The sequence below is a fragment of the Trichosurus vulpecula genome, chromosome X (genome assembly GCF_011100635.1).
Source record: "Trichosurus vulpecula isolate mTriVul1 chromosome X, mTriVul1.pri, whole genome shotgun sequence".
Lineage (NCBI taxonomy): Eukaryota > Metazoa > Chordata > Mammalia > Diprotodontia > Phalangeridae > Trichosurus > Trichosurus vulpecula.
The window spans coordinates 36,943,053-37,015,141 of NC_050582.1; the positions used below are offsets into that span (position 1 = coordinate 36,943,053).

Here is a 72,089-nt window from a genome sequence, read left to right on the forward strand (position 1 = left end):
CTCCCCCAATCTGCTCTCCTTTCTGTCAGCCCCCTCCCCTTTTCTCCTTCTACTTTCCTGTACGGTCAGATAGATTTCCGTACCTTACTGAGTGTGTACTTTACTCCTTCTTTGAGCCAATTCCAGTGAGAGTAATGTTCAAACACTTCTCCCATTCCCCCACTTCCTCCATCTTCCCCTCCACTGTAAAAGCTCTTTCTTGCCTCTTTTTTGTGAGATAATTTACCCCATTCTACCTCTCCCTTTCCCCTTCTCCCTATGCATTCCTTTCTCACCTCTTAATTTTATTTTTTTAGATATCATCCTATCATATGCAATTCACCCCCATGCCCTCTATTTATACTTCTTCTAACTGCTCTAATAATAAGAAAGTTCTTAGGAGTAACAAATATCATCTTCCTATGTAGGAATATAAACAGTTTAGCCTCGTTGAATAGCTTAGGATTTCTCTTTCCTGTTTGCCTTTTCATGCCATTTCATTTATTTATAAATTCTTATCCTATCCGTAAGTCTGATAGGTAATATGTTCCACGTTCTTCTGATTTTCTTATATCTCCCTTTATATCTAGGTAACGTATCCGTTTTGACCTTATCTTGGTAAATGGTGTAAGATATGTCTGTCCCCCTACCAAGGGTAGGGAACCTGTGGCTTAGAGGCCTTGGGTGTGGCTTTTGACTGAGTCCAAAATTTTACAGAACAAATCTTTTTATTAAGGGGATTTGTTCTGTGAAATTTGGATTCAGGGAAAGGGTCTCACTTGAGGAACTAGAGGGCCACATGTGTCTTCCGTGGCACAGGTTCCCCACCACTGGTCTATACCCAGTTTCTGCCAGACTACTTACCATTTTCTCAACAATTTTTACAAATAATCAACCTTATCCCAAAAGCTTAAATGTTTAGATTTGTCAAACACGAAGTTACTATAATCATTTATTACTGTGTGTTGTATATTCTGTTACACTGATCTACCATGTAGTTTAAGATATGGTATTGCTAAATCTCCTCTTTTACCTTTTTTTCATTAATTCTTTTGATATTCTCAAACTTTTGTTCTTCCAAAAAAATATTATTACTTTTTCTAGCTCAGTAAAACATTTCTTTGGTAATTTAATTGGGGTAGCATTGAATAGGTAGGTTAGTTTAGGTAGCAAAGAATTCTTAAATCTCTCTTCAATATATTTTCCAGGTCAGTTGTTTTTCCAGTGAGATATTTCACATTTTCTTCTATCTTCATTCTTTTGATTTTGTTTTACTGCTTCTTGACGTCTCATGGAGTCATTAGCTTTCACTTGCGTAATTCTAATTTTTAAGGGATTATATTCTTCAGTAAGTTTTGTACCTCTTTTCCATTTGGCCAATTCTAAATTCTTCCCTTATTCAGAGATCTGACAAGTAAACTATTCCATAACCCCTTAATTTGGTTATGGTATCACTGTTTATGTCTAAATCACATACTCATTTTGAACTTATCTTGGTATAAAGTGTGAAATGTTGGACTATGCCTAGTCTCTGCCAAACTGCTTTTCAGTTTCCCAGCCATTTTTGTCAAATAGTGAGTTCTTGTCCCTAAAGCTTGGATCTTTGTGTTTATCAAAGACTAGATAACTATGGTCATTCACTACTGTGTATTGTGTACCTAATCTATTCCACTTATTCACCACTCTATTTCTTAGCCAGTACCATATTGTTTTGTTGATTATAGCTTAAGATCTGGTATGGCTAGTCCAATTTCCTTCACATTTTTTTCGTTGGTTCTCTTGATATTCCTGACTTCTTGTTCTTCCAGGTGAATTTTATTTAGCTCTATAAAATAATTTTTTTCGTAGTTTGATTGGTATTGCACTGAATAAGCAAATTAATTTAGATACAGTTGTCATTTTTATTATATTGGTTCGGCCTACCCATAAGCAATTAATATTTTTCCAAATGTTTAGATATGACTTTATTTGTGTGAAAAGTGTTTTGTAATAGTGTTCATGTAGTTCCTAGGTTTCTCTTGGAAGGCAGACTCCCAAGTATTTTATATTGTCTACAGTTATTTTAAAAGTAATTTGTCTGTCTATCTCTTGCTGCTGGACTTTATTCGTAATATGTAGAGATTTTGATGATTTAAGTGGGTTTTATATCCTGCAATTTTGCTGAAGTTAATTATTTCAACTACTTTTTAGTTGATTGTCTAGGATTCTCCAAGTATACTATCACGTTATTTGCAAGAGTGATAGTTTTGTTTCCTCGGTCAATTCTAATTCTATCAATTTCTCATTTTTCTCTTATTACTATAGTTAGCATTACTAGTACAATATTATATAATAGTGGTGATAATGGGTATCCTTGTTTTGCCGCTGATCTTAGTTTCTAGCTTATCCCCATTACAGATAATGCTTGCTGATGGTTTTAGATAAACACTACTTATCATTTCAAGGAAAGCTTCATTTATTCCTATGATTTCAAGTTGTTGTTTTTTTTAATAGGAATGATTGTTACATTTTGTCAAAGCTTTTTCTGCATCTACTGAGATAATCATATGATTTTTCCTGGCTTTGTTATTGATACTGTCAACTATACTGATAGTTTCCCTAATATTGAACCAGCCCTGCATTCCTGCATAAATACCACTTGGTCATAGTTGATCTTTTTAATATATTGTTGAAATCTTTTTGCTAGCATTTTATTTAAAATTTTTGCGTCAATATTCATTAGAGAAATGGGTCTGTAGTTTTCTTTCTCCATTTTCACTCTTTCTGGTTTAGGCATCAGCACCATTTTGTGTCATAAAAAGAATTTGGTAGGACTCTTTCTTTGCCTATTTTTCCAAATAGTTTATAGAGTATTGGAATTTATTGTTCTTTAAATGTTTGGTAGAATTCACTTGTGAATTCATCTGGCCATGGAGATTTTTTTTCTTAGGGAGTTTATTGATGGTTTGTTCAATATCTTTTTGTAATGTGGAGCTATTTTGGTATTCTATTTCTTCTGTTAATCTGGGCAGTTTGGATTTTTGTAAATATTCATCTCACTTAGAGTGTTAGATTTATTGGCACATGATTGGACAAAATAGCTCTTTATAATTGTTTTAATTTCATCTTCATTAGTGGTGAATTCACCCTTTTCATTTGTGATATGGGTAATTTGTTTTTTTTAATCAAATTAACCAATGATTTATCTATTTTTTTTTTCGTGAAGCCAGCTCCTAGTTATGTTTATTCGTTCAATGGGTTTCTTACTTTAAATTTTATTAATCTCTCTTTTGATTTTTAGGATTTCCAATTTGGTGTTTAACTGGGGATTTTAAATTTGTTCTTGTTCATTAATCTTCTTTTTCCTATTTAACTGCTGTACACATTTAAAGATATAAATTTTCCCCTAAGGACTGCTTTGCTGGCATCCCATAAATTCTGGCATGTTGTCTCATTGTTGTCATTATCTTTATTGAAGTTGTTTATTGTTTCTATGATTTGTTCTTTGACCCGCTCTTTCTTTTGGATTAGATTATTTAGTTTCCAATTAATTTTTAATCTTTATTCTGTGGCCCTTTATTGAATGTAATTTTCATTGCATGATGTTCTGAAAAGGATGACTTTAATATTTCCGCTTTTTTACATTTGGTACTTAGGTTTTTAATGCCCTAATACATGGTCATTTGTGTGTAGGTGTCATACTGTTGAGAAAAAGATACATTCCTTTCTATTTCCATTCAGTTTTCTCCAGAAGCCTTACCATATCTAATTTTTCTAAAATACTATTCATCTCCTTTCCTATTTATTTTCTGGTTAGATTTATCTAGTTCTGAAAGTGGAAATTTTATGTACCCCACTAATAAAGTTTTGCTGTCTGTTTCCATGTGTAGCTTATTTAACTTTTCCCCTTGAGAACTTGGATGCTATATCATTTGGTGCATGTATGTTTAGTATTGATATACTTCATTATATATAGCAAAATGTAGTTTCCCTGCTTATTTTTTTAATTAGACCTATTTTTGCTTTTGCTTTGTCTGAGATCATGATTGCTACTCTTACTTTTTTTTTTTACTTCAGCTGAGACATTATAGATTCTACTCTGGTCCCTTACCATTACTCCATGTGTCACTCTGCTCCAAGTATTTTGCTTCTAAACAACATATTGTAGGATTCTTGTTTTTAATTCACTCTGCTATCAACTTCCATTTTATAGATGAGTTCATCCCAATCACATTCACATTTATGATTACCAACTCTGTATTTCCTTCTATCCTATTTTTTGCACCCTGTTTTGCTTCTCAGCATCACCTCCCCCAATATACCTTCTCTTCTATCAGTTCCCTCATTCTCTTCTCCCCCTTTCCTCTTACTTCCTGGTACGGTGTGGTAGATTTCTATACCCAGCTGAGTGTGTACATTATTCCCTCTTTGAACCAATTCCAATGATAGTAAGGTTCAAGTGTTTCTCCTCTCACATTTCCCCCTCCACTGTAAAAGCTCTTTTGCACCTTTTTTATATGAGATAATTTCCCCTATTCTACCACTCCCTTTCCCCTTCTCCCAGTGCATCCCTCTTTCTAACCTTTTAATTTTTCTTTTTGGATATCTTATCATCATAGTTAACTCACACCTGTACCTTCTGTCTATGTATACTCTTTCTTTCTTTTTTTTTAGTTGAGTCAAGCTTTTTATTTAATGTTACAAAAAATATCTAGTCAAACAGACCAAAGCCCATGTCATCATCGGACTCCTCGGATTCTTCTTTTTTTGCTTCCTCTTTCTTCTTCTCCTCAGCTGGGGCAGCTGTGCTAGCAGGAGCAGCCCCTCCAGCAGGGGCAGCACCACCAGCTGCTGGGGCAGGTCCACCAACTCCTACATTGCAGATGAGGCTTGCAATGTTTACATTGGACAGGGCATTTGCAAATAATCCAGGCCAGAATGGTTCAACATTTACACCTGCTGCTTTAATGAGGGCATTGATTTTCTCCTCCATGACCATAACCTCATCGTCGTGAAGGATGAGGGCGGAGTAGATGCAAGCGAGCTCGGAGACAGCCATTTCAGCGGATGGACGAGGAGACTTGTTTGTAGTGGTGCTAGTTGCCGGCTGAAGTGACGGGTCACCCCAACTCGGCCTTAGCTTCCGAAGAAGAACCGAGCACCTTACAGACAACTAAAGAGGTATGTATACTCTTTCTAATTGTCCTAATAGTGATAAAGCTCTCAGGAGTTATGTGTCTTCCCATGTAGGTATGTAAACAGTTTAACCTTATTGAATAACTTATGGTTTCTCTCTCCTGTTTCACTTTTTATGCTTCTTTTGAGTCTTGTATTTGAAAGTCACATTTTCTATGCAGCTCAGATCTTTTCAATAGGAATGCTTGAAAGTCCTCTATTTCAATGAATATCTACATTTTCCCTTGAAGGATTATACCCAGTTTTGCCGAGTAGGTGATTCCTGGTTGTAAGTCTAGCTCCTTTGCCCTCTGGAATAGCATATTCCAAGTTCTTTAGTCCTTTAAAGTAGAAGCTGCTAAATCTTGTGTTACTTGACTATGGATCCACAATATTTGAATGGTTTCTTTCTGATTGCTTGCAATATTTTCTTCTTGACATGAGAGCTCTGGAATTTGACTATAATATTCGTGGGAGTTTTCATTTGGAGACCTCTTTCAGATGGTGGATTCTTTTAATTTGTATTTTACACTAGGATGTTCTAGGATGACAGTTTTCTTTATAATTTCTTGAAAGATGATGTCTAGGCTCTTTTTTTATCATGTGGTTCAGGTAGTCCATTAATTCTTAAATGATCTCTTCTGGATCCGTTTTCCAGATCACTTGTTTTCCCAATGAGATAGTTCACATTTTCTTCTATTTTTTGTCCTTTTGATTTTGCTTTATTTTTTCTGGATGTTTTATGTAATCATTAGCTTCCACTTGCCTAAGTCTAATTTTTACCTTTTTTTATTTGGCCAATTCTTCTTTTAAAGGACTTCTTTTTCTTCAGCAGGTTTTTGTGTCTCTTTTACCATTTGGCCTATTCTGTTTTTTTTTTAATTAGATTTTTTATTTTTAGTTTACCCTACTCAGTTCTACGTGTTCTTGAGTTTCAAATTTTCTTCCCTTCCCTCTCCTCCTCCTTTCCCCCCAAAATGGCATGTAGTCTGATATAAATTCTGTATAAATCTTTGCATTAAACTTATTTACACAATAGTCAAGTTGTAAAGAAGAGTTCTCACCAGTGGAACGAATCATGAGAGAGAAGAAACAAAACAAAAAAGAAGAGAAGAAAAGAGAGCAAATAGTTTGCCTCAGTCTGCATTCAGACTCCACAGTTCTTTTTCTGGATGTAGATAACTTTTCCCATCATGAGTCCTTTGGAGCTGTCTTTGAGCCTTGTACTGCCAAGGAGAGCCAAGTCTATCACAGAATCAATATATCTGTGATTGTGTACAGTGTTCTCCTGGTTCTGCTCACTTCACTCAGCATCATATCATGTAGGTCTTTCCAGGTTATCATGAAGTCTGTATCTTCCCCGTTTCTTATAGCACAATAGTATTCCATTACATTCATATACCACAACTTGTTCAGCCATTTCCCAATTAATGGGCATCCCCTTGATTTCCAATTCTTTGCTAAAACAAAATGAGCTGCTATAAATATTTTTGTACATAAAAGTCCCTTTCCCACTTGTGTGATCTCTTTGGGATATAGCCCTAGGAGTGGTATTGCTGGGTCAAAGGGTATGCATATTTTTATAGCCTTTTGGGCATAGTTCCAAATTGCTCTCCAGAATGGCTGGATCTGTTCACAACTCCACCAATAATGTATTAATGTTCCAATTTTCCCACATCCTCTCCAGCATTTATCATTTTCCTGTTTTGTCACATTAGTCAATCTGACAGGAGAGATGTACCTAAGAGTTGCTTTGATTTGCATTTCTCTAATCAGTGGTGATTTAGAGCATTTTTTCATATGCCTATAGGTATCTTTAATTTCTTCCTCTGAAAACTGCCTGTTCATATCCTTTGACCATTTCTCAATTGGGGAATGGCTTTTATTTCTATAAATTTGGCTCAGTTCCCTGTATATTTTAGATATGAGGCCTTTATCAGAAATGCTGGTTCTAAAGATTTTCTCCCAATTTTCTGCTTCCCTCCAAATCTTTGTTGCATTGGCTTTGTTGATACAAAAACTTTTCAGTTTAATGTAATCAAAATTATCCATTTTGCATTTTGTAATGCTCTCTATCTCTTGTTGGGTCATGAATTCTTCCCCTTCCCATAGATCTGATAGGTAAACTATTCAGTGCTCTCCCAAATTGCTTATACTATCAGCCTTTATTTCTAAATCATGCACCCATTTTGACTTTATTTTGGTAAGCGGTGTAAGATATTGGTCTGTGTCCATTTTCTGCCATACCATTTTCCAATTTTCCCAGCAGTTTTTGTGGAACAGTGAATTCTTAGCCCAGAAGCTGGATTCTTTGGTTTTACCAAAGAGCAGATTGCTATAGTTGTTGACCTCTGCCTCTTGTGTACCTCAGCTATTCCACTGATCCGCCACTGTTTCTTAGCCAGTACCGAGTAGTTTTGATCACTGTACTTTATAGTACATTTTGATATCTGATATGGCTAGGCCACCTTCCCTATCATTTCTTTTCAGTAATTCCCTTCATATTCTGGACCTTTTGCTCTTCCAGATGAATTTTGTTACTATTTTATCCATCTCTGTAAAATAATTTTTGTTAGTTCAATTGGTATGGAACTGAATAAGTAAAATTAATTTACATAAAATTGTCATTTTTATTATATTAGCTCGGCCTAACCACGAGCAACTGACATTATTCCATTTATTTAGATCTGACTTTATCTGTGGGAAAAGTGTTTCATAATTGTGTTCACATAGGCCCTGGGTTTGTCTTGGCAGGTGGACTCCCAAATATTTTATAGCGTCTGCAGTAACTTTAAATGGAATTTCTCTTTCTATCTCTTGCTCTTGGGCTTTGTTAGTAATATATAGGAATGCCGAGGATTTATGTGGGTTTACTTTATATCCTGTAACTTTGCTAAAGTTTTTTATTATTTCAAGTAGTTTTTTATTTGATTCTCTTGGATTCTGTAAGCAAATCATCGCATCATCTGCAAAAAGTGATAATTTATTTCTTCTTTGCCTATTCTAATTCCTTCAATTTTTTTTTCTTCTCTTAATGCTAAAGCTAACATTTCTTTTTTAATTATTATTTATTTATTTAATATTTTTAGTTTTCAGCATTGATTTTCACAAGAGTTTGAATTACAAATTTTCTCCCCATTTCTACCCTCCCCCCTACTCCAAGATGGCATATATTCTGATTGTCCTTTGAGTTCCAGATTCTCTCCCCTCTTTCCTGCCCGCCCACCCTCCCTAAGAAGGCAAGCAATTCAACATAGGCCACACATGTATCAATATGCAAAATACTTCCACAATACTCATGTTGTGAAGGACTAACGATATTTTGCTCCTTCGTATCCTATCTCCTTTTATTCAGTTTTCTCCCTTGACCCTGTCCCTTTTCAAAAGTGTTTACTTTTGATTACCTCCTCCCCCTATCTGCCTTCCCTTCCATCATCCCCCCTTTTTTATCTCCTTCCTCCTTCTTTCCTGTGGGGTAAGATACCCAATCGAGTGTGTATGGTATTCCCACCTCAGGTCAAATCTGATGAGAGCAAGATTCACTCATTCCCCCTCACCTACCCCCTCTTCCCTTCCTACAGAGCTGCTTTTTCTTGCCACTTTTATGCGAGATAATTTACCCCATTCTATCTCTCCCTTTCTCCCTCTCTCAATATATTCCTCTCTCGTCCCTTAATTTGATTTTATTTTTTTAAATATCTCACCTTCATATTCAACTCACTCTGTGCCCTTTGTCTATGTGTGTGTATATATATATATATATATATATATATATATATATATATATCTGTATACACACACACACACATGTATATTCCCTTCAGCTACTAATACTGAAGTCTCATGAATTATACACATCATCTTTTCATGTAGGAATGTAAACAAAAGAGTTCAACTTTAGTAAGTCCCTTATGATTTCTCTTTCTTGTTTACCTTTTCATGCTTCTCTTGATTCTTGTGTTTGAAAGTCAGATTTTCTATTCAGCTCTCGTCTTTTCACTGAGAAAGCTTGAAAGTCCTCTATTTTATTGAAAATCCATATTTTGCCTTGGAGCATGATACTCAGTTTTGCTGGGTAGGTGATTCTTGGTTTTAATCCTAGCTCCATTGACCTCCAGAATATCGTATTCCAAGCCCTTCGATCCCTTAACGTGGAAGCTGCTAGATCTTGTATTATCCTGATTGTGTGTCCACAATATTCAAATTGTTTCTTTCTGGCTGCTTGCAGTATTTTCTCTTTGATCAGGGAGCTCTGGAATTTGGCCACAATATTCCTAGGAGTTTTCTTTTGGGGATCTTTTTAGGAGGCAGTTGGTGGATTCTTTCAATTTCTGTTTTACCCTCTGGCTCTAGAATATCAGGGCAGTTCTCCTTGATAATTTCTTGAAAGATGATATCTAGGCTCTTTTTTTGATCATGACTTTCAGGTAGTCCAATAATTTTTAAATTATCTCTCTTGGATCTATTTTCCAGGTCAGTGGTTTTTCCAATGAGATATTTCACATTGTCTTCCATTTTTTCATTCCTTTGGTTCTGTTTTATAATATCTTGACTTCTCATCAAGTCACTAGCTTCCACTTGCTCCAATCTAATTTTTAAGGTAGTATTTTCTTCAGTGGTCTTTTGGACCTCCTTTTCCATTTGGCTAATTTTGCCTTTCAAGGCATTCTTCTCCTCATTGGCTTTTTGGAGCTCTTTTGCCATCAAGTCTATTTTTTAAGGTGTTATTTTCTTCAGTATTTTTTTGGGTCTCCTTTAGCAAGTCATTGACTTGTTTTTCATGGTTTTCTTGCATCTCTCTCATTTCTCTTCCCAATTTTTCCTCTACTTCTCTAACTTGCTTTTCCAAATCCTTTTTGAGCTCTTCCATGGCCTGAGACCAGTTCGTGTTTTTCTTGGAGGCTTTTGTTGTAGGCTCTTTGACTTTGTTGACTTCCTCTGGCTGTATGTTTTGGTCTTCTTTGTCACCAAAGAAAGCTTCCAAAGTCTGAGACTGAATCTGGGTGTGTTTTCGCTGCCTGACTGTGTTCCCAGACAAGTTACTTGACCCTTGAGTTTTTTAGCGGGGTATGACTGCTTGTAGAGTAAAGAGTACCATGTTCCAAGCTTGGGGGGATGCGCTGCCACACCAGCACTCCTCCTTCCCCAAGAACCCCCAACCCAGACTGGACTTAGATCTTCAGCAGGCTCTGCACTCCTGCTCTGATCTGCCACTTAATTCCTCCCACCAGGTGGGCCTGGGGCCTGAAGCAACTGCAGCTGTAGCTTTGTATGCGGCCTCAGAGCTGCACCACCTCCGCCGCCCCCAGGGTGCTCCACTCCCAGCTCTGTGTGATAGACCTTATCCAGAGACCATCCAGGCTGTCTTGGGCTGTAGGCCTGCTTACCTCTGCTGTTTCATGGGTTCTGCAGTTCTAGAATTTGTTCAGAGCCATTTTGTATAGGTGTTTTGAGGGTCCTGGGGGAGAACTTTAGGCAAGTCCCTGCTTTCCAACTGCCATCTTGGCTCCCCCACAACTCCCTTTTAAGAGTGGTCATTTTGTTCAGTTGTTTCAATCATGTGTCCGACTCTTCGTGACCCCACAATATTTGAATTGTTTCTTTTTGGCTGCTTGCAGCATTTTCTCCTTGACTTGATAATTCTGAAATTTGGCTATAATATTTCTTGGAGTTTTCAATTTGGGATCTCTTTCAGGGGATGATTGGTGAATTCTTCTGGTGACTGTTTTCCACTTTGGTTCTAGGACCTTAGGATGGTTATCTTTGCTGATTTCTTGGATGTTTTCTTGGAAGACATTGTCCAGTTTCTTTTTTTCATTGTGGCTTTCAGGTAGACCAATAATTCTTAAATTGTCTCTCCTGGATCTATTTTCCATGTCAGTTGTTTTTCCCATCAGATATTTTGTGTTTTCTTCTATTTTTTCATTCTTTACATTTTGTTTGGCTACTTCTTGATGCTTCATAGAGTCATTAGCTTCCACTTGATCAAATATAATTTTTAATGAATTGCTGTCTTCATTTTGCTTTTGCGTCTCCTTTTCCAGTTGGTTGATTTTACCTTTCAGGGTGTCATTTTCTTTAATTAGATTCTGAATCTCCTTAGCCATTTCACTGATTTTACTTTTTAAAAATTTGTTCTCATCGGTGATTTTTTTTCCATTTTTTCTTTTACTTCCCTAATTTGGTTTTTCAAATCCTCCTTTAGCTCTTCCAGGAATGCTTCTTGGGCTTAAGACCAGTTCACCTTCCCTTTTGAGGTATACGATGTGGGTATAGTGTCAGTGCTGTCCTCTTCCAAATTTGTATTTTGATCTTCCTTGTCTCCATAAGAAGAATCGATTGTCCTTTGTTTTTTCGTGGTCTTCTTCATGTTGGTTAGCTTTTTCCTGACTTTAAAGTGGATTTCTGCTTTTGGGGCTCAGGTTGCTCTGTCCCAGGTTTCTTGTTCTGGGAATTGTGAGCCTAGTTATTGGCTTTGTGTGCTATGGCCTCTGGTTTCCTGAGGTGTGGTGGAGGGGTTGTCTGGCTGCTAGCAGTCTACTCTTCCCCTGGGGCTGTTCTCCAGCACAGGTGGTCTCAGCCATTGTCTGTGCTGGTGTCTGTCACTTCCCCTGGCTTTGCAAAGGCACGTCTGGGTTCTTGGTGTTGACCCTTGCTGGCTCCACCCTTCTTGGACTCAGGAACTTCTGCTGTTTGGCTACTGAAGCTCCACTTCTGGCTCCTCTATTCCAGGGCTTTTCCCAAGGTATTCTCTGGGTCAGGGAGGGAGGGATGGGAGCCATTCACCTGGACATTATGACTCCCAGAAGTTCAAGAAGGCAAGTTTCAAACCTTTGGGATGCAAGCCTCAGGGGTAGATGTCTCTAGGCCACAGGCGCTGCTCTGCTGCCTCCCGTCGCTTCAACAGACTCCCACCTTGTGCTGGGAAGCCTGGGGATCTCCACCAGTTACGTGCACCCAGCTTTCTCCCAGCCTGGATCGCTGGCTGGTTTCTGCAGCAGCTTCCGCTTTGGTGTCTATTCTGTTTTTTAACATATTATTTTCTTCAGTATTTTTTTGTGCCTCCTTTACCAAGCTGTTGACTCTTTTTTCATATTTTCTTGTATCACTCTCATTTCTTTTCCCAATTTTTCCTCTCCCTCTCTTATTTGATTTTGAAAATGCTTTTCAAGCTCTTCCAGAAATTCTTTTAGGGCTTGAGACCAATTCATATTTTACTTTAAGGCTTTGGATGTAGTAGTTTTTATTTTGTTGTCTTCTTCTGAGTCTGCATTTTGATCTTCTCTGTCACCATAGTAACTTTCTGTGATCAGGATCTTTTCTTTTTGTCTGCTCATTTTTCCAACCTGTTTCTTGACTTTTCACTTTACATTAAAAGTTGAGCCCTGTTCACAGGGTGGAGGGGGCCTTGTCCCAAGCTTCATGTTTTTTTGTGCAGCTATTTTCAGAGCTAGTTTTGGGGACCTGTAAGTTTTCAGTTCTTCTGAGGTGATATTATCTAAGGAGATGTCTGTTTACCACTGTCTTCACCTGTGTACTAGTCTGTGAGCAACCGCAAACACTCTTTTGTGCCCTGGAACTATGACCAAGGTCTCCAGTCCCTTTTTCCGCAAGCTCTGGTATGCTAGTGCTCCTCCTTCCCCTAAAACTGTAATCCAGATCCAAGTATGGACAATGCAACAGAGTTCTGCACCCAGTGCCAACAAAGGGACCTCTATAATCTCCTTCTGACCAGTTCTCTGACCCCCCTACCATCTGTAGTCTGAGACCTCCAGGTGCAGCTGCTGCAACTGCTGATTCAGTCACTCCCAAGGCTGTTTCTGGTTTGCTGGGATGTCACCTGTGCTGGACTATGCTCCACTCCCACGCCAGTGTGCTAGTCCTTCTAAGTTGTCTTGGGCTGGAAAATTGTTTCACCCCATCCTTTTGTGGATATTGCTGCTCCAGAATTTGTTTTGATGCATTATTTAAAGTTGTTTGGAGGGTAATTTGAGAGAACTCAGGTGAATCCTTGCCTTTTCTCTGTCTTCTTGGCTCCATTCCCTTTAAAACTTACCTTCTTTTCCTCACATTAGGTGCCTGACCATCCAAGACTCCAGAGGACTTCCCTACTTGTCCATACTCCCTCATTTTGTCCATTCCCTCTGACCACCTCTACATTGTGTGAGTATCCTCCTTCAATAAAGCTTTCTGAACTTTCTTTCTGCATGCACCCTTCTGCTGAATTTTGGGTTGGTTTGGAAGTACTATGCCTCTAGGTCTCATAGTTTTCTTCTTAGAAGCCCAAGAATGTGACTAGAGATTAGTAGCGTCACTTAAAATTCAAGTCGTTGACTTAGAGAATGTAAAGAACAAGGGCTAAATTGGAAGCCATGTGCCTCAATAGCAGGTCCCTCCACGTCCCCAACATCAAAGTTGTTATTAGCCACTCCTAACTGTGTGCCAGTTAGATTTTTCCCACTGGCAACACAAGTGGCAGATAATGGAGGTTACTATCTACAAATTCTGTGTTAAAACAGTGGCTTAGAAGCTTCCTTCCAGTTCAGATCTTTTGACTCTAGGCCAGCTTACCCAAGTGAAAATGAGCCCTTTGGAATTGTGAATAGAGGAGGTACCCACCAAAAGCACTTCCATTATACTTGATGCTACCTACTGGAGGGGCAATGTGAGTGGTGGGATTGAACCTGTTGCCTGGAGTCAGGCAAGACTTCCTCCATCACATACAAAAGCTAGCTATGTGACCCTAAGTAACTGGCTTCTCTCTAAGTTCCAATTGCCTCATTTGTCAAACTCTAACCCTAAATAATCACAGGTAAGATGGTTGAAGACCAAATAAGAAAATTTATTTAAAGCATTTTGTAACACTTAAATCATAGTATAAATTTGAATTACTATTTTTATTAGAAGGGCCTTGTAGTTTATGTTATCTAGGTGATGTGTAAAGGCACTGCTAACATAACAGCAACCCTTGGTTCCCCAGATGTTCTCCCTTCATGCTCCTGACAGGGTCAGGGTGCCACCATTTAGACTTCTCTCAGGATAGATAATGGCAGCAAGGGGTGCTGGTGGTTTGGAGCTGCCTTCTAGGGGCAGGCATCTCACCTGCTTTTTTTCAGGAGGTGACTTTGAGTTTCCTTTTTCTTCTTTCTAGTCCAGTACTGTGAGCCAGCTCATACACTTTCACCAAACACTCCAGCATGATGTCTGGCAATGGAGCCACCAAGCAGGCTGCTGAATATGTCTCAGAAGGAGCGAAGAGAGCAGAACAGAAATTAAAAAACAACCCATTTGACCTTACTGCTTGGAGCGTTCTGATTCGAGAGGCACAGAATAATCCTATAGACAAAGCACGGAAGATATATGAACGTCTTGTTACCCAGTTCCCTAGTTCTGGCAGATTCTGGAAACTGTACATTGAAGTGGAACTCAGAACTAAAAATTATGATAACGTTGAAAAGTTATTTCAGAGATGTCTTTTAAAGGTTTTACATATTGATTTGTGGAAGTGTTATCTTTCATATATCAGAGAAAAGAAGTCAAAACTACCCAGTTACGGAGAAAAAATGGCACAAGCATATGACTTTTCTTTGGATAAAATTGGAATGGAATTTATGTCTTTTCCGATTTGGATGGATTACATTAATTTCTTGAAAAGCATGGAAGCTGTTGGGTCTTATGCAGAAAATCAAAGAATGGTAGCTATCCGAAGAGTTTATCAACAAGGTTGTGTTAGTCCTATGATCAATATTGAGCAACTTTGGAAGGATTACAACAGATACGAAGAAGGCATCAACATACATCTAGCTAAGAAAGTGCTTGAAGATAGGAGTAGAGATTACATGAATGCGAGGCGTGTAGCAAAGGAATATGAAGCAATGACGAGAGGTTTAGACCGCAATGCTCCAGCAGTCCATCCACAGAATACTCCCCAAGAGGTTCAGCAAGTAGACTTGTGGAGGAAATACATACAGTGGGAAAAGAACAACCCTCTCCGCACACGAAACCAGATGCTCGTAACAAGAAGAGTTATGTTTGCATATGAGCAGTGCTTGCTAGTGCTAGGCCATCACGCAGATATTTGGTATGAAGCTGCCCAGTACCTGGAGCAGACCAGTAAGCTGCTGTGTGAAAAGGGGGATATGAGTAGTGCTAAAATCTTTAGCAGTGAAGTTGCTAACATATATGAGAGAGCTATTAGCACTTTGCTGAAAAAAAATATGCTTCTTTATTTTGCATATGCAGATTATGAAGAGGGTCGAATGAAATTCGAGAAGGTACATGGCATATACAGTCGACTTCTGGCTATTCAGGATATTGATCCTACTCTGGCATATATCCAGTATATGAAGTTTGCAAGGCGAGCAGAAGGCATCAAAGCTGGAAGGATGATATTTAAAAAAGCAAGACAGGATACTAGAACACGTTATCATGTCTATGTTGCTGCAGCATTAATGGAATACTACTGTCATAAGGATAACTCAATCGCCTTTAATATTTTTGAGCTGGGGTTAAAAAAATATGGGGATGATCCAGAATATATATTAGCCTATATTGACTACCTTTCTCACCAGAATGATGAAAATAAGACACGAGTTTTGTTTGAACAAGTATTGACCTCTGGAAAACTTCCACCTGAGAAATCTGGAAAAATTTGGGCCCAATTACAAATTTTTGAAAATAACAATGGTGATCTAGCCAGTATCCTGAAAGTGGAGAAAAGACGGTTCGCAGCATTCCGAGAAGATTATGAACACAGAGAAACAACATTACTGGTTGATAGGTACAAAGTCATGGATTTATATCCCTGCTCTGCAAATGAACTGAAGGCTCTTGGCTATGAGGACATCTCTCACAACAAGCTAACAACCATTGTTCCTGACCCTGTGGCAACTCCTTCCAGACTGCCTGTCTTTAAAGAGCAAGTGGATAGAAAACCTAAATACCCCAGGCCAGACATCCAACAGATGATCCCCTTTCTGCCAAGATATTTAGCACCCCCAGCCTCACACCCTGTGCCTGGTGGAGTTTTTCCAGTACCACCTGCTGCTTTAGGTTTAATGAAACTCCTCCCTCCTCCCGTCTGTTTCCAGGGTCCTTTTGTGCAAGTGGATGTATTGATGGATATTTTCAGAAGATGCACGATCCCAAGTTCTGTCGAAGAAGCTGTGAGTATCATTACTGGAGGAATACAAGATCAAGCCGTAGGAGGGAACGACCCCATAGAAAGCAACGTTGTGCTCCACGGAGGGGTCAAACGACCCAGTGACCATTCAGAAGAGGTCGAAAAGAAAAAAGGCAGAGTGACGCCGCCCATCGATGACATCTGTGGAGCCAGACAACACAAGTGATTCTGGTGAGATGAGTGCAGAATTCTACTGCAAAAGACAGACTCATGTATAGACATTCCTTTTGCCTCTTAACCGCTTTGTTTAAAAGAGACAACACTTTGTCGTGGGCATCTTGGGAACAAAGTTATGTTGTCACCAGCGCCACTTTCTGTCAAATGGTTCTCAGTAAAACTTTTAAAAGCCAACTAGAAGGGTGGGCTTTGCTCGGTTCATCTTCAGAAAGGCCCAGGGCTTTCCTAAAATGAACAGTGAAATGGTGACTCAACAGGATCCCTCCCATGGCTAGGTCTCAGTTTTGGAAGGATAGAACATTTCTAACTCTGATCATGTGCTGTTAGTTTAGCAGCTCAACCTTGAGGATTTTGTCTGGCAAGCTGTGAGCTATTTCCTGTTTTCCCAAATCCAAAGGGCTGAGTGTTTGCCTTTACAAAAGGAAAAAACAAACCAGTTGTAAGCTCTTGGGGACAGGCACAGTGCTTTTTGTTCTGTGTTCTCTCTTCTTATTGTCCACTTCTGGGGACACTTCCAGAATAATGAGGTGAGGAGAGTCTTGCCTGTTTATCTTTTATGCCTAGAGTTTTAACTAGATTTTCAAAAGAGAATACAGTAATAGTGATTCTAGGGCAATAACATGTACTTTCAATAAATTACACTACTGTGTTCTTACTGTTTGGAAATCCAAGCACTGGAAAGAAGAGAAGACTTAGCTATCTTAATATTATACTTACCACCTCATATCTCAAACTCCACTTGTATTTTAAGATTATAGAATAAATACGATGGCCAAATTTTTTCCATTGAGATATGCACTAAAATTCAGATGCCAAAGCCCATGAATAGAGAACTATTTGTGCATATCATTTCAGCTATTTTTAAAAAATGAGCAAAAAAAAGTAAAGATCTTATATCACTCTTAAGTCTGTCTTTAATAACTAGTTAATCAGCCAGTTAAGGCACTTAATTACAGATGGTAAGAGAAAAGAAGAAAAGAAAAGGGGAACTAGTAAAGGTAGAATAAAATCCTAAAAAAATTGTGCTCCACCTTGACCAGTTTACTATTCCATGCCTCCCTTGTGCCCACCCTTCCTTCCCTGTTAAGTTTTTGGGTTGGTTGATTAGCTAATTAAAGATACTATAGCATTTTATTAACTGGCAGCCACAGAGATGTGTATAGGTTGCTCCTCATCTGGTGATGTTGCTTCTGTTACCAAGCTGGAATCAAGAGTTGTATGAATTTTAAGATTCTGGCTACTTTTGTTCATTCAAAGTTTTCTTGTATGGCTGTTTTAGTGTGCAGTGCTACAATAAAATCTGAATGTCTTTGAAATATTTTGCTTGTAAGAGTTGAAATTATTTGATCTTCAAACCAGAAAAAAGTACAATTGAGAGTCATAAATGTCACAACCCAGCTATATGAGACAGTGGGACCATCTTCAGAAATTATTAATCTTTTTCCCCATCCATATTAAGTGACAGCAGGTCCCATGTTACCAAGTCATAAGTCCTGATAGAATCAGATAACATACTTTGATAACCATAGCATATCCAAATATTTTCTCTATATATCCAAGACTTTCTTTTGGCTTAAATGAAGATATTCTAGCATATTGGCTCAAATGAAGGCTACATTTCCCCAAACATCACCAAGTACGGCTTCTTCAGCTTATAATGTCTCTCTCCTTGTTTTTTCACCTGTTTCAAAGCTACCCTATTGTAGAGGTATGCCTCTATCTCATGGTGGCTTACATTCAGATCAATATAGTATATCAGAGGTCTCTTTCTAGGGCTGGCAAATGCTGTTTTGAAACCCAAAGGTTTGGGGTTTATTAAGAGAATAGTATACCGATATTCAAAAGAAATTTAAAAACCTGGATCCTCCAATGATACCAATTGCTAATATTGCCATTAAAGTATTCACAGGAGAGTGCCAGTTCTATATGTGCCTGTATGAATATCACTGGAATTGGATGGTCCATCAACTTCAGAAACTGAGGGGCAGAGAGGGGAGAGGACTGGAGTTCAATGGTCAAATTGATTTTTATTTCCCAATTCACTTGTGATTCAGCATTCCTATGTCAGGCCACATTTACTTAAATGTTCAAATTCTTTGCACTTTGACATGCTCTTCAAGAAAGCCAAATGAAACTTCAGGAGTTATGCTTTGCATGAAACATTCAAATGAAAATTGAGTACCTTGGTCATAACATTTAAATCTTACTCTTGGGGCAGCTAGGTGGTGCAGTGAGTAGAGTGTTGGCCCTGGAGTCAGGAGGACCTGAGTTCAAATCCAGCCTCAGACACTTGACACATGTACTAGCTGTGTGACCTTGGGCAAGTCACTTAACCACAATTGCCCTGCCAAAAAAAACAAAAAACAAAATAAATCTTACTCTTGTCCTAGATTGACGTGACTAATTTATGCAAGTTTCATCCTATTCATTGGCATCTGAGTGGTAAAATTACATAGGAAATTCGCTTCTTCCAAGGTCCTGCTTTCTAACTGACAGTTTCATTATTGGGTCTAGTTATTCCAAAGCTGCATTTTTAAAAAATTCAAATGCAAACCTGAAAGATTGCTGGTGATTTTACCAATAAACGGGTAATGGGGTGGTCAAACATTCTAAGAGCCAGGAAAGGATCTTAAAGATCAACTCACCACCCCTGATCCCCTGTTTTGCAAATGGGGACGACAAGCCCAGAGGAATGTAGTAGTTGCTGCTCACAAGCCTCTGTTTGTTTATATTGAAACTCAAACACTGACCACAGGGCTGGAAGTAGTGTAGAATATATACGGTCATCCCACTTTTCAGGATGGCTAGAACTCATCCTATTTTATATAAAAGGTATTGCTAGCTTCTGTTTTCTGTCACCTTCATTTCTGCATCTATCTCTTCCTCTACCCAGTGAGGCATCCTGTGTAACATGGAATAAAAGGTAGGAGAGTCAAGAGCAACAGCTCAACAAAATTCAGGACATCCACTGTGCCTGCCAGTGTATACAAATATTCCATGCCCCTAGTCTCCCACCTGTAATCAGTTTGTAACAGTAAAAAGTGCTCACATCCTATAGATACAAAATCAGAAACTCCCTACCAGTATTTATCCTGTGATAATAACTTGAATTCCCTCTTCTGCCACTAGTTGAATAACTTCAGACAAGTCATTTAATCTCACTGAGGCCCAATTTCCTTATCTATAAAACGGAGCAATCAACATTGGCATAATCTAAGACCCCAGGATTCTCATAAGAATTTCATATGTTAAGATATAGAAAGTGTTCTGTAATAATAAAGCACTATGTAAATTGTGTTTTACTTACATACTAAAGATTTGAATGAGAATCACATATGGTACTATCAGTCATTTAGTACAGGAGGGAGGGGGGGACAGAGAGAGAGAGAGAGGAGGGGGTGGGGGAGAGACAGAGAGACTTTTACCTGTGCAAAAACTGAATCCCCAGGCGAAAAGCTTTTTGCGCAGCACAAGTTTTTATGAGTTGAAAAAATAATATTGCGTTCATTTGAAAGATGTTACATATCAAAAACCATGTGTTTTATGAAGAAAATGCCCCCAAATGCCATTTAATTCAAAATGAAACTAAATTTAGTCTTCACAGCAGATATTTCTGAAACTTGAAAATAGATTTAAAATGTGTAAATCAACCTTGCTAATTCAAAGTACTGACCACCTCTGCACTAATGGAACCTTACAAAGATGTATTTTTTTCTCTAGTGCTGCAGTAACTGTGGTTAGATTGAGCTTTCATAAATCAGTTCTCCTGAATCACCCTCAGAGAATTCTTGCTTAAAGGAAACTGGTGAAATGAATAGTAACTGACTATATCTATTTTATAAAGACTAGATTTTGGAATATCAGATTTTCTTAAAGCAATACATACTTTGCATGGCTTTTTCTAGAATGCTACAGTAACAGTACATAATAGAAGAATAGAAAGACACTCACAATGATCATTAAATTGGGTAAATTTGTGGCCACTTAACAAGAAAATTCTCAGGATAGAAAACCAGTTTAATCGAGAATCCAAAGACAAGATCCCTACTCTTGAAAGGAAGGAAAAGAATGGCATCATGTCCTCTCAGAAATGCCATAATTAGTTCATCATAGCCTGGGATTCTTGCTGAGAGTGCCCAGAGAAGTGCCCTCTTGCCCAGAGGATGGGGTGTGGCCATTTCACTCCATGCTGACTTGGGTTGAGGAGGGAGCTCTTAGCTCCCTTAAGATCCCAAAATATGTCTATGGTATGGATGATAGCATTTATTTCAACTCTCTTGAGCCCCTTTATATTTTTAGCCTATACAACATCTTGAAATAATAGGTGCCATATATTTATTGTGCAAAGAAAGACATTCTTTTATTTGTCTTTAAAATGCCTCCTTTAAGTTGCAAGTAGTGTTCCCTCTTCTTCCCTGGAATTTGATGAACAGTCTATAATGCAACATTGGACTGCGTGTATAGTCTGCAGAAAAAAAGTGGAGGAGTCAGTCGGCTGTGGAATCCAATCCCTATTCCTGACACAATGGAGCCAGTGACTTCATCATGATGGCAGAAACTCCTAGCCTAGACTTAGCTGTTAAACCAATGCCAATAAGCCCTTAAGAAAAGTCAGCAATGAGGAGCTATCTGTATTACAACTAGACAGCCCAAGTGAGGGCAATCTAGGACTATTAGAAGGTGCAGACACTTCCTCCTTAGCATGCTACAAGTCCCTTGCCTTTTTTACTGCATAGAATTTAGATATTAAAAGAAGTAGAAGTGAAAATTTCCAATACTATGCTCCAAACAACTGATGGGTGGTATAAAGTGTGATTTCCTAATGAGTAGGAAGTTGACAAAAGTCTTATCACAAAGCACGAGTATGGAGCAAAAAACGTGGTACCCAAAACACTTCAGAAAGTCCAGGAATACAAATACTGGACAAAGTCTGCTAAAGCATAAGATTCAGAAAATTCTGAGATAAAAAAGGTTTGTATTTCTTTAAGAGAAATGGTCCTCTTACTATCTAAATTGTAAACAGCCAGTTTTTACTTATTCAGGTGGTCCACATGCAGTGACTAATTGAAAGGTTGTTCAGAGGCACACTAATGCACTGTTTGTGGGGCTGTGAATTGGTCCAGCTATTATGGAAAACAATTTGGAATTATGTGCCCAAAGTCCTTAAGCCATGCATATACACCCTTTGGCCTAGTAATACCACTTACTAGACATATACCCCAAAGAGATTTTTAAAAGAAGAGAGAAAAAGAGCCATGTGTACAGAAATACTCATAGCAGCTCTCTCCACAGTAGCAAAAAACTAAAATAAAGGGCTGTCCACTTCCTGGGTAATTATTAAACAAATTATCTTATATGAATGGAATGGAATATTTGGGGCCATAAGGACAAACAAAGTGGGTGGTTTCAGAAGAAACTAGGAAGACCTGTATAAACCCATTCAGACTAAAGTGAACAGAACCAGGAGAAATATTTATACAATGACAGCATTATAAAGAAAAACAACTTTAAAAGACTTGAATGCAACTTTGTTTCATAATTTCAGTCCTGTCTAACTCTTTGTGACCCCTTTTTGGAGTTTTCTTGGCAGAGACACTGGAGTAGGTTTAACATTTTCTCCTCCACCTCATTTTACAGATGAGGAAACTGAGGCAAACAGGGTTAATTGACTTGTCCAGGGTCACACAGCTAGTAAGTGTCTAAGGCCACATTTGAACTCTGGTCTTCCTGACTCCAGGCCCAGCACCCTATCCACTGTATCACCTAACTGCCTGATTCCAAAGGCCCACAGGTGAAGCATGCTATGTACCAGAGTACAATAAAATGATACGTACTTTTTCGGACATGTCCAGTGAGGGAATTTACTTTGCTCAAGTATGCATATTTGTTATGAGAGTTAATGTTTTCTTTTTCATTTTCATTGGGGGATGAGGGAGGAAGTGAGAAGGAAAGAAAATGAATGTTTGTAAAATAACAAAAAAAAATAACAAAATTAAGTTTTTAAAAAGAGAACAGAAGTAAGGCCAGAAGAAAAAAACAGGTAAGTAAGACAACTTTAAAAGTTCCATGCTGTAACATGTTACATACTTAAAAGGAAAAGTAAGCTTTGCATAATACAGATTCGCAGTTTCATGTATAACTCACTTTTCCTTCTATTTCTTTATTTGAGTGGGCTTCATTTTCTTTATCCATAAAAAATGAGGGTATTGACTCTGAGGTACTACCTCACACTTATGAGATTGGCTAATATGACAGAAAAGGAAAATGATAAATGTTGGAGAGGATATGGGAAAATTGGGACACTAATGCACTATTGGTGGAATTGCGAACTGATCGAACTATTCTGGAGAGCAATTTGGAACTATGCCCAAAGGGCAACCAAATCCTTTGATCCAGCAATACTACTACTAGGTCTGTATACCAAAGAGATCATAAAAAATAAAAAAGGGAAAAGGACCTATATGCACAAAAATATTTATAGCAGCTCTTTTTGTGGTGGCAAAAACTGGAAATTGAGGGGATGCCCACCAATTGGGGGATGGTTGAATAAGCTGTGGTATATGAATGTAATGGAATCGTATTGTGCTATAAGAAATGATGAACAGGGCAGAGCCAAGATGGCGACTGGAAAGCAGGGACTAGCGCAAGCTCCCTCCAAATCCCTCCAAAAACCTATAAAAATGGCTCTGAACCAATTCTAGAACTGCAGAACCCACAAAATAGCAGAGGGAAGCAGGGCTCCAGCCCAGGACAGCCTGGATGGTTGCTGGGTGAGGTCTTTCACGCACAGAGCTGGGAGCAGAGCAGAGTGGAGCAGAGCCCAGCATGGGCGGCGTGGACCAACCAGACCAGGAGCCAGGGGGAGTGTGCCCGAGTGCCCTGAATCAGTGAGCTGTGGCAGTTGCCAGACTGCTCAACCTACAAACACCAAAGACAACAGAGAAGGTTAGTGGGAAAAGCTGCTGGAGACAGGGGGATAGAGTTCGTGGTTCAGCAACCGCCCCGGGGGCAGCTACAGAACTACAGCTGCAGTTGCTTCTGGCCCCAGGCCCACCTGGTGGGAGGAATTAAGTGGCAGATCAGAGCAGGAGTGCAGAGCCTGCTGAAGATTTAAGTCCAGTCCAGGTTGGGGGTTCTTGGGGAAGAAGGAGTGCCGTTGTGGCAGCGCATCCCCCCAAGCTTGGAACATAGTACTCTTTACTCTACAAGCAGTCATACCTCACTGAAAAACTCAAGGGTCAAATAAGTTGGCTGGGAATATGGCCAGGCAGCGAAAACGCACCCAGATTCAGTCTCAGACTTTGGAATCTTTCTTTGGTGACAAAGAAGGGCAAAGCATACAGCCAGAAGAAGTCAACAAAGTCAAAGAGCCTACAACAAAAGCCTCCAAGAAAAACATGAACTGGTCTCAGGCCATGGAAGAGCTCAAAAAGGATTTGCAAAAGCAAGTTAGAGAAGTAGAGGAAAAATTGGGAAGAGAAATGAGAAGGATGCGAGAAAACCATGAAAACCAAGTCAATGACTTGCTAAAGGAGACCCAAAAAATGCTGATAAATACACTGAAGAAAACAACACCTCAGAAAAATAGACTAACTCAAATGGCAAAAGAGCTCCAAAAAGCCAATGAAGAGAAGAATGCTTTGAAAGGCAGAATTAGCCAAATGGAAAAGGAGGTCCAAAAGACCACTGAAGAATATACTACCTTAAAAATTAGATTGGAGCATGTGGAAGCTAGTGACTTGATGAGAAATCAAGATATTATAAAACAGAACCAAAGGAATGAAAAAGTGGAAGACAATGTGAAATATCTCATTGGAAAAACCACTGACCTGGGAAATAGATCCAGGAGAGATAATTTAAGAATTATTGGGCTACCTGAAAGCCATGATCAAAAAAGGAGCCTAGATAGCATCTTTCAAGAAATTATCAAGGAGAACTGCCCTGATATTCTAGAGCCACAGGGCAAAATAGAAATTGAAAGAATTCACCGATCGCCTCCTCAAATAGATCCCCAAAAGAAATCTCCTAGGAATATTGTTGCCAAATTCCAGAGCTCCCAGGTCAAGGAGAAAATACTGCAAGCAGCCAGAAAGAAACAATTTCAGTATTGTGGAAACACAATCAGAATAATACAAGATTTAGCAGCTTCTACATTAAGAGATCGAAGGGCTTGGAATACGATATTCCGGAGGTCAATGGAGCTAGGATTGAAACCAAGAATCACATACCCAGCAAAACTGAGTATCATGCTCCAAGGCAAAATATGGACTTTCAAAAATATAGAGGACTTTCAAGCTTTCTCAGTGAAACGACCAGAGCCGAATAGAAAATTTGACTTTCAAACACAAGAATCAAGAGAAGCATGAAAAGGTAATCAAGAAAAAGAAATTGCAAGGGACCTATTAAAGTTGAACTGTTTTGTTTACATTCCTACATGGAAAGATGATGTGTATCACTCATGAGACCACAGTATTAGGGTAGCTGAAGGGAATATGCATATATATGTTTATGTATATATATGTATACGTGAGTGTGTATGTATGTATATATGTATGTGTGTGTGTATACACACACACACACACACACACACACACACACACACACATATATATATATACAGAGAGAGAGAGAGAGAGAGGGAGAGAGAGAGAGAGAGAGAGAGAGAGAGAGAGAGAGAGAGAGAGAGAGAGAGCGGGCACAGGGTGAGTTGAAGATGAAGGGAAGATATCTAAAAGAAATAAAGTAAAATTAAGGGATGAGAGAACCATATATTGAGAGAGGGAGATAGGGAGAGATAGAATGGGGTAAATTATCTCGTATAAAAGTGGCAAGAAAAAGCAGTTCTGTAGGAAGCGAAAAGAAGGCAGGTGAGGGGGAATGAGTGAATCTTGCTCTCATCAGATTTGACCTGAGGAGGGACATACCATAATACTTAATTGGGTAACTTACCCCACAGGAAAAAAGGAGGAAGAAGAAGATATAAAATGGGGGATGATAGAAGGGAGGGCAGATGGGGGTGGAGGTAATCAAAAACAAACACTTTCGAAAGGGGACAGGGTCAAGGGAGAAAATTCAATAAAGGGGGATAGGTTAGGAAGGAGCAAAATATAGTGAGTCTTACACAACATGAGTATTGTGGAAGGGTTATACATAATGATATGCATGTGGCCTATGTTGAATTGCTTGACTTCTTAGGGAGGGTGGGTGGGAAGGGAAGAGGGGAGAGAATTTGGAACTCAAAGTTTTAAAAACAGATGTCCAAAAACAAAAAGAAAAAAGGTTTTGCATGCAACTAGAAAATAAGATACACAGGCAATGGGGCATAGAAATTTATCTTGCCCTACAAGAAAGGAAGGGAAAAGGGGATGGGAGAGGAGTGGGGTGACAGAAGGGAGGGCTGACTGGGGAACAGGGCAACCCGAATATACACCATGTTGGAGTGGGGGGGGAGGGTAGAAATTGTAATTCGAACTCTTGTGAAAATCAATGCTGAAAACTAAATATATTAAATAAAAAATGTAAAAAATAAGAAAGATACACCAGAAAGACCCCCCCAAAAGGGTCACAATGAGTCATATGTGACTGAAAACGAGTGAGCAAAAATAGGGGCAATCAGATGGTACAGTGGATAGAGCACTGGTCCTGGAATTAGGAAGAGTCATCTTGCTGAGTTCAAATCTGTCCTCAGACACTTACTAGCCTTGTGACCCTGGGCAAGTCACTTCACCTTGCTTGCCTCAGCTTCCTCATCCAGAGAAATGAGCTGGAGAAGGAAATGGCAAACCACTGCAGTATCTTTGCTAAGGAAAACTCAAATGGGGTCACGAAGAGTCAGACATGACTGAAAACCAGTGAACAAAATGAAAAAGAAACAAGAAAGATCCAGGTCTGGAGGGCAAGCAGTCCTACCTCACCTAGAGGGCAGCATGAAACCCAGCCTTACAACCAGAACATGGGGTAAGAAGGACTTGCCACAACAAGGAGGACTCTCTCCATTCAAACACTGTTTCTCAGGGAGGGGCTCTAAGGTTACATTACATTTTCCCTTAATTGCTTGCAGAGGCCCAGGGGAGGAATGTAAATTGAATTTTTCATGGTTACTAAATTCAGCTGCCTTCAGGTACACTGTTTGTTTGGAAACCCACCTATCCTCCTTTCCTCTTATTTATGTAGTGTCGGCCAGAATCATCGGAGGTGGGACCGTAATGTGGCTCTCATTTCTCATCCTTCTCCATCCCCTGGGCGGGAGGGTCAAGGGGCCGGTGTCTGGGGTGGTACTGAAGCCACTATGGTTGTGTTTTACCTGGGAACTGAGTTTGAGGAGCTGCCTCAGGCTTGTTGAGTCCTTCACCATGTGGACAACCGGGCCATTGGGCAACCAGCATTGGGAAGAGGAGGTTACTACGTGGCATTCAATAGAGATCATGTCATATAATATCATAGAATTTGACCATTACTTAATTTAATTGTCACATAATTAATTGAGACGTGATGAAAGGGCTAACGGCTCTGAGATTACGGGATTCATGGACGGGTATATAACTGGAAAGAGGCACAGGTGGCGCTCAGTATCCCCACAGTAGGATGTGAGGGACAGGGACTTGCTTCCAACTGTATTTGTGTCCCCAGTGCCTAGAACAGTGCCAGCCACATGTAGGTGCTTAATGCAGCAGGTGCACCCAGTGTGATTCTCAGGGTATAAAGAACTGGGAAGCAGGCTGGACAGACTCCCTGAGAGCCTCCTGGAGTCCTCTGTAGAATCAAATGATCTGGGTTCAATTTTGGCTTCTGTGAGCAAGGGCCAGTCCTTCCCCTCCCTGCGCCTCAGTTTCCTCTCCGGTTGTTGTTTGTCCTCCATTCTGGAAGGGGACCATGACATCAGGGAGATGATGCCATGAGAAGCAAATGAATTGGATTTAAGTGAGGGAGGGTTGTGCAAGGTCAGCAGCCTGACTTTCGCCGGGGGGAATCATCTTGGTCTAGAGGTGAAATATAGATGGGGAGGACTGGAGATGGCCCCCACAGTGCCTGGTACACAGTGGGCACTATACAAATGTCCGCGATTGTCATTCAAATACAATGTGAGCTCCTCCAGAAGACCCGGGGCGCCCATCTATCACAGAATCTCGTTCCTTCACCCCTGCTGGGCCCTTTTCCTCCTCCCAGACTCGCTATTCTTGGGAGGGGTCCGCCCACTCTAACCCTGCTGTAAAGGGCGTCCTTCCCCATTAGAGCATGAGCCCTTTAAGGGCAGGGCTGTCTTTGCTTGTATTTGCATCGCTGCCCAGCGCCTGGCACACAGTTAGGGGCTTCTTGGAGGTTTGTTGACTGACTGCCTGGTCAAAAAGCAGTCGGGTGGCACCAGTGGGGGTTGGTAAACGCTAACTGTTGATCAATGAATCGATTGGCTTCCACCTCCTCGTCTCCCCCAGTGCCCCTGGCCCTTCTCTGACCCAGCCCTTCTCTGTTAGGGAACCCTGGGACAAACACTGAAGAGGGTTACAGTTTCGGGGTGGACTGGAGTTCTGCTCCTCTTGCCCTGCCCCCTCCCTTCCTCCGCCCCCGCCCCCGCCCCGCCTCCCGTCTGGGTCCCAGCAGCGCCGCGCCTGCGTACTGAGTTACCACGCTCAGAGCCCGCGCGCTTCTGCTTGGGCTTGTAACCCGAGAAGTGGCGGGCATCTCTGGGCCTCAGTTTCCACTTAGGATCTACAAATCTCAGGGCACCACTGCGGAACCCCGGGGCTCAGTTTCCTGTTTGGTAAGGAAGGGACCACGGTGGGTAAGCCGTTCACCACCTCAGGTCTCATTTTCCCACTCTGTAAAGGGAGCGTATGGGGCGGCGGCCCAAAGGGAACCTGGAGAATGCTGGCATCGGCTCCCGCTACCTCTGGGAGGCTAAGCGAGCATTAGTCCTCCCCCGTCAAAGGAGGAGGCTTCCCTAGATGACCGTGTGAGGCCCCTTCCAGCTCCGACTCCATCTTGCCCCTGCTGCGGCAGAGCAGCACCTCCCCCTCTCCCTTGGTGCCCCTCCCCAGCGCTCTCTGCCCCTTCCCGTGCCCTCGCCTACTTCCCCCTATCCCTGCGGGGCAGAGCAGGTGCCTTCCTTTCTGTCCCTGGGGGCCCTGGTGGGCGGTTGTCTCTGAGGGCTCCCCAAAGAGGTAGGCCTCATTTCTCATCCTTCTGCATCCTCTGGGGGGGGAGGGGCAAAGGGCCGGGTGTAGGGGGAGGGGCAGGGCACCGGTAGGCCTCATTTCTCATCCTTCATCCTGGGTGGGGGGGGGAGGCAAGGGGCCATTGTCTCGTTGGGCAGAGCCTCAGAAGGAGCTTCTGGGGGCACTGAAGCCACTCTGGTTGTGTATTACCTGGGAAGTGAGTTGGAGGAACCACCTTGGGCCTCTCAGGCCTTGCGGCACCCTTACCACAGAAACAACCAGGCCCTCAGCCCACCAGGAATAGGGTGGGGAGGTTTCTGTAAGGTATTCAACAGGGTTGATTTAATATAATAAAATAGTACATTATGTTATTATTATTTCTATTATTGATTATTATTTTATTTAGTCTTTATATAAATGATATTTCACGAGGGACTGAGGGCCCTGCGTTTAGTTGAATCATGGGAAAATAGGTGGAAACGTTATCTATTGATTAATAAGGAAGTAGTTAAGAGACCCCTTGTTTACCCTAGTGCTTGGGGTGTGAGAGGTGGCCCACAAGTGAGGGAGGTGACCTCTTGTCTATTGCTGATCAGGAGGGGAGGCCCTACCTGACCGAGGCAAGGTCCCTGGTTGCCTGCCAGCCCCCTGCCTGGGACCTTACTCCTCACCCCAACCACCTGTTCCCATCGGCTTGCTGCCCAGAGCCCCCTAAAATGGCGATGTGCCTGGTGGGCCCTTAGAGTGTTCAAGGGGTCCTGGAGAGCGTCCATCCTTCCAGGGTCAGGGCGGAAAAAGTTAGGCCGATCATCCTGCCACCTGACCTAATCCCCCACTCCTCTCTATATGCCCAATGAAAGGCAGACAGAACATTGAAGTGAGAATCGGGAAATCTGGGTTGCGGCCTCAGTCTTGAAATTAATGAAGTGTTTGCTATCCAGGATAGTATTTAGCCTCTCAGGGCCTCAGTTTCCCCTTCTAGAAAGCGAACCGGTAGGGCTCGGTGATCTCTATGTGAACAAAGTGAAACCTAAGAACCCAAAGAATTCATGACTGAGCACTTTGATTAATGGACATCTGGGAGCTGAAAGTTTGGAATTCCTCATGCCTACTGAGGACATGGGTTTTCTCTTTCCTCACCCGAGGGCAGGTAGTATCTGTCCCCCAGCATCATGCAAGCTCTCTGAGGGCCAGAATGGTTTAGTCCTCCTCTTTAGCTCCCCAGGGCCTACCTAGGCCAGTGCCTGGCACAGAAGTGGCACCTGGTTTGGCAGAAATCCCACTCTTTTACCCCCTTGTCTGTTTTTGTTCCAGGTTTATCCAAGACAAAGACTTAGCTGGCAGAAGACTCCAAAGGCAAGTTACCCTTGGCAGTTAAAGCCCAGATGCTGTGAGTGGCAAGACCCTGGTCCAGGGCCGTTGGCGTCTGGAGCCATTCAGCGCACCATCCTGGCCAGGCCTTCCCTGTTTCTTTGCAGCCCCTAGCAAGCTCTCTGTATTGTAGCGAGGCCCTGGGGACAGTCCCAGTTTGAGCAAGCTCCAGTTTGAGCTCTTGTCCTGCCCCCCAGGCAGGGCCATCGATCTCCCAGCCTCTCTGCCCAGCCCTGCCCCTGTTCACTGCCTCTTCGTGGGGCTCAGTCAGCATCTGAGGATTCTGAGTGAAGGGGCCCAGAGGAAAGGGGTGGGGCTTTTGTCCAGAGAGGGAGGGAGGGAATCCATGACCATTGACCCTGGCAGGCCTTCTTAGCCTTTTGGGGGTCATACCCCAGGGCACCTCCGGTGATGCCCATGCAGCCCTTCTCAGAATAAGGTTGTTTTTCACTCAAAGAGGAAGGAACTGCCAAATTGCACTTAGGAGTTAGATCCTAAAGTGCCAAGTTAGGGAGGCTTGTTTCCAGCCTCCTCTTTGTAAATATTTCAGTTGTCTTTATTCCTGTGGACTTGACCATCCGCAGCACAGGGGAAGGGGAAAGGGAAGGGAACAGGCCTTTATTCCCACCGACAATGGGCCAGGTACTGTAGTAAAGTCCTTTACAAATAGCTCATGGGATCTTAACCACTACCCTGGGAGGTAGATGCAATTGTCATCCCCATATTTCAGTTGAGCAAACTGAGACAGACTGGTGAAATGGTTTGCCCAGGGTACCCCAGCTAGGAAGTGCCTGAAGCCAGCTCTGAACTCAGGTCTTCCTTGTGTTAAATACTGGTGTTTTTGACAGAAGAGATGTTGCGTTTAAGGGAGGAGGGAGAAAACTGCCCCACCTGTCCCTCTGCACCTTTTCTTTCCCCAGCTAGCATTTAAATGAAATTTGCTCTTTTTCTGTCAGGTGGTACCCACCAGCCACCCTTTACTCCCCTAATGGAAACAGCAGCTTGTACAAACCTATTCATTTGAACACACCATGTAAACCTGCTCTCTGACCACATGCACTTAAGTTAATTTCAATGAATAAATAGACCTTTTCCCCCACTTGTTATCACCCCCTTCTGTCCCCCAATCCTAGCATTCAAGCCCTCTCTTATAACAACTCAGTCTAGTCTCAAAGCTCCAATCCACATATTGGTTGGGGGAGAGGAGTGATGCCTTGGGCAAGCTACCAAGCTCTCAGGAGGCCCTGAGGCCAGGGGCCTCAACCTCCAATAGAACGGGTTCCCCTGAGGGGTAGATTGACTTAGAAAAGCACAAGTGAGCATTATCTACCTTGCACTCTATTGTTTATTTTGCTCAGCATTTCCCAATTCCATTTGAATCTGCTCTGGGCTTCCCCCACCTCAGGGGCCTGTGTGGACTCTGCGGTAAGCAAATCTCTAAGAGTCTCAAGGGCAGAGAAAGTGCCAGGGAGATGACAGCTGCAGTCCTTCACCCAGCCTGCCTTGAGAGCTTCTATTGCTTCATCTACAAACTGCCTCTTCATCTCCTTTGACCTCCCTTCTAGGTGACAAGGTCCCTCCTGCTCTGCCCCTGTGGCAGTGGCGGCTGAACAGCTTCGTCCACAGGAGCCCATCTGCCCTTCCCCAGCCCAGTGGCTCTGCTTTCAACTGGAGAGAAGCCAGGGGCCTGGGGCTGGGTGGTCCCAGAGTAGACTTTCTCCCCGCCTCTTCCCGATTTGTCCCAGACAAAGCATGGGTACCTCCCACAGGGCTCTGATGGCCCAGGTTTCCCTTACAGGGAATGGGGTGGAAGAAATGTTGCTTGAAACGGTCAAGGATGGGAAGTAGTTTGTAGGGCACAGAACTGTGCTTCCAGAAGACCACCGGCAATGGGCCACATGATGGCCTAGAAAGGCTGGAGGAAGGTGAAGGTAGATGAGGAGGAGGAGAAGGAGGAGGAAGGAGCAGTAGGCTGGCCTTTATACCCAGGGTTGGGGTAATGGATGGCCCACACTGAGGAAGTAGTGCAATAAGTAGATAGAGAGGAGATTTGTGGAGAGGACAGGGGATCCATTCAGGCCTTCATGTCAGTTGCTTTGATGGTCCTGAAGCCAGGTGGGGGAAGGAGAATTGGGGAGGAGGGAAAGAACAAGCAAAGGAGAGAGAAGAGATGTGACCTGAGCCAGGCATGGCACCTCCCTTCAGGTGACCTCCTCAGTCTGGTTGGCCCCATCGCCCCTCTCCCTCCTTTGGGGAGGTGCTCAAGTACCCCACGTTTGCAGTGGCATAGCGGCGGCTCTGTGCCCATTTAGAGCCCTCAGCCCGTGTGCTTTCTCGGTCCCTGAATCCAATATCCCTCCACACCGTTATACATCGCCTGGCTTCTAGTGACCCTATGTTCCTATTGTCCTTCCCAAGGTCCTGCAGCCAATTCCAAGAGCACTTGAGGCAGCAAGAGAAGCTGCCTTCCAGTGATCGAAAATGATTACCCGTTCTCAAGTCTCCAAGATAAAGGAGGATGTAGGTTTGAGGAGATCAGTTCGCCTCATAAACAAGCAAGCCAAGAAGCAGGTGATCAAAGAGGAGCATCAGAGGAGAGTTGAGGCCAAGAAGAAGGCAAGAGTCCAGAAGAAGAAGGCAGCTGCTGGGGAGGTAGAAAGCAAGTGCAGAGCTGCAGCGGGGCCCTTTGGCCCATCTGGTCCCCATGGCCCAACTGGCCGCCGCCGCCGCCAAGCTGGCAGCCACCGAGGGCAAACTGGCCGTCGCCGCAGCCGAGCTGGCCCTCAGGCCCTTGCTGGCCAAGCCGGGCCCTATGACCAAGCTGGCCCCCACTCAAGTCAAGTATCTGTGAAGCTCCCACGTAGCGAGGAAGACATGAAGGAATCCGACGGGAGAGGAAGTCTGAATCGGGATGAAGACCTCTGCGACTGCCTGGACCAAGCCTGCCCGGGCTGCTTCAACACGTGCTCCGAGTGCCATTCCACCAAGTGTTTTGTCATCTGCCACCACAAGCGGGACTTGGTTTACGAGGCCACTTCCAACGAGGATAAAGAAGTGGTCGGCACCTTCGTATTTACTGATGCTGAGTAAGGACCTATGCCTCACGTGGCTGTGTGTCTCTCTTTTTTAGTGTCTCTCTCTCTCTCTCTCTCTCTCTCTCTCTCTCTCTCTCTCTCTCTGTGTGTGTCTCTGTGTGTCTGTGTGTCTCTTCTTCCTGGCTGAGCTTCCCCGCATGGAGAAGGAACTGGATTGGCAGTCCTGACTCCTGCCACTCCCCAGCAGTATTGCCAGGAGTATCCCGGAAGCTTGCTGACCCTCTTCTCCCAAATGTCTTTACTCTGAGCCCAGATGCAGGTGAAAAAACAAAAGGCCTTCCACCCGTAGGGGACCCCAAGTGTCCATCTTGCTGGAGATTTCCTGTTGAAGTCTCTCCTACTGTTGACCTTTTGGAACTTGAGAATTTTCTTCCAGAGAAGGTGGAATGTCATTCCTGCCCTGCTCCCTTCCTGCCTTAGGTGTCCCTAGAGCCAGGCCAGAATTCTTCTCCAAGTTCTTACAATTCTCTTTCCTGTTTCAGTTAGTGCCGTTTCTCATGTATTTGTTGTCATGTCTAGATGGTCATGTAGCTGCCTGTCATATCTTGTGTCTGTCTCTGTTGTTTTCTTTATGGTTCTATATTTCTAGAGTTGGACCTTCTGATAACTACCACTTGCCTAACTGCTTTTTCCCTCTCCTCTTGTTGCAGGTATTAAAGGGAGCTGGATTCTCCTGGGACTGTCCCCAGAGTCTCTCTTCTGCAGTTTATGAAGTGGAAAAATATCTACATATATATTCAAAATAGTTATGAGATTCCACAACTGAAGAATATATACTGTTAAAGTGACAGCAGATAAAAAAAGAATAAAAAAAAGTTTGTTAAGTTAATTTATCGTTGCCTTCATTTCAGAACAACAGGCAGGGAGGTTGCACCTTCTCTGTGCCAGGCACGGTGGCAAACATTGGGAGCCAAGGGCAAAGCTCAAGCAGTCCCTGCCCTCAAGGAGTTTCCTTTTAGTCCATGTTGGCACCTGGTAGATGGAGAAAGTCGCTCCAGTGGTGTTCCTCTGGAGAGGCCTCTCCTCTGGCCCAGCCTGCCCAGCTACACCTCTCTGGTTATTTCGCCGCACCAGTGTTAGAGACTGCTAGACTCACACTTCCTCCCCCAGGGCAACACACACACACACACACACACACACACACAGCCCCAGAATGGGGTGGGGAGCGGTGAGGGAGAGGAAGGGTTCCCCACCCCTGGACTTTATACCTTTTCCTTTTCTTCATTATCAGGTCATTATTGCAATGTAGTCATGGCCCTTCTAGTTCAAATCCTTGTTCATGCTGTTTGCTAAGTACTTGTTCCTTGTGACAGCTTTCAGCCAAAGAGAGCACACTGAATGGCACATTCCAAACTCCTTGGTCCTGCTGGGCTCTGAGTGAAACAAGCCCTTCAAACTCCATCATGTGAACTTTTCACAAGGAACAATTTCCTTCAGACAATTCCTTTCAGAGATGCTATCCGTGAAGGGGGGACTCAGAGAAGAGGTGACATCATCGGCTTCCTCCTCTGGCAGAGGTCATGACCACCAAAGTTGTATTTGTTAAGAAGTTTCCATGTGCTTTGGCACATGATTTTCTTAATTATCTAATGCTCTTCTCAAATCTTCCATGACCTTTCGATGTATAATTTGCACTTTTTATGGGTGCAAAGAAAAATATTGGCACCTGGAATGGTCAAAAATGAGAGGACTTCTCCCAAGAGATGTCTTGTCAGTTCTGTGAGATATTTTGGGATTCTAGGATGAGCAGAAGATACAGATTGCAATACGTATTGTGAATGTATACAAAGACATATCCTATGTATTCGGGGATAATAAAAATATAAAAGCTGTTGAAAAAATTCCATCTACCAAAAGTTTCAAATTTAGGAATTATGAAGAAAAATAGGGATCACAGACTTGTAAAATGTCAAAGCTGGCAGCTCTCTAAGAAATCATCTCATCCAATCTGCATTTTGCAGGCAAGGAAGTTAAAAGCCAAAGAAATGAAGTAGATGGCTCAAGGTTACACAGCTCCTTAGCATCAGGACCCTTTCCCCTTGACAATGAGCTCGATGGTCTTTCTGATGTAACGTGTTTAATGAATGCTTTGGTTTTGTTTTTCAGCGCCCAGGGTAAGTATGGAAGAAGGCTTCAGAGTAGTGGGAGGGAGTATCATGCAGAGAAAGGTAACCACCTGTCTTTGCTGGTACAGAGAATTGAATAAGCAACAGGAGCAGATTAGATGAAGCACACGGAATTTGGGTCTGCTCAACAAAAGAGCTGCCTAACAGTGACCATGAACAAGATAGAATCATTCTAGAGATGTTGGACACTTGGAGAATTATTCATTTATCCAGCCTGTTTTAGTTCTAGTTCTGCCTCGAGTTGAGGATTATGGACTAGGACTCAAGATCCCCTCCATTTCAGTGAGCCAGTAAACTTAGCTCTGAGTGTATTTATGTGCATTCACTTTACATCTGCTGCTTTGTCTAATTTCAACTCCAGAGAACAACATGTCCCCTTAGCGGGTACCCCTGGTGTCCCATGTACCTCCCCCCAACCACTTTCCTGCCTCCCTTTGTGTATTGTCTCCCTCCCATTAGATCATAAGCTCCTCGAGGGTGGGGATTGTCTTCGTTAATTGTGTCTCCGGTGCTTAGCACAGTACCTGGCATATAGCAGACCATTAATGTTTCTTAGCTTTATTAGATTGTATTAATGTGTTAACCTCCTTGATATTATGTCATCTACAAATTTGAGGAGCATGCCATGTATACCTTTTCCGGGTCGTTGATAAAAAACTCAGGGCCAGGCACAGATCCCTGGGCCACTCCCCTGTCAAGTTGATGTTGAACCTTTAACAACCACTCCTTGCATTTGGCCATTCAACCAGTTCTTATTCCATCTAATTGTATCATCTACTCTACTCTCTACTTTTCATCTCTCTACTTTTTCTATGAGTAATATGAGCTACTTTATTGAATGCTTTGCTAAGATATAGGTAAGGTGCATTTGTAGCTTTCCCTCATCTACCAGTATAGTGACTTTGTTAAAACATGTTTAATCTGACATGAACTGTTCCTAATGAGGTTGTGGTGGTTTTTTGAAATCATTGCTTCTCTTTCCAAGTATTCACTAATCATCTCTTTAGAGATCTGTACTGTAATTTTTCCAGGAATCTAAATGAAGGTCACTGTACTATAGTTTGCAGACTCTATTCTCTTTCCAGTAGCCATTTTTGTTCAGTCATTTCCAATGCTAAGGTCATCATTTAGCACTGGAAATAACTAAATAAAAAGGCTACCAGCAGTTGCTATCCAAGATATGTAAAAAGATAGAGAAGAGAACTAATAGAAATATGGAAGACGAAAAGTCATTCTTCAATGGATGGAGTCAAAGGATGTAAACAAATATTTCTCAAAAGAAGAATTGCAAACTATAAACAACCACATAAAAGACTGTTCAAATCACTATTAACAAGAAAAATACGCATCCAAAGAACCCTGAAGTTTTCAGGTGAGCAAATTGACAAAGATGACAAAAGATGAGAACAGGCAATGTTGAAGGAGTTGTAGAAATACAGACACACAAATGTGTTATTGGCCCAACGATTCTGGAAAGCAATTTGGAATTATGCAAATAAAGTAAGATGTCCATATCTGGGCTTTGCCCCAAAGGTTCCACTGCTAAGGATATCCTCCAAATGTCATTGACAAAAAAGAAAGACTCTACATACTCAAAAATATTTATAGTAACCCCTTTAGTGATAGGAAAGAATTAGAAACAAAATAGATGCTCATCAAGTGGGGAATGGGTAAATAAACTTTGGTATGTAAATTTAATGGAATGTTGTGCTGTAAGAAATAAGGGAAGGATATAAGCATTTATATGTGCTACGTGCCAGGTGCTGTGCTAAGCACTTTGCAAATATTATTTCATTTTATCCTCACAACCCTGGAAGGTAGGTGTTATTATTATCTCAATTTTGCAGTTGAGGAAACTGAGGCAAACAGAGGTGAAATGACTTGCCCAGGGTCACACAACATGTATCTGAAGACAGAATCGAATTCAGGTCTTCTTGACTCCTTGTGCAGCACTCTATCCACTGTACCACCTTGCTGCCTCTAGGACTAACATGAGGAATACAGGGAAACAGAAAGATTTCTATGAACTGATACAAAGTGAAGTAAGCAGAACTAACAAAACAATATAAATAATAACTACAACATAAATGAAAAAACCAATCAGAGCTGAATATAGTAGGATTATAAAGACAAAACTTGACCCCAAAGACGAGGGAAAGCATTAGAATTAGGAAGGGTTAGGGCAGGCTTCCTGTTAAAGGTGGGTTTTTGGATGGGACTTAAAGGACACCAGAGAGGTTAGTAGTTGGATCAGAGGAGGAAGAGCATTCCAGACATAGAGGACAGCTAGAGAAAATATCTGGAGCAGAGTGCTGGAGGGTCCTGTTTGTGGAATAGCCATGAGGCCAGTGTCCATGGAACAAAGAGTACATGTTGGGGAGTAAGGTATATGAAGACTGGAAAGGTAGGAGGGGGCCAGGTTCTGAAGGGCATTTTGTATTTGCTCCTGGAAGCAACAGGAAGTAACTAGAGTTTATTGGGAGGTAGGGGTGTGTGACATGATCAGACCTGCATTTTAGGAAAATCCCTTTAATGGCTGAATAGAGGATAGATTGAAGTGGGGAGAGACTTGAGGCAGGCAGACCCACTAGCATCTATTGCAGTAGTCCAGGTGTGAGGTGATAAGGGTCTGCATTAGGGTAGGGGTAGTGTCAGAGGAGAGAAGGGGGGATATTAGAGAGATGTTGCCAAAGTGAAATCAGCGGGCCTTAACAACAGCTTGAATATGGGGGGAGGAGGGAGAGACAGTGAGGAATCCAAGACAACTCCTAAGTTTTTAGTATGAGAGTTTGGGAGGATGCTGTTGCTCTCCATAGTAATAGGGAAGGTAAGAGAGCAGAGCGGGGAGGTGGTTAGGGGAAAAGATAATGAGTTCTGTTTTGGACATAGTGAGTTTAAGATTTCTATTAGACATCCAGTTTGAGATGTCTGAGATGCATTTGGAAATATGAGATTGGAGATCAGCAGAGGAAAGGTAGGTTTGGGAATTGTCAACAGAGACATGGTAATTAAATCCACGGGAGCTGATGAGATCACCAGGCGAAATAGTATAGAGGGAGAAGAGAAGAGGGCCCAGGACAGAACCCTGAGGACACCTACAGTTAGAGGGCATGATCAGGAGGATCATGAAGACAGAGAAGGTGTGGTATCCCAAAAATCTAGAATGAAGAGAGTACCAAGTGTCAAAGGCTGCAGAGAGGTCAAGGAGAATGAGGACTGAAGAGATGGAAGATGAGGAAGAGGGGAGGAGACAGACTTCACAGTGAATGGCCTCAATTTTTTCTATAAAATGTGAAGCAAGGTTCTCAGCTGAGAGAGTGAGGCGAGGGGGAACCATGAGAGGTCTGAAGAAGGATGACAAGATTTAGAAGAGCTGCTGTGGAGAGTAGGATAATGAGCTGGTACTAGAGGTATAGTAGGATTACCTAGCAGCAGTAAGGGCCTAGTTGAGGTTGTATAACATAAATTGGAAGTGGACTCAATCAAAACAGTTGTGTAATTTTCTCCACCCTTGTGGAGTTACTGCATTGAACCCTGGGGATGCAAAGAAAGCCCTGACTTTCAAGAAGCTCTCATTCAAATGGAGTGGATAACATGCAAACAACTATGTATACACAAATATATACAGTGTAAATGGGAAGTAATCTTGGAGGGAAGGTACTATCAGTGGGAGGAATCAGTAAGGCTTCTTGTAGAAAGTGAGATTTAAGCTGTCTAGAAGGAAGCCCGGAGGCAGAGGTGGAGAGGAAGAACATTCCATGCATGGAGGAAGGCCAATGTCACTAGATCTCAGAGTATGTGGAGGGAAGTTTAAGAAGACTGGAAAGATATGAAGGGTCCAGGTTGTGAAGGGCTATAAAAACCAGAAGATTATATAGTTGATCCTGGAGGTAATGAGGAACATTTGGAGTTTATTGTGTTGTGGGGGAGGAGGGGAGTTGACATGGTCAGACTATCCTTTAGGAAAATCATTTTGGCAGCTGAATAGAGAGGTTGGATTGGAGTGAAGAGAGATTTGAGGCATGGAGATGAAGCAGAAGACTATTGCAATAGTCTAGGCAGGATGTGATGAGAGCTGACACCAGGGTGGTGGGAATTTTAGAGGAGTGAAGGAAGCATAGAAGAGAGATGTTAAAAAGGTAGAAATGGCAGATTTTCCATAGTGGATTGGACATGTGGGGTGAATGTGAGTGAGGAGTCAAGAGTGACACCACAGTTTCCAAACTCAGTGACTGGAAGGGTGGTGATGCTCTCAACATTAATAAGGAAGTTAGGAAAAAGAAGATGGTTTGGCAGGAAAAAATAATCACTTCCATGTTTTGACATACTGAGTTTGAGAGGTCGCTGGGACATCTGGTTTGAGATAAGTCCATAAGACTGGAGGCCAGAAGTGAGGTAAGGACTAGTTAAATAGATCTGAAAATCATCTGCATAGATAATTGAATCCATGGAAGCTGATGAGCTCTCCAATGGGAATAATATAGAGAGAGAAGAGAAGAGAAGAGGGACTAGGACAGAGTCATGGAGGAATAAAGGGTCATGATCTAAATAAAGAGAAGTCAATAAGGATGAATATGGAGAAAAGACCATTGGATTTCATAATTAAGGAATTATTAGTAACTTTGGAGAAAGTGGTTTAGTTTAAATGGTGAGGTTAGAAGCCAGACTGCCAAGGGTTTAGAAGAGAGTAAGAGGAGAGGAAGTGAATACAGTAACAGTACTCAAGAAGTTTATTCAAGAAGTTTAGCCCGGAAAGGGAGGACAGATATAGGATGACATCAGAGATGATAAGATCAAGTGAGGATTTGTAAGGATAGAAGAGGCACGGGGGGGGGGGGGGGGGGGGGGGGGGGGGGGGGAGGGAAGCAGCCACTTGATAGACAGGGAAAGAATGAAAGTTAGTGTGGCGGGGGGTGGGGGAGATGGAGGGAGGTAATCTGCTCGAGAAGACAGGATGGAATGGGATCAAGAGTATATTTTGAAGGGTTTTCCTTGGTGAGAAGGGCTACCTCTTCATCTAGCTCAGCCTCTTTATTCTACAGGTGACAAAACTGAGTCCTTTAAAGATAAAATGATTTACTGAAAGTTCTGCTAGTAGTAAGTGGTAGAACTGGAATTTAGACCCAGGTTCCCATTAATCTTTCTTCTGCATCATCCTGTTTCCTGTGAAAGGAAGAAGGAAGCAATGGGACTGATGCACACTAAGCTGGACCAGAGTGAGAAAAGACATTGGTATGAATGGGACAAGTATGTAATATTCCCATAGTTCCCTAGAAACTGCCTCCTCCTTGGAGAGAAAGGGCAGGGAATGTGAGAAAACAAAACAAGACTAAGGTTCCAAAGACCAGAAGCATTGATGGTGGGAAAGATCTATAACCCTGTCAGATAAAGCACTGGGATAATCTTGCTCTGGACCAGATTCTGCAGAGCTGACAACTAGGCCTAGGATTGAAGGAAATCTGGACTATGGGAAGCAGTGTAGCTGAGCTGAGTAATGGGGTTATCAAAAAGGACCAAACTCGCCAAAACAAACTGCAGAGGACAGCGACATCAGTGAGGGCAATGGACGGATATGGACCTAGAAAACCTCTGGCAAAAGAGTAATTTTGACTTCCAGTGCCAAGATAGCAGAGTGAGGAAGGAACCCTCCCAAATTCTCCTCCAAACAACTCAAAACCTCCTCAGAATTGATCTAGGAGCAGGGAGTCAGCTTATCAGCCCAGCAGGAAAGGTCTGTCTCACTGGGGTGGGAGGAGAGTGAGGTCCAAGAGCAGTAGCAGCAGTAGCCAGCCTCACAACAGGGGGCCTGCAGCAAGGTCTCCAAGCCTGTGGCAATCTACCATTGAGGACCGGCCCTGCGCACCCCCCTCTCCCCCCACCCCCCCTGAAAACCAGCAGCTCCCAGGCAAGTAAGCAGTCTGTGTAGTGCAGCAAGGCCTCACCCCAGCAATCCCACCCCCAGCACAAGTCACCAGTAAGGCCTTGACTCTACTGCTGACCAGTAATGAAGTACCCCCCCCAGCTGGCCAACAGCAAGACCCTACCCTGGGGCCTACCAGCAGAGACCCTGTTTCTATAGCAACCCAGCAGCAAGGCCCCCAACCCCTACAGCAGGTCAGCTGCTAAACCCCACACCTAGGGGAGGCCAACAGAGAGGCCTCACTCCCCAATACAAGCCAAAAAGGAAGCCTACCCTTCAGAGGAAGCAAGTACCTAAGCCCTGAAGCCCAGTGAAAGCCAGCAGAAAGACCCAGAGCCCCATCACAAAAAGCTTGGGACAGTGCAGGACTAGAGCCCAACTCTGACATAAAAACACTAAGTCACCAAAAGGGCAGAAAAATGAGCAAAAACAAAAAAGGGGCAGCTAGGTGGTGCAGTGAGTAGAGGACCTGAGTTCAAATTCAGCCCCAGATACTTTGCATACTAGCTGTGTGACCTCAGGCAAGTCATTTAACCCCAATTGCCCTGCCTTCCCCCCTCCAAAACAAACAAACAAGCAAAAGATCTTGACTATAGAAAGTTACTATGGTCATAGGGAGGATCAAGGCATAAACTTAGAAGATGACAATAGTGTGAAAATGGCTACATGTCAAGTCTCAAAGAAAAATGTAATTTGGTTTCAGGCCCAAAAAGAGTTTTCCTGGAAGAGCTTAAAAAGTATTTTAAAAAGCAATTAGGGAAGTAAAAGAAAAATTGGGGAAAGAAATGAGAGTGATGCAAGGGAATAATGAAAAAAGAGTCAATAGCATGGGAAAAGATATACAAAAATTTAACTTGCTAAAAAATAGAATTTGCCAAATGGAAAAAGGAAGTACAAAAGCTCACTGAAGAAAATGATTCCTTAAAAATTAGAATTGAACAAGTGAAAACTAATGACTCTATGAGACATCAAGATACAATAAAACAAAATAAAAAAAAGTAGAATAAAATGTGAAGTTTTCTCATTGGAAAAACAACCGAACTAGAAAAAAGATCCAGGAGAGATAATATAAGAATTATTGGACTACCTGAAAGCCATGACTAAAAAAAAGCCTGGACAAAATCTTCCAAGAAATTATCAAAGAAACTGATCCGATATGTTGGAACCAGAGGGAAAATAGAAATTGATCCCAAAATGAAAATTCCCAGGAACATCATAGCCAAATCCCGAAGCTCCCAAATCAAGGGGAAATTATTGCAAGCAGCCAAAAAGAAACAATTCAAATATCATGGAGCTATAGTCAGGATTACACAGGATTTGGCTGCTTCCACATTAATACTAATACCTAGCTCAGGTCTTTCTCCCTATGATCCCCTCAAGACCGTGCACAGGTGCCCTTGACTTGCTCATACTCAGGCTTGTATTTTCTTTGTACCTACTCACTCCAACTCCCTACCACCCCATTAGCCTAAAATAGGTTGGTAAGCTATGGTATTTTATGCTTTTCTTTTGTTTTCCACCCTCCCTTCATTTCAGGGCACAGTGATATCCTTTGCTAGAAGAATTTCCACTGCCATAGTGATGTTAGCAGTCAAGCTTTGGATTGTGGAAAAAATGAGAAGTACGACCGAGTTGTAACCCAAATGAGTGACTGTTAACTGTGAGCTTATTGATGTAACTGCAAGAAGTATACCCCTGTATAGAACACCCCAAATTTTTATAAATGTTTATAAATTAAGTAGAGGTATTTTTACACGTTTGCTTCTTGGTCATACTATATTTCTGAACTTTCTAATAGGCTTCTCTGTACAAGGGGCCTACCTATAAAAAGGGAATAGCTCAGTGATATGGTGGCTAGAGGTCTGGGCCTGGGTCCAAACCCAGCCTTAGACACATCCTAACTGGGTGATCCTGGGCAAATCGCTTCACCTATTTCTCCCTCAGTTTCCTCAACTGTAATAAAAACAACAGAAATAATAATGACGCCTACCTCCTAGAATTGTTATGAGGATTAAATGAGATATTTGTAAAGTGCTTTGCAAACCTCAAAGCACTATAGAAATGCTAGCTGGCTGTTGCTATTATTTACTATAGAGCTATATGTGAGTAGAAGATAAAGGGTGCTATGAAATGCCCTTAACCTTGCCAAGCCTTAGTTTTCCCAGCCATAAAGTAAGAGAGCTTGACTAGGATTTTGACTTCTTAGCTCCCTTCTAGCTGTAAATCTATGATCCTCTGGATCCTTTTAGGGAACACTACACAAAAGTGGAAGCAAGGCTAAGTAAGGTGTTGGGGTGGCGTGTGGAGGGTTAGGCCATTTCCATGCCAAGAAAAACAGTGTTTGAGTGTGGTATACACCTTGAATGTGACAGGGAACGATTGACTTCTTGGCAAAATTTGGCAGTGAGCTTGCTCATCACCCAGGGACTGAAAACTCGATTCTGTCACCTAGAAAAACAGTGGGGGATGTGCTCAGTCACATAGAAATTGGGGCTTGGAATCAGTAGAGAGAATGGACCTCAGAGAGGATCTAGCTCAACTCATATCTGAGCAGGAATCCCCTCTGTAGCATCACCAACAAGCAGTCACATATTTTCCACTTGATTTTCAGTGATGAGGTGCTTGCTGTCTCCTTAAGCAGCCTGTTCTATTGGGGAGCAGCTCTTGCTGGTATGAAATTTCTTCTTCTATCAATAAGAAATCTCCATCTCTGAAATGTCTAACCATTAAAACCAGTTCTGTCATCTGGAGCCAAGTAGAGCAAGTCTAATCTCTCTTCCATCTGGCAAACTTTCCTACACTTGAAGATGGAAATCATCTTCTACCCTCACAACCCCACCCCTCATATTTTCTCTTCAGGCTAAACACTGTTGGTGTCTTCAGCTGGTATATTAGTAGCATAAATCTTAGGATCATAAATTTAGAGCTAGAAGGAACCTCAGACCATCTAGTCCAACACCATTTTCCGAGTGGGGAAATTGAGGCACCAGAACTTTTTTTTTCACTCGCCCACAGTCATAAAAAGTAGCAAGTGGTCAAAGGTGAATACAATCTCAGGTGGTCTGACTTCAGAGCCAGGCCCCTGCACCTTCACCATCCTGGTTACTCTTCTCTGGGCAATCGAGTTAGTCAATATACTTTCTAAAATGCATTGCCCAGAGCTGAACATTCCAGATGTGTTCTGACCGGGGGCAACAGGACTATATCACCTCCTTTTGTTCTGATCATCTAGATCAGTAGTCTCCAAAGTACAGTACATATAGGATTGCGCAGGAGCCAGCTTGTACTGCTTCCCAGGTGGGCTAATTGTTCAACTTTCTTTGGGAGCATTTACACCTTGGAAATAGGAAAATGCTACAAATCGGTGTTTCGTTTGTCATTTTGCTGTTTATCTAGACTTAAGAAAGTGATGAAGAAAACATTAAGAATGCATATTTAGCTTAAAAGTGTGTTGGGCATCTTTATTTTCAAGCAAAAGTTGTCTGGAGATGATCAACGAGGGCACCAGATTAACCACTTGGAAGATGGGCCATATCCCACCCTCATCAAGATAGCTGTGATGAGATATGTCCCAAATACAATCCCAACATGCTCTCCTTTTGTAGCTGCCCAGGGCAATTAAAACTGAAACTAGGGCACTTGTACTAGCTGCACAGATTCTCATATCCAGAAATTCCTACCCACAAGGAATACATTATAATCCCCAGATTGCCTCATAGTGCTCTGTCCTCTGAGTTAGCAGCCAACAAGTAAGAGTCTCTCCTACCAGGGTTTCTTTTTCAGTGGGAAGGAGTGATTTTTCAGTATGAATATTTATCGATTTGGATAGCCACATTGTTCAAATGAACTGAATAATTAATTACTAACAATTATTTACTATTCCCTAGGACATAAAAAAATTAATGAAATTAGCATACCCACTTACTCACTGTAGCTTGTAGTTGTGGTGTAAGCAGGAATTTCTCAAACTGCCAAGTGTACTTTTAAAAGTTCACTTTTTTGTTTTGTCTTGTTTAACCAATTAGTGAGAAAGTAACTGCCTTTCTAAACAAATATGCAATGAAGAATGCTTTTTGAAAACTAATGTCTGGAAGTGTTTCCATCACTAAATGATTTCTATTGCCAAAAATAATATAAAAACTCTGAAAACTCTTCTTCTAACCTATTTAAAATTCTTCCAGATGAAGAATTCCAGTTAGATTTTGATGTTTTTGTCAAAAATATGAAAATACAATACCTTCTAATAAATTCGAAAGAATAGTTGATTAGCCCTGGGAAGACAGAAATTTATTAACCAGGTTTTAACAAAAAGCTTTACATAATTGGCGGATAGGCTGGAAATATGAATATCATGATTTAGTAAGTATAGCCAGTGATGTACTTTTTCTATCAGGATCATAGAATTCCATATTTAGTGCTAGAAAGGACCTCAGAGACCATCTAGTGCAACCCCTTCATTTTACAGAGGAGGAAACTAAAGCCCAAGGAAGTAAAGTAACTTGCCCTAGGTCACACATAGGCTCCGATATCTAGAACTGGAAGTGACCTTAGAGGCCAGCTAGTCCAACCTCTTTGTCTTATAGAAGAGAAAACTAAGTCATGGACAGGTGAAGTGATTTGCCCAAAGTCATGCAGCTAGTAAGTGACAAAGGTGGGATTTGAACTCAGGTACTTGGACTACAGATTCCAACATACTTCCACTGTATCTCTGTGACGTACTTTTTTTTCAGCTGTGATAGCCATTAAAACCAAGCTTCACAATAAACTGACCTTAGGACCAAGCCTTTGAATCCCTGTATCATAAAGTATCAAGCTAAAATTTTCAGTATTCAATCACCTTGTTCTTATCAAAAATATTATTATTATTATTAGTGTCTTGTAACATAAATAAAAATGTAAAAGTACCATCCTTAATGTGTTTTGTAATTTATATAATATTTTAGGACAATACACATTACATAATTTATAAATATGCCTATATTGGGGATGTATGCTCAAAACCTTTTACTGCTAGGAATGTAGCATAGAGCAAATATGGAAATTCCTGGTCTGGACTACTCTGGCATCTAACCTGACTAGTTCCACCCTATGCAATATTGAGGTGGCTCAGCTCTAGGCTATGGAGTTCTGTTTGCTGATAGGGGCTGTCAGGAGAAATTAGAAGACAGCTGCAGCCATCCAAAGCAGATGAAAGAATAGTGTACCCTGTCAGCAGTCTGTAAGGAGTTTCCTCATCTATAAAATAGGGATAATAATTGCACCTACTTCTAAGGGTGTCGTAAGGATCAAATGAGATAAGAATTAGAAAGCAGCTGACACACAGTAGGTATTCAAGAAATTATTTCCTTCTATTTGTTGAGCTGCTTTTAGTGCTATTTCCAACTACATTATTATTATTATTATTATAATCTAATTAATTATATAATCTTATATATCTTGTTCTCTTGGTTATGCTTTCTTTGATTATCAATCTGTTCAGTTCTTCCCGTATTTCTTATTCTAGCTGCAATGACTTTGTATGTGCAAAAGCTTATTTTATGTCATTGAAATTTCATGACCCCTTATGCCTCTTTTTGGGATTAGAATATTTCTCACAGTTGTTTGAGGTGCCTCCTTCCATCCTTCAATTTTCTTTTTATGGTGTGGCCTTTTATATTTAGAGAATTATAGCTAGTCAGCTAGATGGTACAGTGGATAGAGTGCTGTACTTGGAGTTAAGAAGAACTGAGTTCAAATCCTTCCTCAGTCACTTAATTGCTGTATGACTCTGGGAAAGCCAATTCTCTCAGCATCAGTTTCCTCATCTGTTAATTAGGGACATTAATAGAACTTAGCTCCAGGTTTATTATAAGGATCAAATGAGATAACATATGTAAAAGGTTTTGAAACTTTAAAGCATTATATAAATACTAGCAATTATTACTAATCCATTTGCATCTTACTGTGGTATACGGTGTAGGGTGATGGGCTAGACCGGTTTTCTGCCTGGTTCTTGTATAGTTTTCCCATCTGTTGTCTTATAGGGAGTCCTTCTCCAATAGTCTAGATTTTTACATATATCAAATAGTGGGCTAATGTGTTTGATTGATTTTGTGTCTTGGTTATTTAGTTGTTTACACTGTTAATACTGTCCTATTTTTTATTCTATTTCTATTTTTAACCAGTACCAAATAGTTTTGCTGCTTACTACTTTATTATTTAATTTGGAAATCTGTGATCATGCAATGCTTCTTTCAACCCCCTTTTTTCCCTTGAGATTCTTGGCCTTTTGTCCTTTCCGTTGCATTTTGCTATTTTGCCTGGCTCTACAAAGTAACATATTGATGGTTTGGCATAGCATTAAATCCAGACACAAAGATAGGTAGCATAGATGTCCTTTGGCTTGATAGACAATGAATATTTCTCCAGTTCTCTCATTTTGTTTCTGTGAAGAGTACACTGCAATTCTCTCTGAGACAGAGCCTTTTAGAGAGCACATTGACAAGTTAGAATGTGTGCAGATGGATCAGCCAAGATTCTGGGGGGACGCAAAAATGTGCCATACCAAGATCATTTGGAAGAAAGGACTACAGAGTTGTCCATCTTAACTTATTTGACAGCTTGTCATATGCAAGAGCAATTAAACTTCATCTGTTTACCTTAGATAACAAAAAGTACAGCCAATGTAGAAAAGTTGGGAAGAGTAAGATTTTCACAGTTCTAAAGTGGGAAGGGACCTCAGAGGTCATTTCTTCTAACCTCCTCATTTTCCATTTGGGATCAGTGTAAGGCAGGGGTAGGGAACCTTTGGCCTCAAGGCCGCATGTGGCTCTCTAGGTCCTCAAGTGCAGCCCTTTGACTGAATCCAAGTCACTTGAGGACCTAGAGGGCCACATGAGGCCTCAAGGCCGAAGGTTCCCTAGCCCTGGTGTAAGGAATAGCTTCTTGACAATTAGAGCTATCCAAAAGAGGAATGGGCACCCTAAAGAAGTAGCAAGTTCCCCATCTGCAGAGGTCCTCAGGTGGAGACTGCATAGCCACTGTTTAGAATCTTGTAGAGGATATTCTTGCTAAGGTACAGGTTGGACCTAGACAACCTTTTAGATGATATTCTAATACTTTATCAGTGCAACAGTTATAAAACAGTCTGGTTAAGAGGATGGAAAACATTATTTGTATCTGACTAAACTTGTAAGGAAAACATTTTGTAAAAATAAAGAGCTATATTGCTGATATCAAGAAAGACTCATCTTTTTGACAAATATATTAAAAGTTATCTCATATACTTTTGTTATCATTTATTTGCTAAAGCCCCAGAAATAACTGCAATGTAAGCAAGGCATAAGAAGTTAATTCATTTGGAAAGATATATTTCATAGTCCACAAGTGAAAATTAAGAAACAAAATAAAATAACCTCTGTTATTTTGCCATTTTGTCTAAAAAGAGAAATAGATGTTTCTAAGTTAAAAAAGAAAAAGATGAGGGGGGAGGGGAGGTAGGGTGGTTATGCCCTTTTTCCACAAACTGGGCCTTTTCACGAGTCATTAGACCTTTTTCCCATATGTGTAATTGGACTCCTCTCATTTACATGCATGAGGGATGAGGCAAAAGAGCGAAGATCAGCCCCAAAGGGGAGATGTTTCTTGTTCAAATTCATTAAAAACACACACACACACACACACACACACACACACACACATCACAGCCACCATTTATAGAAGAAAAAACACAAAGATACTTGCTCTCTTCTGTCTTCAGAGAGGCATTGCTACATTCTATATTAGTAGTCAAAAGGGTTTACAGAGTTTGGGGTTTTACCCATCATTGATTCCGCCTTAGTTTTTTTTTTTTATCAGTGGCCCATGTTTTGAGTTTATATTCCCTAATTCAAGAGAATTGGGCTGAGATGAATGACAGTAGGATACCATATTCTCTTTTCCATTTCTGAATGGCTTAAACACCAAGAAGAAAGGCTGTACTGTCTTTTAATAATACAGCCCTTTGCTTAGGCTGCAGTGGTCTGGCTGAGATACTCTATTCAGTTTCAGCACCTGATTAATTAGTTAATTAGTACTTATAGCAGACTAGCACTAATATGTAATTTTCATTCCCTCTTTGGTGAAATGTTGAATCCAACATTGAAATTTTTCAAAATGAGGAGGGACAAAGGAGTACCTCGTACCCTAGTTATCACCATGCTACTAATACATAGACAGCAATGTAGGAATACATTCTTCTTGAAAAAAATTTTTTCACTTTTGCTCTCCCAAGCTTACGTAAAATAATCTGGAGAAAAATTATGTTTCAGTTCGCTTTCAACTCATTTACGGGGGAAGCAAGGGCGGGGGGGTGGGGAGGTGGGAAATGGGAATGATTTCATAGAGTCGAGATGTGAGGAAAAAATGTCCCCAAATCATTTGAATGCTTTATGTGATCCTCAGATGCCAAAGACAGTTTGCTTCTGTTTGCATTGTAGTGCATGCCCTGCTTGGCTCTCATCCAAAATACACCAAAACAGTAAAAAATGAAAGTTAAACAAAATAAAAATAAAAGGCCATAGTCAAGGTCATTAACCTTGCTGAAAAGAGTCATTTTCGAGTCCCTTGGTATTTAAATGAGGTGAAATGTTTTCAGAATGTTCCTCCTGTGGAAAGAAAAAACAAGCATTCCCAGGTCTGGGTCCTCACTCTTCTATCAATTTCATGTCATATCTAAGGTGAAATATCAAACAGGGATAAAGAAGGTTTTAGAAGAGTGAACCACAATGCAAAGTTAATACCACGAACTTTGTGTTTCGCGGTATGTTTCCCTAAAACTCCTGGTGTGTCCTTGATCTTCAATATTAACAGTAGTTGTTTTCACAAGACGACAATCCCTATATATTTGGAGTGATCGCCTGCGATTGTAGGAGCTAAATGGTACACAAAACTGGATCTCCAACCAGGCTGACCAGGAAATGAGGAGCACTGAAAGCAAAAGCAAACATGGACCTTAGGGAATGAAAGAAGTTAAAAGATAAGTGTTAAGGACCTTATTCTTTTTGGAGAATCAAACAAGATTTAGTAGCTTTCCACTTAATTCCAATGAAAAGAATCACTACCTTACATATTGCAGTGATAATGTAATGGGGAGAGAAAACAAAGAGGTCTTTGTGCAAGTGACATCTACTAGAGTTGTTGTGAAGAAACTTTTCCCCTTGGTATCTGCTAACAAATTCTAATGAATGCTGCACATTCCTTTACTGAAATCATTTAATGCGGAACAAGGGGGGAAAAAACAGAAATTCTGAATGCTCGTGATTGCCCCGGTTAGAATGATGGGAGTGAGAGCCTGGGGCCCCAAACTTACTGTCTATGAAAGCCGAGCTTTGAAAAAAGAAAGGCAACCTACAAAAGCTGTCAATCTCCCTTGCCCCTAAAGCCTGGGTTCACATGGATTCAAGTGACAGCCCTCCTCCCCCGTGCACAATACATCAATCTGTCTCTCCCACAGGCACCCACAGCCCATTGTGCGGGCTGCAGGTGCTTATTATAGCACCCATGGCTGCCTCCTGCGGCTCCGCCCCTGAGAAACAGGAACTGCAGACAATAGGACCCTGTGGGAAGACGGAGGTGGGTATTTGGAGGGATAACAGACAGATGGTAAAGGGTATAGGGTAGTAAGGTAGTTTTAAAACAAATGTCAAACATTCAAAATTCTCTCCTTGTTTGTCTCTACTTCAATCACAATCTGTCATAATTGCGATACTACTTACCTGTCATAAGGAATATCTTGCACTCTTTTTTGCGTTTTGTGTGTGTGTGTGTGTGTGTGTGTGTGTGTGTGTGTATGAGTATGGTGGTGGTAAAAGGGAGGGGGCTTAAACATGAAGACCTCCTCTAACCTTGGAGTTTCACAGGCTCACCAACTGAAGAGGTGCCTGAACTACATCAATAAAAGCCACAGAAGGTGGAGAGAATGATTTGAAATATCTTCTTTTGTGTGTGTGGAAACAGAGGTTGTGGTTTTTACGAACACGTCCTTTCTTTGTGTAAGTGAGGGCTGCGGTTTGCTTTAGGGGAATCTGGGGGAAAGTTTAGAGAAACTAGTTACTTTTTGGCAAAGCCCTCAGACTAAAGCACCCATAAAATCTTATGGTTATGATGACCAGCAGTTGGAATTAAGCCATTTATGTTGTACTATAGTCGAGAGAGAATGATAATGTGAAATAAAATCGAAAAGTACTCTCCCTTTCTCTTCACTTTATTCACGTCAACAAAGATAAAATGAAATTATTTTGAAAAGCATTTTTTTCTCCTTCAAATATCATCAACTAAAGAAGATTACTTTTGGAACATTGTTTTATAAAATGTCATTTGTAATATATGCAATTTTGATTCTAGAAAAAATAAGATAAATTGAATAATTAAAGTACCAGACAAAAGTACATACAATTAAGCATAATTACTTAATTTGATATAGGCATTTTCCCTCTCACACTGCTATCACTTGTTTTCTTGATAATACACCTGTTTCATTTTTCTATGCCCATTCCAAGTCATCATCATTTAAAAAAAATCCTCACTGGTTTGAAACACTTTCTTAATAATATAGCTGCCACACATAACAAAGAGTCATAAATAAGTTATCGTGATTGGCAGTCATGATTATGGCATACTGGAGGGTGAAGGTTAGGGCTTGAACTTTTTAGAATAATGTCTAAAAACAAAACCCTCTAGTTCCCTTGGATCTTCACAAAGTCCTCCTTCAGTGCCTCATAGTGGTCTAGAGGTGACCCTGGCAGCTCAAATGCGATAGCAGAAGAGCATACACTCCGATGGGTTCTACCATCCTGTAAAGACTTGAGGTATGGCCACAGCGACACCCCCCCGCCATCTGCTTATAAGGACTGGCATAGCTAAGTACAAAGAGGCTTATCACCAGTAGACTGACCACTTAGTAATGAATTCTTTGGCCATGGCAACCTATGAAACAAAGAAAAACATACAAAATGACCCTCAGTCCTTTTCCCGCCCTTTCTTGTACTTATGCAGTAACGGTAGCAGAAAAGGGACCTGAGAGTGCTAAGAATCACAGATTTTAGGTCATCTGCAGACAGTAACTTAACTTTTGCCATTTCAAAATTTATGTTGTTTTCCCAGTGACCAATGAATAGACGTAGTACTAGAGGAAGGGAGTTGAGTCAGTCTTGACCCTGTCACTATAAATGAAATCAGATGACTAAAAAGATGGACTAATGATTACCTGCTGAGAGTGGGGCTTAACAAATGGACAAACTCTTGTGTTTCCTTGGTATCCTTACAAAGTCAAGAGAACTCCAGGGAGATCTCTAGTATGTCAGGTGGCTTACCTGTAGTGAACTTATGGAGATGACACAGTCAAAAGTTGCACAGGACAGGCCAGCATGGATCAATTGCAATCTGTGTCATTAGAAGAAATATCCATGTTGATGACTTTAAAGAACTATTGGAGTTCTCCAGGAGCAAATAAGGGACTGCTGATTCATTACGTAAATCAGAAATTCCAAGTTTTACTTTAAGCAGGCCTTATTAAAAGACAAGATGAATGGGGGAGGGGGGCTAGCCTTGTTTTGATTTGCATTATTGATACTTTACCCAAGGACAGCAGCCAATAAGAAATTAAAGCTATTGAAGGGTCTAATATAGCATAAAACTGACTTTTTGCATAGTCAGTTTTCATGTTTTATGAATTATTTAGACCTGCATTTTGAAAATTCCAACTTTCAACTGTCACAAATACATACAGGTTACAAATTATTGTAGAAGCAATATTTACCCTATGCAGGCTAGACTAGTTTTTCCTTAAAAGGTACTGATATTATCTTTTGAGGCTTAACTGATCCAGGGGACTAACACATGGACCTCTGGCTTAGCTTCCTGGTCACCTAAATGCAGAACACAGTATAGGAAGAGTTAGGCTCTTCTCTGAGGGTTGACCCACCTCTGAATTACTCTTTACAACGGCAAATGAGGAGGGAGAGAAACTGTACTCAACTGAACCAATGCCATATCCTTCCTAAATGTTATTTCAGTGATATTGCTAAGTAAACTTCCTTTTGTTAAGCGTTAGGTGGTCCATGAATGTTTCCTTCCATTTCAGTCCTGCACCTTAACCACATGCCTTAAGTCAGCTATGGCCCAGATCATTTGATAGTGTTAGCAGGACTGGATTGGAAAGACCTCATGGTCAAAATGGGGGAAAGGCAACATGAAAGAGGAGTACTGACTGACTGACTGGATGCCCTGATGCCTTGTACACTCTGGCCAAGGTGCTTCTGACCACAGACTATGAGGATCTCTACTGTCCCAGAGAGATTAGAAAGAAAACTGTCTATGGACATTCAGTGATTAAGACTGACATGAATATACCTTGGGTCTTTAAGAGCTATGCCCTGAAGATAAGTGTTGTAAACTATCATTTTGAAATTTGCATAACCGTGTATTGGGGGATGATAGCGATTTTCAGGACTCCTGGCTTTGGTTAGCCTAGGCATTCCATAAGGACTGTTAATTGGGAAATTGTTTGGAAACTGCTAAGTGGGAGGCCAGCCAATACGGTAGAGTGGGAGGAAACAGTACAGTCTAGCTCCCTTCAAGCTCCCTACTACTCCAACAAAGGCCTAGAGAAGCACCAGACTGGGTGCTAAGAAGCACAAGTTGTGACTGAGAAATCCAAGGAAAAATCACAGTGAGTCATTTTCCCAACCTAGGCTGGCATAGAGAGGCAGATAGGTGTCTGCAGATGCTGGGGATGTGGTCTGCCCAGAAAGGTATCTACACATGGAACCTTCAGCATTGGGACTCAGCTGGTCCCTTGGCTTATACGAAGGGTGGGGAACCTGTGGCCTCGAGGCCACAAGTGGCCCTCTAGGTCCTCAAATGTGGGTCTTTGACTGAATCCATACTTCACAGAACAAATCCCCTTAATAAAAGGATTTGTTCTGTAAAACTTGGACTCAGTCAAAGGGCCATACCCAAGGACCTAGAAAGCCACATATGGCTTTGAGGAAGCATATTCCCCACCCCTGGCTTATACCTTAGGGCAAGAAGAAGTATTGAATCCTACACAGATGGGTCTGACACTGTGCAAGAAGAAGGAAAAAGTGCCAACTGCCAGCACTGTCACTTGTACCTCAGAACTGGGTCACAGATCCAAGCAGACTGAGAAGGGAAATCTGCATTTAGGAGTGGTACCAGAGGGCAGGCATTCTCAGGTCTGAGGTTATATACCAGGATAAGAAATAGGAACAGAAACTAGCATCAACTGTGTGGCTCTTACACTTGAGCAAGGAATCAGATCTAGCCCCCAGTCCAGTCAGAAGCCTACAGCTAAATAAACTAGGGAAGGGAGCTCAAGCCCAGAGAGAACCTTTGTATTCAAAATATCATCCCATAAGCATTGTTGTGGTTTCTCAGTTGATAGAGGATCTTGGAAATTGAACTGGGCCCGCAGCAGAAAACACCAACTATTACACCTCTATTAAATTTGACTATTTCATCAAAGAGAACTTTCCATCAATGTCATTCAATAAAATATCTAGAATTCAGTGCTTGATATTTTTCACAAATTATTTTCCATATTCCATCTGTTTGAGGTACAGCTGAATATTCACTTAGTCCAGTCAGTCTTCCTTCCAAAGCTTGTTATGCAGCACATAGAATAAACCTACAAACCAAAGAAAGGTTCTTGCTCTGAACCTATAGAACCTTCTAACTAATTGAAAGTGACTGGAGCTCCAATAAGGAGCAAGTTCACAGTTATGCTGTCCAGACTCAAGCTCAGACCCAGGTCAGGAGCTTGCAAAGTTTAGATAAGGAAAGAAGCAATCAGACTTCACCCTGGATCAGACAACTTAGGGCACACTGAAAAGGTTGCAGGTCCCTAGCCTGAGCCACCTCTGAGATCCTTGAAGAACACAGCACTCAGTACCCCAAGAAAGCAGCAGCATCCAAGAGAATACAAAGAAGATGCAGGCAAAGCCCAGAATTCCCTCCAGAAGTATGCAGAACCTGGTCCTAACACAAAGCCCTAATTTGGAAAAAAAAAGCTGGAAGAATGAGTAAACAAAAAAATAATCCCACCATAAAGAGCTATTATGGTAACACTGTAACTCCAATACATCTACAAGCAAAACCTCGAAGAAAAATTCAGTTTGGACACAAGTTCAATTAGAATTCCTGCAAGAAATGAAGCAGGAGTTTTAAAAAGTGATTTCATAACTGAAATAAAAGAAAAAAGAGAATTAAAAAAGTAATGGGAAATAAGGTTAGACTTAGAAGGGAATTAAGCACAATAGATACAAAATCTCACCTAGGTAATATACTCCTTGAAAACTAGAATGGACCAAAACGAAAAGAATAGCTCCATAAGCCAATAAGAAATATTAAACCAGGGGTGGAGCCAAGACAGCAGCTGGAAAGCAGGGACTCTCTTGAGCTCTCCCCCAATCCCTCCAAACACCTGTAAAAAATGGCTCTGAGCAAGTTCTAGAGCTGTGGAACCCAAGAAGTGGCAGAGGGAAGCGGATCTCCAGCCCAGGATGGCCTGGATGGTCGCTGGGAAAGGTCTATCACACCGTGCTGGGAGCAGAGTGCAGGTCAGTGGGCTGTGCCAGGACAGACCAGACTGGAGTCAGCCAGAGCAGGCCTTAGGGCCATGAATTGCTGAGCTGTGGTGGCTACCAGACTTCTCAACCCACAAACACCAAAGACCATGGAGCAGGTTAGTGGGAAAACTTCTGGATCGGGGTGAGAGCAGTCTAGCCCCAGCCTGCAGCTGCTTCCAGAGCTCCATCATCAGCTGCTTCCAGAGTCCCTGGCCCACTTGGTAGGAGGAATCAAGCAGTAGATCAGAACAGGAGTGCAGGGATCACAGGGTTCTCTTGCTTTGCCTTGCTTGGATCTGGGTCGCAATCCTGATTGGTGGTTCTTGGGGGAGGAGGAGCACTGCTGTGGCAGAGCTTGCGGTGACAGTGGAGGAGAAGTAGCTCTGAAAACAGCAGCGCAGCCCCTAAAGCTTGGGACAAAGCACTCTCTACTCTATAAGCAGTCATACCCTGACAAAAAGCTCAAGGGCCAAGTAGTTGGATGGGAACGTGAACAGGCAGTGCAAAAGGACTCAGACTCAGACTCATACTTTAGAATCTTTTTTTGGTGACAAAGAAGATCAAAACACATAACCAGAAGAAGTCAACAAAGTCATAGAGCCTACATCAAAAGCCTTCAAGAAAAATATGAATTGGTCTCAGGCCACGGAAGAGCTCAAAAAGGATTTGGAAAAGCAAGTAAGAGAAGTAGAGGAAAAATTGGGAAGAGAAATGAGAATGATGCAAGAAAACCATGAAAAACAAGTCAATGACTTGCTAAAGGAGACCCAAAAAATACTGAAGAAAATAACACCTTAAAAATAGACTAACCCAAATGGCAAAAGAGCTCCAAAAAGCCAACGAGGAGAAGAATGCCTTGAAAGGCAGAATTAACCAAATGGAAAAGGAGGTCCAAAAGACCACTGAAGAAAATACCACCTTAAAAATTAGATTGGAGCAAGTGGAGGCTAGTGACTTTATGAGAAATCAAGATATTATAAAACAGAACCAAAGAAATGAAAAAATGGAAGACAATGTCAAATATCTCATTGGAAAAACAACTGACCTGGAGAATAGATCCAGGAGAGATAATTTAAAAATTATTGGACTACCTGAAAGTCATGATCAAAAACAGAGTCTAGACATCATCTTTCAAGAAATTATCAAAGAAAACTGCCCCAATATTCTAGAACCAAAGGGTAAAGTAGAAATTTAAAGAATCCACAGACTGCCTCTTGAAAAAGATCCCAGAAAGAAAGCTAGGAATATTGTCACCAAATTTCAGAGTTCCCAGTTCAAGGAGAAAATACTGCAAGCAGCCAGAAAGAAACAATTTGAGTATTGTGGAAACACAATCAGGTTAACACAAGATCTGGCAGCTTCTACACTGAGGGATTGAAGGGCTTGGGCTATGATATTCCAGAGGTCAAAGGAGCTAGGATTAAAACCAAGAATCACCTACCCAGCAAAACTGAATATGATATTCCAAGGCAAAATATGGACTTTTAATAAAATAAAGGACTTTCAAGCTTTCTCAGTGAAAAGACCAGAGCTGAATAGAAAAATTGACTTTCAAACACAGGAATCAAGAGAAGTATGAAAAGGTAAACAAGAAAGAGAAATCGCAACTAAAGTTGAACTGTTTTGTTTACATTCCTACATGGAAAGATGGTGTGTATAATTCATGAGCTCTCAGTATTAGGGTAACTGAAGGGAATATACATATATATAGACAGAGGGCACAGGGTGAGTTGAATATGAAGGGGTGATATCTAAAAAATAAAATAAAATTAAGGGGTGAGAGAGGAATATATTGAGAGAGGGAGAAAGGGCAAGATAGAATGGAATAAATTATCTTACATAAAAGTGGCAAGAAAAAGCAGTTCTGTTGGAACAGAAGAGGGGGCAGGTGAGGGGGAATGAGTGAATCTTGCTCTCATCGGATTTGACTTGAGGAGGAAATAACATACATACTCAGTTGGGTATCTTACCCCACAGGAAAGTAGGGGGAAGGGGATCAAAAAGGAAGGGGTGATAGAAGGGAGGGCAGATCAAGGGAGGAGGTAGTAAAAAGCAAACACTTTTGAAAAGGGACAGGGTCAAGGGAGACAACTGAATAAAGGGGGACAGGATAAGATGGAGAGAAATATAGTTAGTCCTTCACAACATGGTTATTGTGGAAGTATTTTGCATATTGATACATGTGTGGCCTATGTTGAATTGCTTGCCTTCTTAGGGAGGGTGGGTGAGGAGGGAAGAGGGGAGAGAATTTGGAACTCAAAGTCCTAAAAGTGGATGCTCAAAAAAAAGTTGTTTTTGCATGCAACTGGGAAATAAGATATACAGGCAATAGGGCATAGAAATCTATCTTGCTTGACATAGAAGATATATCGGATTCCATCCCGGCTTGGGGAGGGAGGTGGTGGGAGAAGAAAACCTGGAACTCAAAATTATGTAGAACCAAGTGTTGTAAACTAAAAATAAAACTCTCAAAAAAAGAAATCTATCTTGCCCTACAAGAAAGTAAAGGGAAAGGGGATTGGGGGAGAGTGGGGTGACAGAAGGGAGGACTGATTGACAGAATATATGCCATCTTGCAGTGGGGGGAGGGTAGAAACGGGGAGAAAATTTGTAACTCAAAATCTTGTGAAAATCAATGTTGAAAACTAAAAATATTAAATAAATAAATTATTCAAAAAAAGAAATATTAAACCAAAATCAAAAGTTTAAAAAAAATTTAAATGTAAGATATTTCTTATTAGAAATATTTGACTATAAAACAAATTAAGAAGAGAGAGTTTAAGAATCATGGGACTGCTTAAAAATCATGACCAAAAATGCCTATGTATCATATTTCAAGAACTCAGGAAAGAAAACTGTCCATAGCTATTAGAACAAGAGGACAAAGTAAAAATAGAAAGAATCCACCAGTCACCTTCTGAAAGAAACCTCAGAATGAAAACTGTCATAGCAAAAATAAAAAAAAAATACTCAAGCAGGCAGAAAGAAAGAATTCTAATATTGAGGAGACACAGTCAGAATAATACAAGATTTAGCAGCCGCAACTTTACAGTAGTTGAGAGCTTGGAATACGATATTCCACCAAGAATATCTTATCCAGTAGAACTGATTTTAATTCTACTGGGGAAATTGGAGCTTTAATAAAATACAGTACTTCCAAGCATTCATTTTTTTAAAAATACTGTTTTATCTTTTTTTTGTTTTTATGTCCCAGATTTCTTCCAGTAACCCTCTCCCTCCCAAATAGCCATCCCATATAACAAATATTTTTAAATAACAAAACTTTAAAGCAAATCTATTCCCATAGGTTCTCCTCACTCTCAAGTACCTCCCCTTTGTCACTCATTTCCCTAGTTTGGGAGTTTTACCTAATTTATCAATTTTTTCCCTTTTATCTAATTCTCTTATTATTCCTCTTTTTCCCCCTCTCAGTTAAGTATTTAAGTATAATCCCCTTTCCTCAGTTCTCCTTCAACTTCTTTTGTTGGTTAGGCAGATTTTTTTTTAAAAAATGTCTGTGACTTTTTTCTGAAAATTATTTCTTTCATTTGTTCTTTTCATTAATTCTCTTACTATTCTCAAATTTTATTCTCTAATTCATGGTCCTTATATTATATTGATTACTTCTTTAGTCTCTGTGTTCCCCATTAATTTAAAAACTATTAATGTACCTATTTTGATTTCCCTCTTTTGAATAATTTCTTTGTTATTACCTTGTAGACCTTCCCATGTTTTCCTTTTAGTTTCTGTTATGCCTCACTCTTAGAAGTATTCAATTACTGCAGGAGATAATGAGTAATACCCATGGTAGAAATTACCCTATGCACCTGATTGTGTGGCTCATTTCTATCCCCTGCCTCCCCTTGATCATTTTCTTTCCCATTCCACATGAAATCTCCTCTCTGGATCTATGTCCTCATATTTGTCTGTATGTTTGTTGCCCCCAGGAGCTCTAATTCCTCTTCTCTTCAGGTAGGATCCTCTCCCTAGAGGGACACTGTCTCAGACATAGTAGTCCCTCAGCCCTAAATACTTGTAGATTACATCCATTGTAAGGTCCCCATCTCCTATGACATAAAATATCTCTCTCCCTATGGAAGTTCCTGAGTATGACCTCCCTCCCACTATTGAACTGAGATTTTCTTCTTCTTTCCCTCTTTTTCAATCCTTTCCTTTGCCACCTCATCCATTCTCCCATACCCCTTATTATTCCCAAGAGACTATAGGAGTTACTTCCCTTGCATTGTTTACCATTGACTTGATCAGAGTGCATCACACATTCCTCTCTGTCGTCTTCCTTCCTTTCCCCCTTCTAGTTGCCCTCCCATTGTATAGTTTAGTCTAACAAAAAATTAATTTACCTGTAGTCAGTGTTGTGAGCTTTAGTCCATGGTGTTTCAAGTCTGTTCCTCCATCATCACTTATTCTACTTAAGTTCCACTTTCATCTGTATCACCTTGTGTACATTTAGAAAGAAATCTCTTAATGGTCCTTTTGTTAGTTTTTGCCGTCGTTGTTATTCTGCTTTAATCCCTTGTTTAATCTTCCTCTTTCTACTTTTCCCCATTTTGGGGGGCTAATTTATTTACTTTCTTATGCTTTCCTTGGTAGCTGTATTTGTTTACCTTTCTTGTGTTTCTGTTTCTCACTTGTTTGCAAAGTTAATGATCTGCTCATGTCTGGGTTTTTTTTTTTGTAGAAATGCTTCAAATGCTTCTATTTTATTTAAGTCCATCTTTTTTCATGGATGATTAAGCTAAGGTTTACAAGGTATGTCACTTTGGGCTACATCTTGGACTCCATTTGCTTTTCAGAACACATCATGCCATTCCATTCTGTGGTTTCATGCTTTCTGGTGGGTGCAGAGCAGTCTTTTGTTAACCACCTTCCATTATATTTGAAAGTTTTCTTGTGGTCAGGCCCAGAATCTGTTGGCATCATAATTGTTAAATTGAAACACTTTGATTGTTCGATGACTGACTTTGTTAGACTTAGCTCTTCTCAGCAATGCAAGGATCTATGACAACTCCAAAAGACTCTTGATGGAAAATGGCCACATCCAGAGAAAGAACGATGGAGGCTTAATGCAGATCTAAGCATACTATTTTCTCTTTTTTGTTGGTTTTTTGTTATTTTTTTCTTTCTTGTGGTTTTTTCCCTTTTGTTCTGATTCTTCTTTCACAACATGACTAATGTGGAAATATGCTTAACATGATTCTATGTGCACAGCCTGTATCAGATTGCATGCTGTGTTTGGTGAGGGGAGAGGGGAGGGAGGGGGAGAAATTTAGAACTCAAAATCTTATAAAAGTGAATGTTGAGGCTCAGATTCTTAAAATCTGGCCCACTTTTATTAGTGTCACAATAGCACCCTGAACTCCAAACTGCAACATATTTTGATTCCCTGTTACCGGGAATTGTCACAAATGGAGAACTCACTAGGAATCTCATACACTCCAACTTGTGTTTTAATAAACTCACTACTTGGACTGAAAAAAAAAAATAAAAGTGAATGTTGAAAACTAAAAATAAATAAATATTTTTTAAAAAATAAAAATTAATTTAAACACTTTGGGGACTTCCAGTTCATTTGAGCAACAAGATGGAGGGCTAAATGTTTTCTCTGATCCCTAGTACCTCTCGAACCTCTCTAAAACAGAAATTATGTGGCAAAGATAAAGAAACTTCAGCTGACTCCACGGTCTGAGACACCCAGAATCCAAAAAAGGTAAAAAAAAAACCATGATCTGATGCTCATAGACCCTGAGCTCACTCATTACTCTTTCCCCACCTCCTATATATGTGATGAATACAGAGAAGCATGGAAAAATCTTCACGAACTGATGTAAAATGAAGTAAGCAGAGTTAAGAAAATAACATACACTGTGTCTACAACAATGTAAATGGACAGAATGACTACACACCAAAAAATCTAAAGTAAATGTAATAAAATCATAAAGATCCACCAGGATGTGAATGAAGAGATATGAGAGGACATCCCCAATCCACTCCTTTGTAGAGATGGCAGGTCCCCAAAAGTTATACATTACACATGATATGTGGAATGGCTTTCTGGGAGGGAGAGGAGGAGGGATATTTGGGCTAATTATGATGATGTAAGAAAAATAAGATCTCAATAAAAAATTGCTTTTAAAATTTGAACACTGTGGGTCTTGGAGTTTTCTGTATAGTAGTTTGGGCTTTTTTATCTTAGACACAATATGTGAATTCTTTCAATTGGCACTTTGTTTTCTGTATTCAGAAGTTCTGGGCAGTTTTTTACACTATTTAGTGCATTACAGTGTTTAGGTCTTTTAACCTGGAGACCTATGATCCTTAAGTTATCTCTATGCATCCTGTCTTTGAGATCAATGTGTTTTGCTTGCATAGAGATCATGATTTCTTTTAATGATATTTCTTTTTGCTTCTTTTTCTAGATTGTCCTTAACTTCTGTACAATCCCAATCTATATATTCACTTCTGTACATTCCCAATCAGTTATTTTGTCTTTTGCTTTTTTGGGCAGACTTGCCATTGTGGATTAAAGTTTTCCTATTTTGAAAATTATTTCTGCTAGGCAAACATTAAATTCTGCTTTCATGAAATGTATTTCTTGCTTGAACCATTTGGGAATATCCTGCTGTGATCCTGTGCTCTCTTGAGAATCTAAAAGTTCCTCTGCCTCTTCAGGTGATAGTTAAATTTCCTTTGTCTTGACATATTTACTCAGAAATATTTGGACTCTTTTAAGTGTCCTGGTTCCCATATTCCCTTCTGTTATTAGTATCTTGGTATTGGTATTGGTATATCTGCTTGTGCTCAGAGTTTTTAGCTGAGCTTCCTTCCCCCTGAGATCTTTGGTAATTTCAATTCTTTTCACTTATATTCTGCTATTGCTCAATTGCCATCTCCTTACCCTTTGATGGCAGATCTGTCCCAATCTCCTCCCATGCTGGAGAATTCACTTTCCACTGGGATCAGTCCATGCCTCAAATAACTTCTAGTATGACAGAACTGGTCCCATCTGGATGCCAGCTGCCTTTTCTTAAGGCTTGATGCAGCCTCCCACACATCCTGGGGCCCTGCCCCAGTTCCCCCTATTCTTTAGTTCTCTGAGGGCTGCTATAGCAGTACATTGCAGCCCCCGACAGCACTTTTATGCTGTCCTATTTTTCTATTTCCTTCATACAGGGATGGTGAGTGAGAAGGGAGGGTGGCAAAACTGAGTTTTTCTATTTATTGGCACGGATTAGTGGGGTAGGAGAAGAGACTATCTGTGTTGACAGAAACTACAGTGGCAGCAAGGAAATTGCTGAGTGGGTCTTAGAGCACAAGCTTATAGATCTGGTTGTACCGCCCTGCCATGGGAGTTGTTGGAGGAAGGAAGACTGAATGAACATATTAGGCATTAGGGATCAGCCTTCCCTGCTCTTAATTCGTCAGATTGTTACTTGCTTCAACTTCATAGTGTTAGCCTGTGAGAAAAGCTGCAATTAGTTTACCTTTTGTGCAAAATTCTTTAGGGGAGCTTTGAGAGGTCGTGAAGATCAGGAAAGTGTGGTTTTGTTATATTTTTATTATTTTACAAAAAGAAAGGAAAGGGAAGGGGGAAGGAATAGCCTAGGAAACTCCTGAGTGGACTGTTTGGAACTCTTTGATATGACTTTTGGGAAGCCATTGAGAGATTTACCACATGGTCTTTCTTGATACTCTTTGGTGCAGAGCAGTGGAACAGGCACTTCAAGACAAAGTACCTGAGTCTCCTCATAACCCTTAAGACTTTTCCAGAGTTGAGGATGTGGACAAATTTGGCAAGTAGGCCCCCATTTGATTTGCTGAGGTGAGGGAAAGGGACATTGTTAGTTTAAAAGGAGAGTTAGTATCTACTCTTACTCTAGAACTGTGGATTCTAACTTCCTCATGGGGACTTGAGATATGGTGACCAGCATCAGATCAGATCCCAGGTGCCCCACCCTACCTCAGTTGATTTCACAACTGCCCAAACATAGCTAAAGCATGTGTATGGCCTCCATAACCTGGAGACTAGACTGTCTCTTTAGCTTTGTGTGTGTTCTTGGACAGAACACCATTGGTGAGCAACTGTTGCTCTTCTTGAGCAACAGTGATCCTGAGACAGATGTTGTTAGTCTTGGAGGCATCCCCAGAGCCTAACATAGGAGGAGCAGTAGTGCTCAACTCCAACAGAGTGGTCAAAAAGTGCTAGTAACTACGGCAGTGCACGTCCCTGTACGTGAAAGCAGCAGGAGCTTCCGGGGCAGTGCTTGGCCCATTTTAGACCAGGTGCTTCCACATTGCTGCCGATATAGTGCCATGTGGTATTGGAAAGGGCTGTCTTATTGAGAGGTACCTTGCTTTCTGGTAACAGAGGAGCTAAAACAACCTACCCATCCCCCATGGAAGAAAGAAAGTAGTCTTTCAGAGCAGAAGTCAATAGACAAAAATTTGGTATTTCTACACCTCCCCCTACCAAGGGGTTCCCAGGTAAGGGGAGATTCTGATTGGTAGGCTAGGAACACCATTTGAGTGGTAATACTGGGAAGTTCTTAGTGTTAACCACTCTACCATGATGGCCTATTAGCAAGAGGGTAACAGCCTCTTGGGAACCTTATTATGGATGACCCTGACCTGTGATGAGGATCAGTGACTAGCAGAAGTGTCATTGTCTGCATTATGGCCCTGATGCTCCTGGTGTTTCATTTGCTCACCATCACCACTTTATATGTTAGAATATAAAAGACAAAGATTTGGTATTACCTACCACATAGACCAAATCAATCATTAAGATCCTTCTAAGGGGGAGGCCAAACTTCTGTCTTTGGTGTCCAAATTTGGTTACTCCTTCAGGGGATTGTTCTATTGGTTAATTTTTTGGTCTTTCTGTATTTGCTTTTATTCTACTCTCATTAAGGACCCCTTTCAATGAAACATATGCTGGGTTGCTGTCATTCCCAAGGCCAGGGCTATCTAATAACAGCTCTGAGGCCATATCAGTGGTGGAAAGTCATTAAGAATATCTTTAGGACCTTGCCACCAAGCACCAAGGGGTGGTCTGTTGTAGAAGTAACATGTATCCCATTGCTCAGGCAGACTAGAGAAATTTTTTCCTTAAAAGTTATTAAAACCTCCCTTGAGGCTAAATTCATCCAGGAGACTAAGGCTCAAACCCTTCTTGGTCACCTAAGAACAGGGGGAAATCAGGGGCTCTTCTTGACACATACACACAACACTACTGACTATTGTCCCAGCCTGATAAACATGAAGGCAAAGAAACTGCACACAGCTAAAACGGTGCCGTGGGGGGGGGGGACCTGTGGCCTTCTAGGTTCTTGGGTGCAGCCTTTTGACTGAGTCCAAGTTTTTTTTTGAGGGGGGAAGGCAGGGCAATTGGGGGTTAAGTGCCTTGCCCAAGGTCACACAGCTAGTAAGTGTGTCAAGTGTCTGAGGCTGGATTTGAACTCAGGTCCTCCTGACTCCAGGGCCAGTGCTTTACTTACTGCATCACCTAGATGCCCCCTGAGTCCAAGTTTTACAGAACAAATCCTTTTATTAAAGGGATTTATTCTGTGAAGTTTGGATTCAGTCAAAGGGCCTCACTTGAGGACCTAAAGGGCCCCTGTTCCTTGCAGAGTATCCTTTCTTTGTTATCCTTTCAGTCAAATGGTAGATCATGAATGTCTAATTTCCTTCTGGTTCTGAAACAATCACCAGACTGATTCAAATCAGTCCTGCTTGGTCTAGATCACATATGAATGGCTGTACATTTATTAGAAGGAGGAGGAGGAGGAAGAGGAAGAGGAGAAGGAGGAGGACAACAGGGAGAAAGAAAGGGAGAGGAGGAAGGAAAACACTTTAGAAGCAAAGTTAGCAAGTTTTTCTCCTGTCACCATATTTCTCTTCATATACTGGATCAGAGTAGAAAATTTAAATAAAAAGACCAAGATGAACCATAGCAATGGGGTCGACAAGTGAAGAAAGCTGAAGAGAATATTTCCATCAGAACTTGGGCAGGAGCACTTACAGATTATCAATGAAAGTTTTCTATAGTCAACCACATTATGTGCTTGATTGTCTTATGACCTCCCACCCAGAAATGTCTCTTATTATTATGGCATTGCTTTCGCTTTACTTATACTTTCTCACAAAATTAACTTGAATTTATTAATTTAAATGCCTGTTTACTTGTAAGATTAAATAATACAGACAGACAGAGGAGAGCAGAGGAGAGGAGAGGAGAGGAGGCAAAAAAGAAGCACATGTAAGCAGGACATCTTTGAAAGGTGCAGGTTAAACTTATATATTTAAACAGAAAAGCAAGCTACATATAAAAGAGGTCCGCAGTTTCATGTAAAATCTCCTTTTTCTACTTTACTATGTATATGAAAATACCCATTTTATTTGGTGTGAAAACTCAGAATTTATACATATGTATGTATGTATATTTAAATGGTCACCAGTTTGTCAGCTAGGTAGTGCAGTATATAGAGCTTTGGACTTGGAGTCAGGAAGACCTGAGTTCAAATCCTGCCTCAGACACTTAGTAGTAGCCATGTGACCCTGGACAAGGTATGTCTTTCAGCCTTCAGGAACTCCATAAATGCTAGCGATTATCATTGTCAGACTAGCATCACTTTCATGAGCTGAAAATACAAGTTCCTCAGTCTCTCTTATGGCAACCACGTAGGTGGCAAAGGATGGGGGGAGGAGGGAACATGGTGCTGTAATCTTGTTCCTGAAGGACATAAGAAATGTTGAAAAATTCCAGTGACTTTGGGACAGGATTTGACACTGGCTAAAAACTGTCGACTGCCAAAGGATGCTTATGTCTAGTTGCTAATGTCAAGGATGATTGAAAGAAAAATCACTTTTAGCCATTGCTTATAAAAGGCCCAGAGAATTCCTCTCTTGGTGCCTAAGCTTATGTATAATAACCAATGTATAGCACCTCAGTATGACTCCAGGATCATGAATTAAGCATCAGTATGTCATGATAGAAAATGCTATCCACATGCAGAGAAAGAACTAGTGGACTCTGAATGCAGATCGCGTACTTTTTCACTTACTTTATTTTTTTCACTTTTTCCCCTTTTGCTCTGTTTATTCTTTCACAACTGTGACTAATATGGAAATATGTTTTACATGATTGCATATATATGGCCTATATCAAATTGCTTAATGTTTTAGGAAGAAGGAAGGGAAGGAGGGAGAAAAATGTGGAACCAAAATCTTGTAAAAAAGAATGCTAAAAACTGTTTTTCAATACAATTAGGGAAAAGTAAAATATTATTTAGAAAAGGGCCCAGTATGTCAAAACTGCTACTGTGATTGTTTCTTTTTTTCCAAAAGAAAAACTCACTTATCTTCAGTATTTTGAATAGGATCAGAGAATTCAACAATATCTCAGATATTGTCAACTTTGCTGTAGCAGACTCCTATTCGAGAGAACCACTAGAGGAAGGGAAGCTGAGGTCTAATCCAGTCTCTGTCACTAACTAGCAGGATGACATTGGGCAGGAGAAAACTTGGAATAATATTGACTTTTTTCCAAAAATCTGCAAGTTTTATCATGTAGAAGAAGGATTACAGCAATACCATATGTCTCTAACGAGGAGAACGAACCTCTATCCATAAAGAAAGGGATTTCTGTTCAAAAATAAGGAAAGTCTTTCTAACAATGAGAGGTGTTTTCTAAGACAGTAAACATGTCATCACAGGAAATATTCAAGCAGAGGCTGAATGGCCATCTGTCAAGCTTCTGAGGGTGGTTCTTGCACTCAATAGGTAGTTGGACTATATCTGTGAAGTGCCTTCCAACTCTGAGATTCTATTTTTATGAATATATGACTTATTTCTTAAGCCACTGTCCAAAAAAAGGGTTGATCATAGATGAATTTTCAAGTTTTTTCCCAGTCTTAGCCAGTCGCTGGCTCTTTCTTATGTCAGTGCTAGGAGAAGACATGATACAAGCTAACTATGTTAGATCTGGCTTTGTCATTATACAGTTATATTTTAAGGGACTTTATTTGTCCTGTAGTATATGAGAAGTCATGTAACAATGAGACATGTTATAAGGGAGTTCCACTCTGTTATTTTTTTCAAAGTCCTATCCAAAGGCCATGAAAGCACTATTATTCTAACGGAAGACTTTCTTGAATATATTTTTAATTGCTACTGTACAAAACATGAAAAGCTTTTGTAGTAGACTAAAAAATGTTAATGGTTTTGAGACATTAATTGTTCTACTTAGGAAATCAATTGACTTAATGATATAGTATATTAATCTATACTTTTAAAATTTCTGTATTTTAATGACAGAACTTCTTTTTAGATAACAAGAACCTTCCACAATAAGATAGAACATCTGCCTAATGAAAAATGGACCATTATAATTCATCTTAGTCTTCCAAGCATCATTCAATAGCTCTGAACTGACGAATGGCTATTACATAAAATAGCTTTCCACCTTAATTTTTATTCTTTATCCACATAATGGTAATATACAGTGTTTGTCATTACCAAGCACTGTAATACCATTCTAACAGAGGCAATCAATGCCTATCATAGAAATTTCTGAAAATATAATGAGCAAATTCTTAGATAATGTATCATTTGAATATCTCAAATTAGAACTACAATGGAAAGCTATACTTTATAAGTTGTATTAAGCTTTTATATAATCAAATAAGTTAGAGATGATAGAGATTTTACTGAGTTAAACTACATAATCCCTTTCTCTAGGTGTCAAGGTATAGTAGAAAGAAACCTGAAGCTTAGGCAGGAAATCTGGGCTTGACTCCTGGCCCCTGCCACTTGCTAGTTGTGTGATTTTGGGCAAGCTACATCTCTTTGGGCCTTGGTTCCTTCCTTCATGAAACAAGGGGGTTGAACTAGATTATCTCAAAGTTCCCTCCCAAATCTAACATTTTATGATTTTATGAGCTCTACTTTGCTTCTGAAGAGTGTGGATTTTTAAAAGCTTGGCAGAATATTATTTAACTTAATTTTATAGACAAAGAAGCAGCTCTGGAATCAGAGGACCAAGGTTAAACACTACCTAAGACACTTATTACCTGTATGACTCTAGACCAGTTACTTAACCTCCCAGGGCCTCAGTTTCCTCATCTGTAAAATAAAGAGGATGGACTAGTTGGCCTCAATAAGTCAATCAATCAATAAACTTTTATTAAGCACCTACTATGTGCCAAGTACTCTGCTAAGCCCTAGAGATAGAAAGGCAGAAGACCTCCTTCCCCTCCCTGCCTCCCCCCCTTCTCCAGGAGCTCCCAGTCTAAGATCTAACCTTATGATCTTATTTGGAATAATCGAACTGGAACTATGATTTCATAGCTAAAGAAAACTCCCAGGTGAGGAGTTTGCCTTTTACTAACGCAGATCAGCACCTTCTTTATAACTAAAATTCTTAGCAAAGGGTTTCATCAACTTTTTTGCGCCCCAGACCCCTTTTGCAGTCTGGTGAAGCCTAGGTACCCTTTCTTAGAATAATGATTTAAAGTGCATAAAATAAAATATGTAGAGTTACAAAGGAAAGCAATTATATATATATGTATATATATTATGTGTATGTATATATATATATATATACATATATATATATATATCCAGATTAAAAAAAAATGTTTCCAGACTTCAGGTTAAGAATTCCTGCCTTAAGTTTTCAGATGAAGAAAATAAAGCTATTTATAGTCATGTGAGAAAAATGCAGTAAATCACTATTGATTAGAGAAATGCAAATTAAAAGGACTCTGAGGTACCACATCACACCTGTCTGATTGGCTAACATGACAAAACAGGAAAATGATAAATGTTGGAGAAAATGTGGGAAAATCAGAATAAAACTGCATACCCTTTGACCCAGAAATACAACCATTAGGTCTATATCCCAAAGAGATCATAAAAAAGGGAAGAGGACCCACACGTGCAAAAATATTTATAGCAGCTCTTTTTGTGGTGGCCAAGAACTGGAAACTGAGGGGATGCCCATCAATTGGGGAATGGCTGAACAAGTTCTAGTATATGAATGTAATGGAATACTATTGTGTTATAAGAAATGATGAGCAGGCAGACTTCAGAAAAACCTGGAAAGACTTATATGAACTGATGCTGAGTGAAGGGAGCAGAACCAGGAGAAGATTGTACACAGTAACAGGAACATCGTGCCATGACCGACTTTGTTAGACTTAGGTCTTCTCAGCAATGGAAGGATCTAAAACAATTCCAAAAGACTCATGATGGAAAATGCCATCCACATCCAGAGAAAGAACTATGGAGTCTGAATGCAGAGCAAAGCAGACTACTTTTTCTTTCTTTTGTTGGTTTTTTTTTTCTTTCTCATGGTTTTTCCCATTTCTGATTGTTCTTTCACACCATGACTGATGTGGAAGCATGTTTAATATGATTGCACATGCATAGCCTGTATCAGATTACATGCCATCTTGGGAAGGTGGGGTAGAGAGAGGGGGGAAAATTTAGAACTCAAAATCTTATAAAAGCGAATGTTGAAAATGAAATTTTAATTAATTAATTAATTTTTAAAAAATAATTTCTGCCTTGGAAGTTCCCCTTACGTTTAATTGGGGGGGGTGGAAGGAAGTTCCTCAGAGCACTGCCCAGTGAGAGGACTTGCCCAGGGCCACACAGCCAGCAGGCTCTTGAAAGGAAAGTCTTTTTCCTGAATTCTAGGGGAAATGAATTTTCTCTGATCTATTGTCTCTCTTGCTTCTCCTATTTTGAAAGATCTGAACTTTTCTCTAAAACTGCTCCCCCCAAAAAGCAAATGACTGCTAATTGTCAGTTCAGTTTCCTGGTCCTCAGTGCTTAGCACAGTGCCTGGCACATCAAGGCACTTCAAAAAATTTGATTGGATTGGGTTGGATGGTTTAGAAAGAGCGGCCATTCGTATTGTTAGTGGCTTTTTCTGAGCATAAGGCAGAATTTAACCCTACATCAATATATTATGGCAAGTTCTCCTTAAGGAATATATGCTACACTTTCAAAATAGACAAAACTATAGGACCTCAGCAAAAAGAGGATTCCCAAATTAACATGTGAATAAGTAAGCATACCTAGGAAGAAGGCCCCGTATTGCAGGGGTGGCCAGGAGGAGAATAAAAGGAGACCCTCTTGTCTAAAGAGCTCTTTATTTTTCTATTAACAAAATGCATGGGGACCCTCATTGAATCTTGGGTTTGTGGTATGCTGATTAGGGAAAATGTCAATTTAAAAGTAGCACAGGACCAGTTTCCATACCAACAAGGAAAAAAAAACAAACTCCTGGAAACCTGAAGTTGAGGTTCAATGTTGGGTTTATTCCTGACCATTTAAATTAAAGTTGATAATCAAGAAGAATTCATTGAGTCTTTCCCATGTGCCAGGTACTGGGCTATGTTCTAGGGACACAAAGGTTTATATAAACCAGTGCTTATCCAGTTATCTAGGAGTCCAAACAATGCTGTTAGTAATAAAATCATATTCAGTCTAGGTATAGAGAGCCCATAGTATAAAGGAGGAGGAAAACAGATTTGAATCAAACATTGATTATAGCTATATTCCCAAACATCTGATCATATGACTATTAGTTTAAAATATCTGATTAATGTAAACAGGAACCCCCTTTCCCCTCCCATCTTGGAGTCCATCTTGGAATGGGGTGCTGAGTGAGCTCCAGCCAGAACTGGTACCCTGCAGGGCCTCCCCTTTCCTCTGGTCTCTGAACGCTTGCTCCTATTGGAGGAACTGAGAATCACTGCTCCACTCTGCCCCTTCCCAATGGTGTGGGCTGCTCTTCTCTGTGTGCATCCTCTAGGCAGGCATTTCAAGGTTTCCTAAGGATTCCTGGGCCTTCCTTAGGCCACACATCCTTAGCATTTCCGGGTTTTCCATCCTCCCTGCAGCTGACCTTTGTTTTTCTTTATCTTATCTCCCCCAATTAGAAGGTGAATGAGAGCAAGGATTGATTTTTCTATTTGTATCCCTAGCAAGTTGAACAGTGCTTTGCACATAGTAAACACTTAGCCAGTGCTTTTTATTGTCTTTAACTGATCTTAAGGGAATATTTTACACCATGGCGGACAGCAGTTGTATCATTGGTCTATGCATCAGGTTGAAAGGCTCAAATCCTATGTGGTTTAATTGACTTTCTACTGGATGGGCATGTCTTTAAGTTTTACTTTTATGGCTTAAGTTTATTGGTTTCTTCTAGACTGTAGCTTTCCTGCCTGAGATAGGGAAGGTATTCTCCTAGCCTGCTGTCTCCTCTGCAAGGCCACCTGGGAAAAACTAGCCAGCTTCA

The 72,089-nt window shown here is 40.9% G+C and overlaps 3 protein-coding genes across 3 annotated transcripts; 2 read left to right on the forward strand and 1 right to left on the reverse strand.

Annotated features, from left to right (window-relative positions):
- Positions 1–4,652: 4,652 nt before the first annotated feature.
- LOC118832876 (60S acidic ribosomal protein P1-like) lies at positions 4,653–5,055 on the reverse strand. The gene has a single exon (XM_036740258.1). The coding sequence runs from the start codon at positions 5,015–5,017 to the stop codon at positions 4,670–4,672; it is 348 nt and encodes a 115-aa protein (XP_036596153.1). The 5' UTR covers positions 5,018–5,055; the 3' UTR covers positions 4,653–4,669.
- A 9,278-nt stretch (positions 5,056–14,333) lies between these two features.
- On the forward strand, positions 14,334–16,481 carry LOC118832507 (cleavage stimulation factor subunit 3-like). Its single transcript, XM_036739806.1, has one exon. The coding sequence runs from the start codon at positions 14,334–14,336 to the stop codon at positions 16,479–16,481; it is 2,148 nt and encodes a 715-aa protein (XP_036595701.1).
- Positions 16,482–28,067: 11,586 nt separating this feature from the next.
- LOC118832642 (ARL14 effector protein-like) lies at positions 28,068–33,936 on the forward strand. Its single transcript, XM_036739963.1, has 4 exons — positions 28,068–28,250; positions 29,959–30,000; positions 32,434–33,101; positions 33,761–33,936. The coding sequence occupies exons 3-4, from the start codon at positions 32,497–32,499 to the stop codon at positions 33,765–33,767; spliced, it is 612 nt and encodes a 203-aa protein (XP_036595858.1). The 5' UTR covers positions 28,068–28,250; positions 29,959–30,000; positions 32,434–32,496; the 3' UTR covers positions 33,768–33,936.
- The last annotated feature ends 38,153 nt before the right edge of the window (positions 33,937–72,089 follow it).

Coding starts and splice junctions, on each gene's coding strand:
- LOC118832876 (XM_036740258.1), bottom strand. CDS start 5,017: ATGGCTGTCTCCGAGCTCGCTTGCATCTACTCCGCCCTCATCCTTCAC.
- LOC118832507 (XM_036739806.1), top strand. CDS start 14,334: ATGTCTGGCAATGGAGCCACCAAGCAGGCTGCTGAATATGTCTCAGAA.
- LOC118832642 (XM_036739963.1), top strand. CDS start 32,497: ATGATTACCCGTTCTCAAGTCTCCAAGATAAAGGAGGATGTAGGTTTG.